At 43.5% G+C, this 60,948-nt stretch overlaps 4 protein-coding genes across 5 annotated transcripts; 2 read left to right on the plus strand and 2 right to left on the minus strand.

Moving 5' to 3' along the window:
* Window positions 1-2,577: 2,577 nt before the first annotated feature.
* LOC105926693 (tumor necrosis factor receptor superfamily member 12A) lies at window positions 2,578-15,778 on the plus strand. 2 transcript variants are annotated; one of them, XM_021316851.2, is made up of 5 exons: window positions 2,578-2,976; window positions 10,835-10,933; window positions 11,222-11,365; window positions 11,586-11,638; window positions 14,828-15,778. In XM_021316851.2, exons 1-4 carry the CDS (start codon window positions 2,892-2,894, stop codon window positions 11,624-11,626), a joined length of 369 nt encoding a protein of 122 aa, XP_021172526.2. In that variant the 5' UTR covers window positions 2,578-2,891; the 3' UTR covers window positions 11,627-11,638; window positions 14,828-15,778. The 2 variants fall into 2 exon arrangements, with proteins under 2 accessions (XP_021172526.2, XP_012718556.2); XM_012863102.3 differs by having other exon boundaries at window positions 2,580-2,976; window positions 11,586-11,634.
* An 8,391-nt stretch (window positions 15,779-24,169) lies between these two features.
* On the minus strand, window positions 24,170-31,070 carry znf646 (zinc finger protein 646; the record flags this gene model as incomplete). Its single annotated transcript, XM_036132018.1, is given in 5 exon segments — window positions 24,170-25,007; window positions 26,663-26,714; window positions 26,841-27,290; window positions 27,293-27,750; window positions 28,864-31,070. Coding segments are annotated over 5 exon segments (3,957 nt in total), but the record flags the coding sequence as incomplete, so codon positions are not given.
* A 6,149-nt stretch (window positions 31,071-37,219) lies between these two features.
* znf668 (zinc finger protein 668) lies at window positions 37,220-40,253 on the plus strand. Its single transcript, XM_012863006.3, has 2 exons — window positions 37,220-37,384; window positions 37,902-40,253. The coding sequence occupies exon 2, from the start codon at window positions 37,921-37,923 to the stop codon at window positions 39,826-39,828; it is 1,908 nt and encodes a 635-aa protein (XP_012718460.2). The 5' UTR covers window positions 37,220-37,384; window positions 37,902-37,920; the 3' UTR covers window positions 39,829-40,253.
* A 1,657-nt stretch (window positions 40,254-41,910) lies between these two features.
* LOC105926646 (circularly permutated Ras protein 1-like) lies at window positions 41,911-54,726 on the minus strand. Its single transcript, XM_036132028.1, has 18 exons — window positions 54,644-54,726; window positions 52,756-52,914; window positions 52,603-52,674; window positions 52,443-52,516; window positions 50,116-50,277; window positions 49,991-50,032; window positions 49,115-49,204; window positions 48,889-49,040; window positions 48,712-48,793; window positions 47,947-48,077; window positions 45,719-45,803; window positions 45,534-45,640; window positions 45,310-45,413; window positions 43,920-44,034; window positions 42,512-42,652; window positions 42,328-42,421; window positions 42,233-42,259; window positions 41,911-42,158 (listed from the first exon to the last, which is right to left on the minus strand). Exons 2-18 carry the CDS (start codon window positions 52,877-52,879, stop codon window positions 42,069-42,071), a joined length of 1,692 nt encoding a protein of 563 aa, XP_035987921.1. The 5' UTR covers window positions 52,880-52,914; window positions 54,644-54,726; the 3' UTR covers window positions 41,911-42,068.
* Between the last annotated feature and the right edge of the window lie 6,222 nt (window positions 54,727-60,948).

The raw sequence follows: 60,948 nt of genomic DNA on the forward strand, positions 1-60,948 counted from the left end.
GCCATTTGGGAGAAGTTAGCTGAGATTTCCTGGACAACTGGATCTCATGGAGGAAAGAAATAAAGGAAAAACAACACGGCTGACGGCCTTACACAAAGTATTCACACCCCATGGCCTGTTTTTCTTTTCCGTTTTGTCACGACGGGACACTTTTAACCCGGATTTAATGTGATTAATATGAACTTTAAGGTTGGAGGGGAAAAAAAGGGAAGCAGTTTTACATGTGAACATTTTAAAAGTGTGTCGTGTAAAAGTATTAAAACCTTTCTAAGTCGAGAACCAGCAGCTGCACGTCTGTGGAGTCTCTCCAGTTCTGCTCAGAGAGAGACGGAAACTTTTACCCACTGGAAGGAGAGCGTAACGCTGATTCTCAGTTAGACTTAGGCCTGGACTTTGACTAGGCCATTCTAACCCATAAATCTGATCTGAACCATCCCATAATACCTCAGGCTGCAGGTTCAGGCTGAAAGAAAAGGTCTCAGGTCTCAGTCTCAGGTTTTCCTCCAGGATGGTCCTGATTTATCTCCATCAGCTCTGACCTGCTCCCCTCAGCATGATGCTGCCTCCACCGTGTCTCACAGTGGGGATGATGTGTTCAGATTAATGTGAACGGATTTACAAGACAAGACTCGACCATCAGAAAAACACTTTTATGCTGAGATAACTGCTGGATTTTATTACGGGGTGTCAGAGACACGTTTATACTGGTGTATCTGTGTTTTATTGAGATTTAATCTAGTAGTTTAAATGCCAAATAACCACGAAGCTGAAGGAAATGTTTCACAACTACAGGAGCTTTTTTTATTATTATATACAAAAAGCTCCTGACCTCTAGTAACCCACAGGTGAGCTCTAGTGAGGGATTCCCATGTTTATATGAGAGTTTATGTGGGTGTCAAGAGTTCAGGGGGCTGAATAAACACACGCCACACTTTTCAGATTTTAAAAATTTAAAAATACTGCTTTCGAAAACATTCCCAGGTATTGTAAACTGTTTGTTTGTCAAACAAAAGTCAATAAAATACAATGAGGTCAGTTTGAAGGTTAAAAAAAATTCAAGGGGTGTGAAAACATGCGACAGATTTCCCTTTTTCAACACAAGCAGATGGAATTAACTATATTGCTCCTCCAACCAAAATAATCTAAATCAGGTTTTCTAGCCACTTTAATGGCCACAGGTGAATAAAATCATCACCAGGCCTGCAGAGAGAACGCGTCGCTCTCAGGAGCTCAGAACTTCCAGCCTGGTTCTGTGACGGGACGCCGCCTGTGCAGCAGCTCCAGTCAGGAAGTCGCTGCAGACCTCCAACCTTCATGTGGTCTTCAGATCAGCTCCAGAGAGCTTCAGGGTCTCCATGACTGAGCAGCTGCATCCAACCAGACGTCTCCAGGTTCAAAGCGTCCATGCAGCGATGGAAGCTGCTGCTGGAGCCTGGAGCAGCGGAGGCTGGTTCTCTGGAGGCACGAATGGACCGTCTCCGTCTGATGGAGCAGTCTGGGCCTGATGGACCGGTCTGGGTCTGATGGACCGTCTCCATCTGATGGAGCAGTCTGGGTCTGATGGACAGGTCTGGGTCTGATGGCGGCCAGGAGAACGGTGCTGGTCTGACTGTGCCAAGTGTAAATCCTGGTGTAGGCGGTTCTGGTGTGGGGTTGTTCTTTAGGATCTGGGTTTGGACCCTTAGGTCCAGAGGAAGAATCTCTAAAATGCTTCAGCAGACCAAGAGATGTTGGACTCCATGCTCCAAACTTTGTGGGACCAGCTTGGAGACGGTCCCTTCTCTTCCATCGTGACTGAACACCAGAGCTCAAAGCGAGGTCCATGAAGACCCAGAGGAGAGAGTCTGGTGAGGAGGACCTGGACCCAACAGAACCACTTTGGGATGAATTAGAGCGCAGACTGAGAGCCGGACCTTCTGGTCCAGCATCAGAGTCTGACCTCAGCAATGAGCTTCAAAACGCTCCAGAACCTTTTGGACTGTCTTCTCAGAAGAGTTGAAGCTGTTATAGCTGCAAAGTGTCATTATTAAGCCCAATGGATTATGGGATGTTGCTGAAGCTGAAGTCGAGGCGAATAACGGAGCGTGAGACATGCGCGGGGCTGATGCTGTGTCCGCTGGCTCTGTTGTTGCATACTTGTGCAGCTCCAGCAGGCTACACCCAGACATTAATAACACCACCCTGCTTCAGCGACTCGCTGCATTGTCTGCCTCCGACAGAAACAAGCAGCTCCAAACTTTTCCTGGTGGCCTGTTACCTTCCAGCAGAGCTCAGTAAAATACCTGAAAACGGGCTAATTTGGCTGCGTAATTAACGGCATCTGTTCCTGCCTGGCTTCCTCTGCCCCCCCCCCCCCCCCCCCTCCCTCCCCTTGTTGTGCGTAAGGGACCCCGGACCCCTGCCAGGGAGCTGTGTGCTTTGGCAGCCGGCGCAGGATGACGTCTGCAGGCGTGGTAATAACAATGAGAAGGCTGTAAATCCACACTGCACCGTGTTTCAGAGTGGGGGGGAAAACACGCAGGGCGTGGCCATGAAAAACAACAACAACAAAAAAAAGAACAATAACGAAATATAAGTGTTCTGGTTGAAAGTGTGAGCGCTGGAGTGATATGACTGAGACTTTCACTGAGAGTGAGAGAGGAGAAGCCGCAGCGGGGCTTCCTGTGGGCGCACAGACTCCGCGCTGCGCCGCAGCTACATAGGAAATGAGTCAGAGGAGCGGCGCAGTTCAGCGTGGGTGTGTGCGCACTATTAAAACAAGGCGCAGACTCCTCCGCATGACTCACTCTGATGCTCGCTTTTCCAGCCTGGAAACCAGCGCGGATTGTTAATCAGATGAACTTTTGGGAATTGCGCGGCCGACAGCGAGCAGCTCTCCACCCGCAGACACCATGGCTTCTGCCGCTCTTTGCGCACTGATCTGCGGGCTTATTCTGGCGGCCGTGACCGGTCTCCACGGCGTGATTGCGGAAAAAGGTGAGTTAACTTTTTCTTTTTTTTTTTACTCTTTTAACTCATGTTTCTGAAACCGTCCCACTGTGAACGCGGTGCGCCGCTGTCTCTCCGTGGAAATGGAACAATCGCCGCTTTGTTCGCTGCTGGGAACCGGGATGAGTCCGGAGCGCCTCACGGAGCCAGATAGCGGCTCCGCTTCCTTTACCAGCTGCCTTTCTCACCGGTTCCGCATTCCGATCGCCTTATTTCACCCCATCCATGCAGTGCCCTCCGGCTGCGCGGGACAGGACACTTGGCCGGGCTGGGTGGCTCTGCCTGGGTCCATTTTGGACAAAGAACCGTTCCCAGTGTCTCTTGGACACAAAAGAAAGAGTCTGTGGCTGTTCCAGGGGCCCCTTTGAAGTTTGGCCCTAATCCCGGAGGAAAACACCGCGCTCAGATTACACTGAGATCATAAAATCTGAGAAAAACCCAAACAGTTCAGGGTTGGTCCTCGGTAATAAAGCCACATGTTTAGCTCAAACTTTTATTCAGTTTATAATAGTGGGAACACTTTGTTACATCTGGACCTCAGCTGTTGCTACACCCCCCCCCCCCTCCAATCCAAACCTATGACTACATGTGCAGCACCCCCACACCCCTTTATCTGTCTAGGATATTAGACATTCTTTCATTTCCTTTATCCAACCAGATTGTCCCATCGTGGTGACAGATCTGTTTTTAAAGGAAGTCTGTCCCAGATCAGACTTAAAACATTAAAACAAGTCCCCAGGGTGTTCAGTCCTTGACCCATTACATGGTTTATATTGGCAGAACACTACAAATACAAAGATCACATAAAAGAGTAGTAAATTACATAAAAAAAACACCCAGAACAAAAACAATTTGCTTAACTAAAGAGTTTATTCAGAAGGAAAAGCCTCCAGAAAGTTATGTGTGGACTAATTTGAGCCGCCTATAATCACCGAATTCAAAACCCAGAAACTAATTCTTTAAAAAAACAGGCTTTAAAAGACAATATCGGCCATAATGTGAGTAGTACAGTCATCTTGACATACATTACAGGCATAAACCGGGTTTTCTGATACAAACAGTTAAGTTTACACACAAAAAAAAAAACAGAAAAAAAATTAGTTTGCTCATAAAACATTTAATCTGACCACAGTTAAAACGGCAGAAAAGGAAGATTAGATGGGTCAAAAGATGAAGCTTGTGGTTCTCCCTGAGAGATAAAGCGCCAACTAGAAAACCTTTTTATATTTAAGATAAAGTTTTCAAGGTTTTAGAGAAATCTCAAAACAAGCCATTGATAATTTCTTGTTAAAATGTACTTAGTCAATTCAGAACTTTTCATTTCTTGAAAGCGGCAAAAAAAATAAAAATTCCTCAATTAAAAAACAAAGCAGGAGACGGAGCGATTCCTGTAACTTGTTGAAGACTAAGAACCCTGAGCAGCGGTAAGTTAGAGTTCATGCTGCTGCATTAAAGGAAAGCAATAATGGGCCGATAACTGAACCTTGTGGACCCCCATTATGGACGTTTTTAAGTTTAATTTAGTTAATTTAGTTAGGACAGTGCATCTTAATTAACACATCAGCAAGGTGACTCATGGATGTGGGGAAGTTATTACTTGGCAAAAAACAAAAACACACATTTCCATTCACCTGTTTCTCTAGTGATGCATGAAATAGTGAAATTATAAACCACCTGACTGCTTATTTGAAAAAGCGCTGGCTGTGGGAGGACCAGTGGAAGCAATGAAACGCCGGCTGAGATGGTGAGAGGTTCTGAATGGGGCGACATTCTGCACACAGCCAGGTTTCTGGTTCCGGGCTCACTTCAGGAAACTCCTCATAAATCTGCCTCTAAATTTGCGGTCAGTGTTGGGCTCTGCAGCTCGGTGCGTCTCTTCCGTTTGGGGTTGTCGTCTGATAAGCGTTGCAGAGGACGTGTCTCTGGTTTGAACAGAGGTCAAGCTGCGCTTCCTCCCTGTTACCCTTTTGAACCCCGGCGCTGCTGCGCTCCATTTGCATGACGAGGGCCTGAGATCACCAGGAGAACTGTTTATGAGAAACTGTGACACATTTCTGCTGTGACCCTTTCTGCAGAATGACTCATTCCGGTCTCTGAGGGTCTGTGGCTGAAATGTAAGCACCGAGCCAGAGGTCCACATGCCACTAACATGAGTTTGTGAGCAGGTGGCTTTGGCTCTGCAGCTGGGCTAACAATGAGCCGCTCTGAGGGGATAACACGGTCCTCACTCATGTGGTTCTGGTTTAATGTTCTCCTTTTCTTCGTGATGTGACTGATGAGACTAATCAAGCAGATGTAAACACTTCCCCAGAAATGTACGGCTTGGTGTGATGGATTTGGCACCCATTTACATTAGGTGGTGGAAATTTCAAGAAGTAGATTATTCAAAAAAAAAAAAAATACTTCCAGGACTTCAACACGTTTTCAGCCCTGGGTTCCAAAAGCTGCGCCTGAGGTTGTTCTTTTTGAAAATAGAAAACAAATGTGCCGTCCCTGCAGCCACGCTTATTCCTCCCAAGAAACAGAAAAGGATTTTATTTCCTTTACTTTTTTACTTTGTGAGACGCACGGAGTGTTAAGCAACTTCATGGAAGTCACTGAAGTGGAAATGCAAAATTCTGGTGAATTAAAGCTACGAGCCAGAGTCATTTATCGCCTTTTTAAATAACTGCTGTGCAACGACAGTAAAAACGGGAGGCGTGCATTTCCACTGCAGGATTTCCCAAAAAGCGAGCTGCCATTCTACCCTCTGTACGTCACACCAGCAGCCAAGCTTTTATTTATAAGTAAAAATAAAATGAAAATGAGTTGCTTTGGTTAAAAAGAATTAGAAAAGCAAGAGGATGTAGTTCGAAGCGCGCACATCATTTAACTTATGGCTGTTGTGACGTCACCAGCAGAAGGGGAAAATGTTCTGGAGAGGGCAGATTTTATTCCAATTAAATATTATACAGTGACAGTGAGCCACTGATTTACATCTGACTGAGAATGCTCCGAGGAGGATGGACCTCCATGTCCTTAGAAACAGCAGCGCTCCACCTGCAGGTTGCTCAGAGCCTCCAGAACTGACAGAGACTCCTGGATGGGTGAAACGTTTCAGGAAGAACTGAACAAAGAACTGAGAGTCTGCACAGGCATCACAATTAAACAACGATTTGTATTAAAATACCAAAACTTACACAAAAAACTGACTAACTAAAATGGGTTTGAACCTAAGGTATAGAACTACCTGGTTAGTAACTTATATTTTTTTCTCCTGGTTTACCAGAAATCCCAGTTTGGATTGGGAAAAAAAATGGAAAAAGACTTTATGTTCTGAGATGCTTGAACGCTTTCTCAATCCCCGTTTCATTTCTGGAAAAGGAGCGCTGAGATCGGGTGATGAAATGGTTTTAAACGGGTGAACATGAAGCAGGAATGTGGCAGAGAGCGGAGAGGACATCAGGAAAGGAGAAACGTGACTTTTCTCGTTCCTTCACGGGTTTTTCCTGACGCCGCCGTTCGCTTAAAGCTGTAACGTCTGTGCCGTCCCTCACTCAGAGCTTTGTCAAGTTTTACTCTTTTTCTCAGACTTTCTTTACTTTTTCCCCGAGGAATGGACGAACTTTACTGGACTGTATGTTTAAATCATTAATAAAGATTATTATTATTATTATTATTATTGTGCTGTATTGAATGGGTCGTCCTGTTCTGCATGTCGTTGCTGCACAGCTTTCTACATCATACAAATTCTCATCAGAAGTTTATATAAACGTACGTTGGGCTAAAACGTCTAATTTAAGTCTTTAATGATGCATCTTAACAGTTATATCGGTTATATTGCACAAGAAGAAGAGGATGCACAGATTATAATTCATTATGGATTTTCTTTGATCCAGGCAAGGTTAAATTATGAACAAATGCTCAAATATTCAAATAACCAGTCAGATAAACATCTTCCATCAAGTTGCTCCTCTCATCAGGTCCTCATCCAAGTTGTCTTTTCATAAAACTACCTTGCTACTAATTACAGGTTTGTTAGAGAAATTTCTGGGTAGTTCATCATCGTCTGTGGGAGGAAGCTTTACCAGCGGCTGTAAAACTGTCCCACAGCATGACGCCGCAACCACCGTGCAGCAAGGCAGTGGTTCACACTTTTAAGATAAGATAAGATAGGCTTTATTGATCTCGCATTGGAGAGATTAATTAAGCAATTGAGCGTATATTTGTTTATATGTCTTTAAATATTTGAGCCTGTGTGGATTAATGAACAAAGATAATAAAACCAAACTTCTAGACCAAAAAAAAAAAAAAAAAAAACAGCCATTCAAACATATTTAAAAGTCCAACATTTATAAAACGAGTGGATCTATATAATCGTTACACGATTCAAAGCATTTCCTGAAGGTTTTCTCTCCACATCTTCGTTGTTACGGAACAATTTCTGGTTTCGTTTCTCGTCTTCTGCTCCGACGGATCCTGAGCTGACGAGTTCGTTTGAACCTGAAGACACAAAATTCATCTGATGATAAGTTGTTATCAGAGCTGGGCAGTAACTAGTTACATTTACTCAGTTACTTTTACCTGAGTAACTTTTTGAGCAAAGTAGTTTTACTGTACTGTACTTTTTACTTTTACTTGAGTCATATTACTCAAGTATTGCTGCTCTTACTAGAGTAAAATCTCTGGTTTATGTACCTGCTGTGAGTAACTTTATGAATAAAGAACAAATTTGTTTTAACCAAAAATGCAGCAGAGAGACAAAAACCTGGAGTTTATGTTAAAGTGAGACTTCTTATTTATACACAAGCTTTATTATTTTAATGTTATTTTCTATCTGCTGAGATTATTGAGCCATGTGGAGGTCAGATGAACGTACAGTAAACAGTAGATATTGTTATTGGAAGTATTTTGCACTGTTCTAACATACTGTATATATATTAACTGCTGGAAGTGTTGTTAAATGTTGGAAAAATTATTTAGAAAAGTGTTTCTTTTGTCTTTAAAATACCAGAATTTGCACATAACCTTATATTTCTGTCTGTCTGATTACATTATTTTCAATATTAAACCATCAGCTGTTATGAATAGTTACTCAGTACTCATGTAGCCTTCTTACTGAATACTATTTTACTTTTACCTGAGTATTTGCAGTAGTGCTGCTCTTACTGGACTACAGTTTCTGGCTACTCTACCACCTCTGGTTGTGATTGACGCGGCTGCTTTCGCCACAACGCTCATGCTCCTACCTCAGGCTACGCCGGGTTCGCCTCTAATGGTTCTGGTACCGGTGTCTGTTTCACTGTAAAGCGTGACTCACTTCAGGCGCTGCAGCAGACAAGGAACAGTCCATGCAAATGCTTGTGGGACAGTGAGGAGGAAGAGTGTTATCTCGTCATCCTCTAAATGCCGCTCACCTGTTTCCTGCTAACGTTACCTGCCAGGCTGTGGCTCGCTGTGTGGGCTAAACGTGGTTATTATGCAGAGGCGCGGATGATGTTTTATGCATGACTTGATGCTAATGTGCCTCTTCACCAAAAGCCAGGATGCACCGACCTCTTCTGCCTCACGTCAGCTTTCTGCACAAGCCAGAAGTTTACATACGCCGTAATAGACACGATTTATTCCTGTTGAACACTAAATCAGACTAAACGTTTCCTGTTTTTGGTCAGTAAGGATTAACAAAATTATTTCTATTTGCTAAATGTCAAAACAATGAGGGAGAAACTTTGTTTTTATTATCAATTCACCTAAAATTTCCTCTGTGTTTGGTAAAATTACCTTTTAAAATTTTTGGATCTCAATGCTTTAGGTTTCCCTCCACAAACTTCTTCTTCTTCACTCCCCAACATTGATTTTATTGTCCTTTAGCCGCTCTGTAGCTAAGCTGGAGGAACGCTGAGGGACCAGTTTATGGCCAAGATTTAACTTCCTGCCTGATGTCTTAAAGCTGTAGTCGGTAATCCTGTTCAGAAACTCTTTGTGTTAAACTGGGAGAAATGGTCCTTCCATCCTGGCGGGAGTCAATACTTTATGTATTCAGAAAAAGGAGGTTTAAAAAATTAGATCTCTGTGAGAGATGCAGGCCTGTAAAATCTCTGACCAATCCCTGCCGTTCGGTCAGAGTTCTGGTTCTGGTAAACTATGGTTAACAATTGTTAATTAATAAACCCAATTGCTAGTTATAATCATTAAAGGCTGGAAGCCCTTAATCACAACCATTTGGAAGCATTTTTTGTTGTTGCTTACCTTTGACTAGAATAACAGATTATTAATTATAATTATTAACAATATTCATAATCAAATAGGTGAAATTGCACAACAATTATGTCCCCCAGCAAAGCAGAGTGTTTGTGGTGTTGCCCTAAAACACAGCCTTCCAACCTCAGGTGATGTAACTCAGGTGTTTTTAATAAAATTATGAGAAGCTTACAAAAGCCATGATGTCATCAACATGGCTGCCAGCAACTGTTAAAGGCAGAAATCTTTAATTTAAAGAAATCGATACAGAGTTAGACAGAAATAAGGTTGCTCATCCTAACTAAGATAAAACAGGAGATGTTTGGTCTGACTGAATGTCAGGTGGTTTTGTGATTTTTCCTTTTAACAGCAGATGCAAATATCAGCTTTCAGATGATTTCCCATTTGAAGCCGTTTTCTGTCCTTCTAGCAGAAACAGAAAGTATTTTTTTTTTAAGGTGAAATGAAAGTCACGGATGCACACACGCAGCAAAACAATTCAAAGGAAGAGGTTTGTCAAAACAAAACCCACCGCGCTGATCCTCTGCACCGCCGTCAGTCTCATTCAGAGGAATTTCTAAGCTTCACTTCAGAGGAAGCCAAAACCTAACGTGGTGATCAAAGCCGGCTTCCTCTGCCGGTGTCTTAACGTCATCGCACTGAACAGTAAGAACAAAAGCTTTCTGGGGGATTACACAGATATACAACTACACGACAAGCGTGTTCCAGTTGATTTCACCTGAAAAGGGACATTCTAAAACGCTTAATGTGAAAAAGCTTAACGTGGCTTAAGGTAGGAAAACAACGAGGAATCATCACCAAATTTCGCATGGCCATATCTTGTCATGAAGACTTAAGCCTGTCAAAAAAATAAATAAACCGAAATCCAACGATTAAAGAAGATATCTCACATTAACGTTTTCTTCTTCATTGGCGCCTATGGCGAGAAAAAGGCTTAACGTGGTTTAATGTACCTGATCAAAGATCAATGATCACCAAATTTCTCTTTCATATTGCTCCTAATAAGCACATAAAACTGTCAAAATGTCAAACCCAAAGTCCAATTATTATGGACGTTATCTAACATTAAGCGTTTCTGCTTTCATATAGCCAGCCTCTATGCCTATGAAATACTTAATGTCATATAACGTCCATAATAATTGGACTTTGGGTTCGATTTTTTGATAGTTTTAAGTGGTTATGATAAGCAATATATTAGAGAAATTTGGTGATCACTGATTATTGTTTAAGTACATTAAACCACGTTAAGCCTTTTTCTCGCCATAGGCGCCAATGAAGGAGAAAACGTTAATGTGAGATATCTTCTATAATCGTTGGATTTCGGTTTATTTTTTTTTGACAGGCTTAAGTCTTCGTGACAAGATATGGCCATGCGAAATTTGGTGATGATTCCTCGTTGTTTTCCTACCTTAAGCCACATTGAGCGTTTTAGAATGTCCCCCTGAAACTGAGATGTGGGAAAGCAAAGAAAACGGACAAAGCCAGGTTTAGATTCAACGACACGCAGAAGGTGCTCCTGGTTCTCCTGGTTTATGTATCTGGGCTGAGCCTCCATCCCCTCCTCCTCTTTGCTGGATAAAAACGGCGCGTTGTTTTCTGTCTGCAGGTCAGTGTGGCAGCTCGGACTTCTGGAGCTCGGACCTGGGTGTCTGCGTGCCCTGCACATCCTGCAAGCAGTACCCAAAGACGCCGTCCTGCAACACATGTGAGCCGCTGCACTTTGGCACTTTCTGTCTGTTAGGACTGCACAGGAGGGACAAAAACAAGTGTTTTCTTATATAGTTCAGTTATGAAACACACTAAATCTGCTCAGTATTTAATACAAACTTCAGCTTTTCTTTATGAAAATCATTTCAGGCTACTTTAACCAGATAACTGCAGATTTTAAACCCATTTTTTCTCATAGCAGATTCTGCAGAACCAGAATAGAGAAATCAGAAGCCGGACAGACAGACCCTCTCTTATTACTTCTCTCTGACCTTTGACCCAACAGGTAAATCAGTGGAGGAGACGTCTGACGTGTGGAAAATGGCGGCCATCACCAGCTTCTCGGTCCTCGGTGTGGTTCTGATCGGGGCGGCTCTGATCATCGGGGTCATGATGCATCGACGCAAGTCACACAAACTGCCTCTGCGAGGTAAACCTCCTAATACGCCAACGTTCTTCTCCTCCAAGCTGTCCTGCTGTTGGACGTGTGATGAGCTTTTTGGACTATTTATAAATGAACAGAATCAGATGTATAAACTTTATGTGACCATCTGATCCCGGGGCGGCGGTCCTCCACACTCAGTGGCTAAACATCAGAGAGGATATGGGGCAATATTTGTGCTTATAATTTCCTTTTCTGGTTTCTACAGAACCCATCGAAGAGACGGCGGGGCCACTTTATCAAGCTTAAACAGCTGAGTAGGTATTTCTTCACTTTACCTCATTACCTGTGGTGTTATCCTTTAATGAGGAGAGTTCAGAACGCGTCTTTTGACCTTCAGCATAATGCTTTATGTCCAGTGGTGCAAATTAGATGAACTGATGAACAAATCTTTTTTATACAAATTGCCTGCAACTCACAAGCAGAAGAAATGTCCCTTGATGCCTGAAATAGTTTTCTGTGACCTTGAGCAACTCAACGTTTTGAGAGTAAAGATCTATAGGGAGGCTTAAGCTAAGCTTGATACATGTAATTATTTTTAATGCCTCAGAAAATAAGGTGCCTTTCTTTACACACAAGAGAAAACTAAATATACTGAACTTTAAACATGAAACAACACAATAAACATGAAAACCGAGACAGAAATGTCAGATACTTGCAGACCGAATTAAAAATGGCCGCCTCTGCCTTCTACCAGACGCCCAAACACGGCAGCCAAGGAAATGGATTTTGTTTTTTTTTATTTATTTTATTTTTATTTATACATTTTTCATTCAATTGCATTCAATAATTCAACACTCTAATAAAAAAAAAAAGAAAAAAGTTATTAGGATTAACTTTTGACCATTATCTCTTAGTACTTTTGTAATAAAAAAAGAGCAACATTACCGTATTTTCTGGACTACAAGGCACACTTAAAATTCTTAAATCTTATCAAAAATTGACAGTGTGTCTTATATATGATCACCGTTGTGTTTACTGATTTATGTAGTACAATGCGCTCAGAAATCTGTTAAAATGTGTAAGTATGACTTTGGTTAGCAATGAAGTCGCTCCGCTCAATGCATATTAGGAGCATTACGGTACACTGTGTCACTACCTGAGGACCCCTGAGCTGTCTAGCAGACTGCCTGACTGTAATGTCTAAACTAGAAGTGCATTCATGTAAGGCAGCCTGGAGTACGCGTTAGCAACAATAAACCTAGAAAGTTAATTCAATATAAAGTTTATTTTGGCCTTGTTAATTCAATTTTCAATTTTATTTATATAGCGCCAAATCATGAAACATGTCATCTCAAGGCACTTTACAAAGTCAAGTTCAATCATATTATACAGATTGGGTCAGATTATACAGATTGGTCAAAAATGTCCTATATAAGGAAACCAGTTGATTGCATCAAAGTCCCGACAAGCAGCAGTCACTCCTGGGGAACCGTAGAGCCACAGGGAGAGTCGTCTGCATTGTACATGGCTTTGCTGCAATCCCTCATACTGAGCAAGCATGAAGCGACAGTGGGAAGAAAAACCACCCATTAACGGGAAGGAAAAACCTCCGGCAGAACCGGGCTCAGTATGAACGGTCATCTGCCTCGACCGACTGGGGTTACAGAAGACAGAACAGAGACACAACAAGACAGACAAACAAGCACAGAAGCACACATTGATCTAGTAATCTGTTCTACATTAGATGGTAGTAGCGGGTGAGCCGTCTTCTCTGGATGATGTCACAGTTAACAGAACGCCAGACCAGGTGTACCTACTATGAAGAAAAAGAGAGAGAGCAAAAAGTTAAAAGCTGAAATGACGACAGTCATTTCAATGTAATACAATGCAAAACTGGAGAACAGTAGACTGAAGAACAGTAGAAATCAGTAGAGTGAGAAAATTAGACCCTGATGTCCTCCAGTAGCCTAGGCCTATCACAGCACAACTATAGAGATAGCTCAGGGTATGAGCCACTCTAACTATAAGCTTTGTCAAAAAGGAAAGTTTTAACATTAGTCTTAAAAATAGATAGGGTGTCTGCCTCACGGACCAAAACTGGGAGTTGGTTCCACAGGAGAGGAGCCTGATAGCTAAAGGATCTGCCTCCCATTCTACTTTTAGAGACTCTAGGAACCAGCAGCAGACCTGCAGTCTGAGAGCGAAGTGCTCTGTTAGGAACATACGGGGTAATCAGAGCTCTGATATATGATGGAGCTTGATTATTAAGGGCTTTATACGTTAGAAGGAGAATTTTAAATTCTATTCTTGATTTAACAGGAAGCCAATGAAGGGAAGCTAAAATTGGAGAAATATGATCCCTCTTGTTGATTTTCATCAGAACTCTTGCCGCAGCATTTTGAATCAGCTGAAGACTTCGAACTGCATTTTGTGGACTTCCTGATAGTAAAGAATTACAATAGTCCAGCCTTGAAGTAACAAATGCATGGACTAGTTTTTCAGCATCACTCCTGGACAGAATGTTTCTAATTTTGGCGATATTCCGGAGGTGAAAAAAGGAAACTCTGGAAACCTGTTTAATATGGGATTTAAATGACATGTCTTGGTCGAAAACAACACCAAGATTTTTAACTTTATTACCAGAGGCCAAGTTAATGCCATCCAGATTAAGGGATTGATTAAGAACTTTATTTTTTGAAGACTCTGGCCCAAAGATTACAACTTCTGTCTTGTCAGAATTTAAATGCAGGAAATTTAAAGTCATCCAGCTTTTGATGTCATCAAGACATGACTGCAGTCGAAGTAACTGATTGGATTCATCAGGATTTATGGATAAATATAGCTGAGTGTCATCAGCATAACAGTGGAAATTAATCCCATGCTGTCTGATAATTTTGCCAATCGGAAGCATATATATAGTAAATAGAATTGGTCCAAGGACTGAACCCTGTGGTACTCCACAAGTGACCCTAGAGTTTGAGGAAGATTTATTATTAACATGAACAAACTGGAATCTGTCTGACAGATAAGATTTAAACCAGCCTAATGCTTTTCCCTTAATCCCTACAGTATGCTCAAGTCTTTGTAGGAGAATATTGTGATCAACTGTATCAAATGCAGCACTGAGATCTAACAGGACAAGTATAGACACAAGTCCATTATCTGAGGCCATGAGAATATCATTAGTGACCTTCACCAAACAGGGCAGTGTAGTCCAGCTACTCTGTCCTCCTGACAGAGACAGATAGAGAGCTGTGGACGTGGAGGAGTGATATTACACACTTGGAGGAATATTTAATATGAAAATACGGTATTTTAAATAGAAAGAACTTAAAAACTGTTTTGTGAAGAACCAAAGGTGATATTTCAGATGGACTATGGTGTGACGTCACACCGCAGCTCTCTGTGTTGTTCTCCAGTTTCACGTTTACATAGCCGGGCCTTTTTTTAATCATCACGATGTGAGGGTGATACAAGGAGAACTGATCTCTGCCTCTGTCTCCACAGCCTCATCCCACAGTGGAAACAGATGTGACCGAAGCATGGAGCCTGACGGAGGAACCTCTGAACCGTACACCTTAAACCTCAGGGTGTACCTCTGGCCACTAGAGGACCATCCTAATTTATTGGACTGTTGGGTGAAGAGATAAGCTCAGCTCTCGCTCACCTCTCTAGGCATAGCAACAACATTACTAGTTTGGTATCACGTTCCAGAAATGTTTGTCTTTATTTTCCATTAACTGAGATTCCAGTCTGGAGGACCTTTTTGTTTCCGGACGTTTAGATTCCGTTAAGACTCGTGGTCTTGTGTTGACTCCAGTGAATGTAACTCGGCTGAGCTGCAGCTTGCTGGTATTTTACCGGGAGCGCAGCTTCTGACGGTGAAGGAGACGCGCCGTTGGGCACATTGAGGCCATTTGAATGTAGGGAGCTTTAGGAGAAACGTTTGGTTCCGCCCTGCCAGTACGTCCGTGTACCCGACTGATGAGGAGAACAAACTGTTTCTGCATCTCCTGAGACCAGCACAGATTTCTTTTAGCATTTCAGATCCAGTCCACCGTTGTTTCTGTCTTAAATGTTACTGACGTCCAGAAGGACCTGCAGTGGGTCTGCTCCAGCGCCGGGTTCTCAGCGCATGCAGGACAGGATGCTTGAAACACTAGACACACAGCCCCAAACTGCTAACATGTGGGAATGCTGCGAGGAATGCACCGTAGAGAGGGAAATAACCTACAGTGTTTTAGTTGGAGCTTCACAACCACAGCTCGGTCTGACCTGGAAGGTCTTCCCACACTTCCAACCAGGTCTTTTGTGAAGTTTGCAACTAAAAAAAACGGGTTGTTTGTCCGTTTTCTTTATTGATGTTCTATCAAATTTTAGCAGAACGTTGTTTTGAGCTGATGTTTGACCACCAGGTTCAGGTCGTTTCTTCATTCCTACCCTCCGTGCTTGTAGAGCTTGCCGTATGGCAACAACGTCGGGAATCACTTCACACAGTTTTTTTTTTTTTAAAAGATGTGTATATTATTTATTTTTCTAAGCGTCTCGCAGTGTCACAACACACCGACTGCGAGGCAGAGGAGCGCGTTTCAAAGGGACTCCAGAGAAGATTTCTTTACTGACTCTTCCGGCCAGCGATGTTACTGAGCAATAACTAACACTCTCTGCTTCCTTCTGCTTTCTGAATGTTTTTCTCCTTCTACTGTACATGCACTGGCCTTTCTTACTTTAAACCTTTGTGTAGCAAATATATTTTCACAATAAAACTGACAACTTTTATGAATGCTTGTTGTTATTTACAAATATAGATAAAGGTTTTATATGGTTTTCTTCGTCCTGCGTCACAATAAATTCAAACATCATCCGACTCTTCTCCCACCAAATAACAACTGGAGACGGACACCAGAAACCCTGCAGGTACAGACGATGGATGGGTTTGCTTTGTGAATAATCTGCTCCCTGCAGCATCGCTGACAATTCCTCAGTTACAAAAGTAGCTATTAGCTTTCCTAAAAGTTTTTTCAATTCAATTCAATTTTATTTATATAGCGCCAAATCATGAAACATGTCATCTCGAGGCACTTTACAAAGTCAAATTCAATCATATTATACAGATTGGTCATACATTTCCTATATAAGGGAACCAGTTGATTGCATCAAAGTCTCTCCAAGCAGCATTCACTCCTCCTGAAAGAGCGTAGAGCCACAGTGGACAGTCGTCTGCATTGTTGATGGCTTTGCAGCAATCCCTCATACTGAGCATGCATGAAGCGCCAGTGGAAAGAAAAACTCCCCTTTAACGGGAAGGAAAAACCTCCGGCAGAACCGGGCAAAACATGCTAAAACATGCTGGAAATTGTCAAATTACATACATTAACTGTCAACATAGGTCATTTGCAGATAATTTCATCCTCATGCATGAGGAGAACCTGCAATTTCCATGCAGGAAGACCTCAGGCTGGGATTCAAACCCCAGACCTTCTTCCTGCAAGGCATCAGTGCTGCCCTGCCCTCCAATATCATTAAAAGGTTAATATCTTTTCCCCAGTTCAATTAAAAATGTAAAACTCATTTTACCTCAATTCGTTTACACACAAAAGTTTACACTTCAAATGTTTATTTTGGTAATATTGCTTTTTATGGCTTCTAGGTAAAAACGTAGTTTCTGTAAAGATAAGATTATCAGAGGCATGAAAACAGAAATATTATGTTGGGTCTGGTTAATACGCATCACATGAGGAGGGGAAGCTTAAAAAAGTCTCTGCTGAAGAAGCTGGCTGTTCAGCAAATGTTGTATCCAGGTATATTAACTGGAAAGTTAAGTGGAAGGAAAAACTGTGGCAGCAGCATGATTATGAAGCCAATTCATTGGAGTTAGATGTATCACAGGACATGAACCCCAACAGCTGCATTCGTCGTGTTGAGCCACACCAGAAGCTATTTACCTCGGCAAAGAGAAAATGGACAGAACCGCTCTGTCAAAGAACAGTTTCTACTTCTTCTTCAGGTCCATGGAGAAATATTTCCAGTCAGTGATGTTCAGGGGAGCCATGTCATTTTGTTCTGGTCCGAACTGAGAGCGGCGATCGACCCGGAGACCTGGGAGCACTTCGTGCTTCCCGAGACGCCGATTTCATCCAGCAGCAGAACTGCCCGTTTTAATCACAGTGGCCCGACCGGACCGCAGAGAGGCACCAGAACCATCGATGCAGACGACCTGAAGGCAGCTCTCAAAAGCAACCTGGGTTTCCTGAACCGGATCTCCTCAGTGCTGCGGCGCATAAATTCAGGAATTAATGCAAAAGGAGCCCAGACCCGGTTCTAAGAGCAGATAGCGATCATTTCTGTGTCTCTGCTCTGTCTTCTCTACCATAGAAAGTACTCCTGGGTCAATGTGAGCTTCTGAGCTTTCTGTGTCTCTGCTCTGTCTTCTCTAACATAGAAAGTACTCCTGGGTCAATGTGAGCTTCTGTGCTTTCTGTGTCTCTGCTCTGTCTTCTCTAACATAGAAAGTACTCCTGGGTCAATGTGAGCTTCTGAGCTTTCTGTGTCTCTGCTCTGTCTTCTCTACCATAGAAAGTACTCCTGGGTCAATGTGAGCTTCTGTGCTTTCTGTGTCTCTGCTCTGTCTTCTCTAACATAGAAAGTACTCCTGGGTCAATGTGAGCTTCTGTGCTTTCTGTGTCTCTGCTCTGTCTTCTCTAACATAGAAAGTACTCCTGGGTCAATGTGAGCTTCTGAGCTTTCTGTGTCTCTGCTCTGTCTTCTCTAACATAGAAAGTACTCCTGGGTCAATGTGAGCTTCTGTGCTTTCTGTGTCTCTGCTCTGTCTTCTCTAACATAGAAAGTACTCCTGGGTCAATGTGAGCTTCTGAGCTTTCTGTGTCTCTGCTCTGTCTTCTCTAACATAGAAAGTACTCCTGGGTCAATGTGAGCTTCTGAGCTTTCTGTGTCTCTGCTCTGTCTTCTCTAAGCCCCAGTGGGTGGAGGCAGATGAGCGTTCACACTGAGCCTGGTTCTGGTTCTGCTGGAGGTTCTCCTCCCTGTTAAAGGGGAGTTTTCCTCTCCACTGTCGCTTCATGCATGCTCAGTATGAGGGATTGCTGCAAAGCCATCAACAATGCAGACGACTGTCCACTGTGGCTCTACGCTCTTTCAGGAGGAGTGAATGCTGCTTGGAGAGACTTGATGCAACCTGCTGGGTTTCCTTAGAGAGGAAACTTTCTCACCAACCTGGAGGATCTGATGGAGTCTGACTTTGGAAAGAGCCTGGAGATGATTTGTTGTGAATCGGTGCTATATAAATAAAATCTAATTGAACAGGAAATGGATGAGCTGTTCAGGCCCACTTAAATGCATTTTAAAATAAATCCTTTAATTGTTCTGATGTGATGTTCTAATTTTCTGAGAAACTGAAAAACTGTGAGCCAGAAATAAACACAAACCTTATCACCGTGTAATAAATATATACAACAATAAAAGTTTAGTTTTTTGATCACATACATTTTAATTATCTGACACACAATCATATTTTAATACAATCAACATGAATTCAGATTATATTATCATCTAAACTGGGTCCTAATTAGAGAAAAAACATCTAATAAAACTATAGACACAAAGTAAACATGAGGTTGAAGCATTGATCATAAAAGGCAAATCAAATAATTTAGCACGCGGTGCTTTTATTAGATATGAATCCATTTTTAGCAGCTTTCTTCTAAGGAAACTCAGCTGCAGATGAGGTCCAACAACATTTCCGTCGGTTCTGGGATTAAACACGGCAGCAGGCTACAGGGTCCAAAGATGAGAATAAATAACGAAGAGCATCAGGATCTCAGAGAAATAAAGCTCTGTGGCCTTCCTGAATCGACCTAAAGCCTGCTGGGACTAGTTAGCGAGTTCAGTCTCTGCGGAACAACGGACTCAGTCATTACGGACTTCCTGCCCTCCGGACACACATGTGTGCAGACAGGAAGCCTCGTCTAAACGTTTGGTTCCTCCTGTGAGCCGGGCTGTCTTTACCCGCAGGTTCTCCTGCCTGAGGCGCTGACCGGCGGCCGGCTAGCCGGGAGCTTGAGGTATTTCACATTTGAGGTCAGAGATGAATAACGTGAAGAAAAAGAAGCGAGAAAAGTCACAAAGTGTTTGAAACAGAAACAGCAAAACAGAGAAAAGCTGCACGCCTGTGACAGTTTAAATAAAACCGGATGATAAATAAAGACGTTTGGCCTCCTTTAAAGCTTTTTGCTTGGCATAACATAATGGGGTCCATGTTCTGGGTTCATCTCTGAGATGATTGAGCTGCTTTAAGGAGGCAGTTTGTCTCTGGGGAGCACTGAGCTATATAATACACGTGAGTGCTAATAGCCGCTGTTAGAACGAGTCGCTTTGAAGCCACCAGCCGCCATATTGGTACTCCCTATTTCCCCCCAGTAACTAGGGAATATGTGCGCTACAGCATCGAATAACGAGGATTTCCTCATGTTCAGGGGGGGCTTAAGACTTTAAAATGTCAAATGCCATATACTTTTATGTTCTAAAACTATCAACTACTGAGAAAGTCATGTGCTGAAATATTTAGCATTTTATTCATTTAAATATATGTTTAACATTTATAAATATATAAATAACAATATACAAAAACATATATTTACACACGTGTGTACATATATACATATACACATACTTATATGTTTAAGACTAGGCTTAAAACTTTTCTTTTTGACAAAAATTATAACTAGTGACTCATGTTACTCTCAGCTACCTTTATAGTTTTACTGCTATAGGCTTAGGTTACTGGAGTATATCAGGATCTAATTTTCTCACTATATTGAGTTCTACTGTTCTTCAATTATGCATTATGTGTTGTCATTTCAGCTTTTAACTTTTTGCTCTCTCTCTTTTTCTTCATAGTAGGTACACCTGGTCTGGCGTTCTGTTAACTGTGACATCATCCAGAGAAGACGGCTCACCCGCTACTACCATCTAATGTAGAACAGATTACTAGATCAATGTGTGCTTCTGTGCTTTTTTGTCTCTCTTGTTGTGTCTCTGTTCTGTCTTCTGTAACCCCAGTCGGTCGAGGCAGATGACCGTTCATACTGAGCCCGGTTCTGCCGGAGGTTTTTTTTTCCCGTTAATGGGTGGTTTTTCTTCCCACTGTCGCTTCATGCTTGCTCAGTATGAGGGATTGCAGCAAAGCCATGTACAATGCAGATGACTCTTCCTGTGGCTCTACGGTTCCCCAGGAGTGAATGCTGCTTGGAGAGACTTTGATGCAATCAACTGGTTTCCTTATATAGGAAATTTTTGACCAATCTGTATAATCTGACCCAATCTGTATAATATGATTGAACTTGACTTTGTAAAGTGCCTTGAGATGACATGTTTCATGATTTGGCGCTATATAAATAAAATTGAATTGAATTGAATTGAATATGTATATACACATACTTTATATATATATATATATATATTTAATATGAATAACATGTAAAATATTTCAGCACCTAATTTCCTAGTAGTTGATAGTGTTAGTACATCCACTGACTGTAGAATTACCTGTGAAACGTTTTCACTCAGCCAGAAAACTGCTTGTTGTTGCAACCAAATCCTGTGGGATTCTGTGAGAGTAGGGAGGAGCAAGATGGCGGCCAGTGACTTCAGTTTTTCAGCAAAATCAGCACTCCAGTGTATAATATAGCTCAGTGGTGGGGAGGAGGGCAAACTAACTGTTGGTGCTCAGACATAAAGGATCTATTAACCTGCTTGAATGGCACAAGTGAAGAAACAAATCGATAAGGTGCAGAAACAGAGAAATCTGATTAAATCCCTGGTAAAGATGCAAAAAAAATAAATAAACGTATTTCTATCGCAGTCGTTTAATCAAACACTGCAAAAAGTCAAATAGGGCCTCCAGGCTGGATGAGGAGCCACGTTTACGCTGTTAGAGACCTGAAGGTAAAAGATGGCGTCTTTGGGTCTCTATAACAACCGATAGATGGTTTCTATTGGTTCTTTGGGATTCAGACCTGATGTGTAAAGTTTGCTAATCTCTACAAACAGACTCCAGATCAGACCTGGATTAATCTTTTCAGCAGCCGATCCACCAGGCGGGGGGATCTGTGTCGCTTCAGACTTTCCTGGAAACCTTTCTGCAGGGTTAGGGTAGAGCAGAGAACCGTAAACACAGCCTCCGGTGGCGTTCCAGGAGTCCTCTGGGGTTGTGACGCTGCACACGTTGATGTTACGCCGCTCCGGTTTATGGGATTTATGGTCGTCAGCGTCGCCACAGACCTCCCTGCCCGTCGGGCTGAACTGAAGCCAAGGCCCAGGACTCTGGAGGATTCTGGAGGATTCTGGAGCCCTCCACCCGTCTGCTCCTTGTTTTAGAAAAGGCTGAGCTCTGCTCCAGTAGCGTCGTACGGCGTTTTATGTGAATACACATCATTTACTGAACGCTGAATTTTCCCTAACAGAGTCTATGAAGGCTTTTTAGACGTCTTCACCAGGGGTCCTTTCTACACACCAGGGCTGCTCCTCCTGAAGGTTCGTCCTGAGCGAGACGGACATCCGGTCCCGTCCGTCCAGCCGTGACGCAGCTCAGACTTAAAAAGGCTACATGAGATTTATACAGCGTTCAGGAACCGTTCTGGTAGAACACACACAGAACAGCTGTAGATGGAGAAATACATCCACGGAGGCGCTGGCTGTCACTCAGAGAGTACTTTATTACTAACGGCTCGTTAATATTCTGGTTCCAGACGTCACTGACGCACCAGAGAGGTATTTGAGTTGAAATAGCAGGCTGATGGTTTATAGTTTTAATTTGATCAGGATCCCACAGAGGCACAGGAGAGCAGAGTGTCCGCAGCTCTGTGATCGCTCCGCCCGCCTGGTTCTCTTCACTTTGGCGGCAGACTCTGTTCTGGAGCAACTTTAGGAGATCCCATGGAAAACGTTCAGATGAGGAACGCCGTCGTCTCTCCACTGAGGTCACACTGGCAGCTATTAAAGGGATAGTCCAGCATTTTAAAAACGAGGTTATGTAGAACGGCTTTAAGCGGTTATTATCTTACCTGCAGTGGATAAACGACTCCTGACTCTGTTTAGCATAAGCAGGTAATCTGGTCCTGGGGGCTGAAGCTAACGGCTAACCCGAAACCAAAGAGGACGTCTGGGGTCTTCGCTGTTTTATGAACCTCTAAACCATCATCACAGGGACACAGGAAGCGATTAATTACGCCGGGAATAGAAAGGCAGGAGACGTGGTTCCACCGTGGAGCTCAGAGGGAGCGTTCTCTTTCCAGACCGCCTCAGTTGGTGATTAAGATGTTTACATCGCCTTATAAAGAGGAATAAGGCCAAACGCAGCGTCCAGACGTACAGAGTTAATACTACCCTTTACTGTGCAAAGTTCATCCAACATGAGAGAAATACTGTAATTAATACACGATGAACTAAAGAAAAAAAACTGATCAGAGCTGCTGATAAAAACTGAATGAATGTGGAATAAAGGACAGCTTTGTCTTGAGTATTTATGAGCAGAGACAACTTCTGTCTGAAGATTAAAAAGAGTACGACCCTTTGAAGGGATCCCAGTTCAGATCCGAGCTTTTTGCCTCCATTGTTCTCAGAGCGGGTCGTTGTGGTTCCGCTGATGCCAAACGCTTTAAAGTGAATTTCCTGTGTGAAACAGACTTAGAGCAGAAGGTGTTTTCAGTCAGAGGAAATGACTGATTTAAAAACAAAAGGGTGTGAAGATAAACTGAACATTATAGACGCTCCGGTTAGCCAAATCTGCATTGTTTGTTGTTATTTCAGCTTTTAACCTTTTGTTCTCTGTCATTTTTCTCTTCATAGAAGGTACACCTGGTCTGGCGTTCTGTTAGCTGTGACATCATCAGGGGAGGCAGATCATCCTCTATTACCATCTACCATAGAAAGTACTCCTGGGTCAATGTGAGCTTCTGAGCTTTCTGTGTCTCTGCTCTGTCTTCTCTACCATAGAAAGTACTCCTGGGTCAATGTGAGCTTCTGTGCTTTCTGTGTCTCTGCTCTGTCTTCTCTAACATAGAAAGTACTCCTGGGTCAATGTGAGCTTCTGTGCTTTCTGTGTCTCTGCTCTGTCTTCTCTAGCATAGAAAGTACTCCTGGGTCAATGTGAGCTTCTGAGCTTTCTGTGTCTCTGCTCTGTCTTCTCTAAGCCCCAGTGGGTGGAGGCAGATGAGCGTTCACACTGAGCCTGGTTCTGGTTCTGCTGGAGGTTCTCCTCCCTGTTAAAGGGGAGTTTTCCTCTCCACTGTCGCTTCATGCATGCTCAGTATGAGGGATTGCTGCAAAGCCATCAACAATGCAGACGACTGTCCACTGTGGCTCTACGCTCTTTCAGGAGGAGTGAATGCTGCTTGGAGAGACTTGATGCAACCTGCTGGGTTTCCTTAGAGAGGAAACTTTCTCACCAACCTGGAGGATCTGATGGAAGCTGACTTTAGAAAGAGACTTGAGATGACGTGTTAAATGAATTGGAGCTTTATAAATAAAACTTAATTGTATTGAAATGCTTCAGGTTCTGGCCTCAGTCTGTTTCACCCAGGAAGACCATCGGTGGCGTACAGCCAGCTCACTTCCTGTTTGAACAACCAACCTGATGAGGGCTCACAGCGGATGTTTGTGAGACTGAAGCCGTTTGGCTCGTCTCCGACTAGCCGTTAGCTTTAGCCTCCGGGACCGACCGGAGTTTTCTACTGCAGGGAAGACATTTCCTGCTTGTAACCTTCTAACAGGACGTCTCTTCAAACATCCTGAACCATTCTTTAAAAAAAAGAAAAATAGATTGAGAACATCTCTGCTTCACATTTATTGACAGGAGGTTAAACGTCGTCACCTCCTGCTTCACAGCAGAGACTCCAAGTCCAGGTCCATGAACGCGTCAGCCTCCGTGTCAAAGGGGGAGCTGTGGTTCTGGGGCGGGTTCTGGTGCATCTTCTCATGGTTCCTCAGGTTGGACTTGCTGGAGAAGCTCCTGCTGCACAGCTGGCAGGTGAAGGGCTTCTCCTTGGTGTGGATCCTGCGGTGACACATGAGCTGGGTGGACACGCGGAACGCCTTCCCACACGTCAGGCACTGGTAGCGTTTGGGCTCCGTGTGAATCCGCCGGTGGTTCTTCAGCGCCATCAGGTTGGTGAACTCCTTGTGGCAGACGGAGCAGCAGAAGCGGCCCGTCTTGTGGCTGTTCTTGTGGTTGAGGAGGGAGCCGGCGTGGCGGTAGGTGCGGCCGCAGTGCTCGCATACGTGTCTGGTCTGAGGATGGGCGTCGCCGGCTGGAACGAGGGCCGAAGGTCCGCCGGAGCCGTTTAGGTCCCAGCAGACGGCGTTCCCCTGCTGACAGGAGCCCTGAGCAACATGGCGCTCTGCACGGCGCTCCTGGCAGCCGGCTGAGCTGCTCTGCTGGCCCCGGCTCCTGGAGTGCGCCCCCATGTGGCCGTGCAGGTGCGCCGCCACACAGAAGGTTTTGCCACATTGGGGGCAGCTTTGGCGCCTTATCTGGGAGTGCAGCTGCAGACTGAGCGCGTCTGGAAATGTCTGCAGACACAAAGTACACTGATAAAGATCTTCAGAGTGGGACTTCTTGTGATTGAGGAGGGATCCGGCGTGGCGGTATGAGCGCCCACACAGGTCACACCTGCATCGGAAACACGACCGCAGAACACGTTTAAAGAGGCAGCTCACACACTTTTTTACTCTTTTTACATTTTTACGCCTTCTGCATTTCCTGTCATCCCTGGAAAGCCTAGAAATAAATGCAGCTGGCAGACGTCGGCTCATTTATTTACGGTTTTCTACACAAATTGACCAGGAATGCAGATTTCTGTGTATAAACCGGGTCTATTTGATGTAAAAAGCAGGAAAACTCCAGGCTGAACCGCTGCTGTAGTGAAAATGTGTAAAAGTTGTTCTGCAGATTTTTTGCTGCTTTTCGTCTTCTGTCACTTTTTTTTTATTTAAGCATCTGAAGAAACTCCAGGGGACCGCGGTTCTTCCTGAGGGCCTTCATCTGTTATCATTAAATATTTCCTATCATGAAAAGAATTTGGATTTATTGCAAAAACTATAAATTACAATCAACGATGTTTTAAAACCTCAAAAACTATTGTTGGGATTGTTACTTTCACTATTTTCTCTTGGTTCCACAAGAGCTTCAATAAATGTGATAATATGAGGAGGGCTGAAACAATTAAATTAAATTAATCATGATTAATCAATTATTGAACTAATTTTCAACTAATTTAGTAATTGAACAATCATTAAATGGGGTATAGAGACAATATTAAACTCCATTTGCTGAGAGAGCAAACCAGTCAAAGAAGTAATTAAGCCACAACTGTACAAAGTATATAAATTTAGCAATTAGCATCTATATCTATCTATCTATATATATATATATATATATATATATATATATATATATATATATATATATATATATATATCTATCTATCTATCTATATATATATATATATATATATATATATGATTTCACGCTTTTAAATTGTGCAATACGTGTTTTTTAAGTTGAAAATGCTTGTTTATTGAGGCCTAAGACGATTTCTTTTCACATTAATCGATTACTAAAATAATAAATAGCTGCAGCCCTAAATACTGACATGCAGATTTTTCTGACATGCAGAATCCTAAAAATGACTGAAAAAAATATGTAAATACCAATTTTTTCAGAACTTTTAATGTTATTACAAAATATTGTGATAACCTTTTAAATGCATATCACTGGTTCTATCTACACGTAATGAGACAATTTACCTAAAGCACAGGTTTAAATTTGACCTTCAGGCACTTTGCTACCAACTGGGACAATTATTTCTGCTGCCGCGTCTATAAAAAAAAAAAAAAAATAGAAATAATGTTAGATCATATTTCAGGACCCAGAAGGTGATTCCCAGAGAAACATTCTGTAAGTAGCAGCTCGGCTCTTTAAAGGTTTTTCTTTAAAGCACACAATGTGCAATATTCTGTCATGGTCAGGCGCACCGACGGAAAACGATAGAAAACGAGTGAAAAAGCAGAACTTCAGAAAGTCCAGAGGAACTTTTAACCAAGACAACTTTAAACGATCTGCTGGGTTTCCTTGGGCAGAAACCTTTTAACCATCTGTCAAGATGATACCACTAAAACGAGTAATAAATAAAGTGAATTGAAATTAGAGCTTTAAAACTTTATTTAACTTTACTTTAAGGTGTGTGCTTCCTAAGGGTCCATAAAAAGTTGAAGGTAATGAGGGCGGAGCCTTTAACAGAGCAGCAGAGCTGGTTTCAGACTCACGTGAAGCATTTGTCCCCCGTCTGGGGCGTCTGCCGTCCAGGCGGCGCCTCGCCTCGCTCACCTCCATCGCCTCCATCGCCTCCATCGCCCGCCTCGCCTCCATCGCCTCCCTCGCCTCGCTCACCTCCATCGCCTCCCTCGCCTCGCTCACCTCCATCGCCTCCCTCGCCTCGCTCACCTCCATCGCCTCCATCGCCTCCCTCGCCTCCATCGCCTCCATCGCCTCGCTCGCCCCGCTCGCCCCGCTGGCAGCGGTGCCTCTCCAGCCCAGAGCGGCCCTGGAAGCTGCGGCCACAGGAGGAGCAGCAGAAGTGTGTGGGCGGCTGGCTGTGGAGCCGCTGGTGGCTGTGCAGGACGCTGGCGAGGCGGAACGCCTTGCCGCAGGTGGGACAGGCGTGCCTCTTGGTCTGCGTGTGGATCCTGGTGTGGTTGCGTAGAGCCATCAGGTTGGAGAAGGGCTTGGAGCAGAAGGCGCAGCTGAAGTGGCCCGTCTTGTGCGTGTTTTTGTGGTTCAGCAGCGAGCCGGCGTGACGGTAGGAGCGATGGCAGATGTTGCATTGGAACGGCCGCTCCTCTTCGCCACAGGCGGGCGCCGCAGACAGGTGACGACCTTCTGCCGCCTCACGGCTCTGGGTCGGCGGCTCGCTCTGAGGTCGGCACAGACGTGAGCCAGCAGCTGCTTCTGCCCTCTGAAGCCTTTTCCACACTTCTGGCACAGATGCTTCTTGTAGGCAAAGTGGCTCCGCAGGTGGTTCTTCATGGCCAGCTGGTTAGAGTAGGTGTTCCTGCAAATGGAGCAGTAGTACTGGCCGGTTTTATGCGAGTTCCTGTGGTTGACCAAGCTCCCGGCGTGCCGATACGTACGGCCGCACTGGCCGCAGGAAAACGGTCGCTTCTCGTCCCGAACGTCCTGAACGGCGGCGTCCTGACCCGAGTCTGAAGCTGGAGGCGGCTCTCTTGCGTCCGGACCGCTGCCGTCACCTGGCTGGAGGTCCTGGTTCTTGGCTCGGTTCTCTTTATGTCTCCTCAGGTGATTCAGCAGCTGCTTCTGGATTTTGAAGGCTTTCCCGCACTCAGGACAGGAATGCCTGGGGAAACAAGCATGCTGCGTTACAGAGGCGTGCAGAAAAATACCCAGAATCCTTTGTGTTACATTTCATCACCTCAAACCTGGATTTACACGTAGAATTCATTCTGAAAAATGTATTTATTTTAATAGTTCAGTTTAAAAGGTGAAACATAGATGAACGACGCATTCAAAGGTATTTCAGAGGTTTTCCTGTATTAACTTTAATAATCGTGGCTTACAGCGGAAAAAAACTAAGATAATTAAAATATAACATCATCCCTGATAGAGAAATGTTATATTATTGCTGATAAAGTCATGAGAAATGCTGACGCTCTCCTCAAGGAGGTGATGCATGAAAGCACATTGACGGAAAGTTGAGTGGAAGGAAAAACATCAGTAGCAACAGGGATAACTGCGTCATTAAGTGGATTTTGAAGCCCAGTAAAGAATCAGCAGCTGGAGTCAAAGCAGCCAGAACCACCGAACCCAAATGGATCCGGGACATAAGCCACAACTGCCCTATTCCTCGCCTTCAGCCGCTCCTGAACCAGAGGCAGCGTACCAATCTGACCGAGGAGGAAAAGGACAAGACGGGTTTTCTTTTCAGATAAAATCTAACGTCACGTTTTGTTCTGGAGGAAAAGTGGATCCAAGCCGCCTGCAGTCTCCACGGTCAGTGAGGATCTCCAAGTAAAAGGAGCCCAGACCGAAAACCACATATATACAGGTGCACAATTCTGTATTAATTCATTATTTGTAGAAGTGGTCTGATATAATATTCTATATTTCTGAGACTGAATTTGAGGTTTTCAGCTCGCTTTCTCTTTCTATAATTGAAATAAATGTTTTTTTTATTGATAATCTGATGTTTCACTGGGAAGCATATAGTCTGTCACGTGTTTATCTGCGGCCCCTTTAAATCAAATACCCCTAAATCAACAAACGACTCCATTCACTAATCAGGCATCTGATTGGACGGGAGTTTTTTTTTTTTAGGGGTATCAGAGTAAATGAGGCTCAGAAAACCAGGGCATCATCTTTCTCCCGCTTTGCATTTCCACTCTGTTGACAGCAACCCTTCAGACCTGGAAGCATGTAGCTAGCGGTGCTAGCGTATCACTCCTGAACCAACCTCTTGACGTCGAAGTGGGACCTCTGATGGTTCTTCAGGGCCAGCAGGTTGTAGAAGCGCTTCTGGCAGACGGCACATCTGAACACTCCAGTCTTGTGGGACTTTTTATGGTTGAGCAGGGAGCCGGCGTGCCTGTAGGACCTTCCACACTGCTCACACTTATACCGCCGCTCCCCGGCGTCCCTGCCGAGGCTCGTCTCCTCATGCTGGGGACGCTCGCCGGCTTCTATCTCCTCCTTCTCCTCCGCTGTGCAGCCGTGGCTGTGGAGGCGACGGTAGCTGCTGCAGGAGACGCCACAGCTGCTGCAGATGATGAACGCCTCCTCTTTACTGTCTGAGACGTCGCCCTGCACAGGCCGCTCACAGGCCGCCCGCTCCGCCTCGTGGCGAAGCTGATGAGCCATCAGGTCCTGCCTGTCCACCAAGGTCTCCCCACACGTGCTGCAGATGGTCATCTCCACCGGCTCGTCGTCTCTGGTGTCGTCTCTGGAGGACAGGGGAGGATGTGAGGCGTGAGGGTGGTGGTGGGCCTGCAGGTGGCTCCTGAGCGCCGTCATGGTGGCGTAGCCGTCTCCACACACGGAGCACTGGTAGTGATCTCCGTCGTCCTCTTCGTCGGGATTGTCGTCTTCGTCTTCGGCGGCGCGGCTCAGACCCGCAGCGCTCTCGTCCGAGCCGTGAGACCAGCTGGTCTCTGGGTTTTCAGAGGCTCCGCCGGCGGTGAAGCTGAAGCTGAAGCTGTGGGCGTCGTGCCGCTGCGACCGAAGCGGGCAGCGGTGAGACTTTATCCCCGCCACGTCTGCAGACGTCTCCCCACAGTCTGCACACATGTGCCTCGTCTGGGGCGTCGTCTCCTCGCAGGCGTCCTCCTGGTCCACGCCTGACGGGGACCTCGTTTGCTGGTGGGGGGGGTAGAAGCAGCCCTGCTGGCCGTCTGCAGTCAGAGGCTCCGGGGAGAGCCAGTCTGCCGCGGCGTGGAGGTGGAGCGACGCCCGCTGAGCTTTGTGGAGGCGCAGGTGACTCCTCAGGGCGGCCAGGTGAGGGTAGGTCTTACCGCACACGGAGCACTGGAAGACCCCCACCTGGTGGGACCTCCTGTGGTTGATGAGGCTCCCAGAGTGCCGGTAACTTCTGCCGCAGGTCTGACACCTGAAGGGCCGCTCGTCAGAATCCGCAGACGACGTTTCTTCAGCGCTCGGCGCCGGGACGCCGCCTGTGCTGATGGCTGAGTGGTCGCCCTGAGCGCCACAGAGGGGCGGAGTCAGATCGTGGTGCTCTGGGCCAAAGCTGCGGGGGGGATCCGTCAGCGAGGGGGGAGGCCGGTCTTCTACAGGAGACACACAGAAGCCAGACTCCGGCGAAGCCACAGCGGGTTCGTAAACGTCCGTCGGCTCTGAACACGGCTGAGAGGAAGAGTTGTGCATCTGGATGTGTTCCTGGAACGCCGTGTTAGTGGGAAAGAGCGTCTGACACAGATGGCAGAAATCCCCCGCAGTGTCCGGGCTCTGAGGGAGGAGTAGGTCCGGGTTAGAGTAAGATCCAGCGGTGGGACGGGGCTCCTTGGCGCCGCGGGCCTTGTGCGTCCTCTGATGGCTGTAGAGGGCGCCCATGTTGCTGCACAGCTTGAAGCAGACGGTGCACTCAAACACGCCCAGCTGGTGGGTCTTCCTGTGGTTGATCAGGCTCCGGTGGTGGATGTAGGACTTCTCACACAGATTGCAGCGGAATGGGCGGTTCGCCGCGTCGCTGCAGCTCTCAGCCTGGGAATCATAGGCGTCCTCTGGCGCTTCGGCAGGAATCCCAACAGCATTTGGCAGCTCATCAAGTCGAGGATCGATTTCTTTTTCATACGTGGAGTTTCCCACGTCTGCGTTCCTACGCCAAGGATCCGCTGATCTTTGGACCAGATGAATCCTCCTGTGCGCAAGCAGCTGAGCTGCCAAACGAAAACACTTCCCACAATCGGCACAGGAGTGCTTTTTAAATGAAGTGTGGCTCCGCAGATGATTCTTCATGGCCGAGGCGTTCAGGTTTTCCTTCCCACAAATGCTGCAGTGAAACGAACCCACTTCATGCGTCCTTCTGTGGTTGGTTAGGCTACCTGCGTGCCTGTAGCCACGCCCACATTCAGAGCATTTGAACCTGCGGTCTTCGTCTTGCTGCCGATGAGCGTCCATGCTCTCCAGCAGGCTGGACGTAGTGGAGCATTAGCTAGCAGGATGTGTGCCAGAAGAACTCCCCGTCCCGCCGCCGCGCTGCTCTGCCATCCATAGATGATGTCTGAAGCTGGAGCTGCTGGATGGAGACGCGTTAGTCGTCCAGATGTTTCCACTGGGATCCAAGTTAGGGAGGAAACATGCAAACAGAGAAGATGCTGTCAGACAGAGTTAGCCAATTAATAACGACACATTAATCAACCTGAGATATTAAACACAGAAACACCGTTACATGCTTACAGTCATTTAGTCAGTGAGAATGCTATACAGCATTCTCACTGACTAAGTTCTTTCAGGTCTTGATTATTATTCCGTACGTTTTTCGGCATCTAACTACTCCTGCATACTTCAACTGATTTAAACTATTTTTGTATCAAAATGTTCAGCTCGTTCACGACATTACTGCTATGTATTTTGGTAATTATAACTTTTATAATATTTAAAATATTTAACTTTTTGTGAGTTTTTTGCTCTCATTGAAATTGAATGGAGAATCCTTCAAATATTTCAGCTTTTTGACAGCTTACTGCTTTAGCCTACTTTCAGCTAGAAACGCCATTCAACTTTTAAAATGTTCAAATAACCTTCAGCAATCTTCAGCTACTTCAGCTTTTTCATATCTTCTACCATTTTTATATAGTACCTCCTTAAAATAATTTAGCATTTTCATAAAATTCAGAAAAATGAATGCGTTGCTATGGTTGCTAGGGAGTTAATTTAAAGTGGCCACTCTGCCGTTACCATAGATTTTCCTTCCCTGAACAACTTCTTCTCACTCGCTCAATTTTAAATCTATTCACATCAAAACGTAGGAATTTTTTCTGGATTCTGGAAATGTAACCATCATTGGTGTGGAATTTATAGATTTTTCGCAAATCACCCCAGAGCACCACGAAACCTTAAAGCACTCCATTGATTTTCTATGGAGGTGTGGTGAAAAGTCACACCTGACATTCCCAAGCGACACATGTTTTCACATCGTCGCAACTCCTAAACCGTTTTATGTACAGGCATGAGACTTTCACACATTCATGTCCAGACCCTTCTGGCGCTCACAAAAAAGGAATTCTGTCGATAAATGTTACGGTTTTGCCGCAGGAACAATTTGTTCGGGAGTAGCGAATGTTCAAAATTCTGAAAACGCTTTGGAACTGCATCCTTCTAAATGATGCACTTTTTTACATCGTTGCCATGCCTACACTGATTTTTGTACAAACATAAAAATGAGCACCACAGTCCTCAAACGCCTGCTGATACTCACGCTGAAAGAATTATTTTGATATCTCTCATACTTTTTCAGCTAGAGTGATTTGTTCGGGACCGATTTTAGAGGATTTTTGAATTTTCGTCAATATTCCCCTTTATTTCATGATTTTTTGCGCCTACATTAAAATATTTCAAGGAAAAAACGATCGTTTGTCTTGTTCCCGTATCCGTTCCGAAATAAATGCAGAAAAAAATTACGTCTCTAGGCCTAACGGTTGACGAAAAATCCAGAGTTCTTCGAGGCAAAGTGATGCCATTTTATTCCAATTAGAGCTCGTCTGACCATAAGTCTCTGCCTGCAGTAGACGGACACCAGCAGCTGTGAGTGAGTTTCCATGACAACAGAACTCTACTGGCCAGAGGTTACTACAGGTCAGGGACAGGCTGCCTTTGCTAAGAATTATTCCATCAGCGTCTAACTACTCCCGCATACTTTAACGGATTTCAACAATTTTGGTGTCAAAACGTTCGGCTCGCTCCTACAGCATGCCTGCTATGGCTCATGGTTATGCTAACTTTTACACTTTTTAAAATATTTCACTTTTTGTGCAATTTTTTTTTTGTGGCTGTTCCCATTGAAATCAATGCAAATTGCTTTAAATTCCTTCACATTCCTTCAAATTCTTGACATTCCTCCAAATTCTTCACATTCTTCCTATACTTCCAATTCTTCTAATTGTTCTTAATCTTCAAATTCTTCAAATTTTTCGAATTCTTCAAATTCCTTCAAACTTTTTTAGATTCTCCAAATTTCTTCAAAAATTTCAAATTCTTCAAATTTTTCAAATTCCTTCAAATTTTTTGAAAATGTTCAAATTTTTCTAATTTCTTCAAATTCACATGGACCCGGTTCTGAAGTCCTCACTAAGACTAAGAACGTAGAGAACATGGTACCGGTTCTGAAGTCCTTCCACTAAGACTAAGAATGTAGAGAACATGGACCCGGTTCTGAGGTCCTTCCACTAAGACTAAGAACGTAGAGAACATGGACCCGGTTCTGAAGTCCTCACTAAGACTAAGAACGTAGAGAACATGGACCCGGTTCTGAGGTCCTTTCACTAAGACTAAGAACGTAGAGAACATGGACCTGGTTCTGAAGTCCTCACTAAGACTAAGAAGGTAGAGAACATGGACCCGGTTCTGAAGTCCTCACTAAGACTAAGAACGTAGAGAACATGGACCCGGTTCTGAAGTCCTCACTAAGACTAAGAACGTAGAGAACATGGACCCAGTTCTGAAGTCCTTCCACTAAGACTAAGAACGTAGAGAACATGGACCCAGTTCTGAAGTCCTTCCACTGGCTCCCTGGAAGTCAGAGAATAGACTCCAGCCTGCTCTGCAGAACCAGAACCAGAACCAGATATGGAGAAGCAGAATTTAGTTCCTATGCTCCACTGATCTGGAACAAACTCCCAGAAAACTGGAAAAGTGCTGAAAAAGTTCCTTTAAATCAAGATCAAAAACACATTTGTTTAGGATTGTAACTTCTAGTTAAACCGTTTTACTGAAACATCATTAGTTCAACTTTGTTGTTGTTTCTACATTTTATTCCAATTTGCTATTATTCAATTTTTTTTCCTGTGTTTTAATCAGGTAAAGCACTTTGTGTTGTCTTTGTACTGAAATGTGCTTTACTAATTAATTTGCCTTGCCTTCTGTGTAAGTAACCACATTATGACATGACATCATTTTGATGCAGGTCCCAAAAGTCAGAACTGAGTTTAGTGAAAAGGACTTTAAAGTTTCTGCTCCTGCTAGCTGGAATAACACGCAAAATGATTTAAAACTATTATTTTTAATAGGTTTGGGGGAATTTAAGTCAATTTTAAAAGTCATTAGCTCACTTGACTTTTTTAATTGCCCAAAGGTTTAGAGCTATGTGATAACTCGGTATGTTTTTTTCTTGAAATGTGACTCTTGTTTATGCGTCTGTGTATACGGTCTTGTATGTTGCGTGTTTTACATTTCTGTCTTGTCCAGGTCACTCTTTGAAAATAGTTTTTTCCCCTGGCTAAATTAAGGATACATACCAGCTTATTACCCATTCTTCTTTACAATATAAGAGCAGCTCAGGCCCCATCGTACTGGGTGGAGAGCATCTCTGAACATCCAGTCTTACCTCAGATTTTTAATTGTAACTAGATCCAGACTTTGACTAGGCCACTCTAACCCATGAATCTTCTCTGATCTAAACCATCCCATAATATCTCAGGCTGCATGTTCAGGCTGGTTCTCCTGCTGGAAGGAGAACCTCCACCTCAGTCTCAGGTTCCCCTGCAGGTTCTAACAGATTGTCCTCAGGATGGTCCTGATTTATCTCCATCAGCTCTGATTATTATTCCATCATTGCTCTAGTTACCACGGGTCTCTTGGTTGCTTCTCTGATTAATGTTCTCCTTGTTCAGCCAGTTAGGGTTGGTTTAGGTCAGGGGTGTCAAACTCATTTTGGTTTAGGGGCCGCATTCAGCTTAATCTGATCTCAAGAGGGCCACACGAGTAAACTCATTGCAAGAATAAATAGAACTAATAAAAGTGGACTTGTTGTTGATTTTTATATTAAATTAATTTCACTTTTACACAATATATTATGAATAACCTCAGCGTTTTAAAGAAAAGTATGTGCAATTTCAACAATACTTTTACTCAGTTAAACATTTACTTGTGCATTATGCATAAGAACTGATCACAGTAATTGTACTGTGATTTTTAGAGTGATTCTTTTCAAGCTGTATGCAAACGAAATTTCGTTCTGTACGCACTTTGTGCAATCAAAATGACAAAGATATCTATCTATCTAAAATGTTGAAAAATCATTTATTCACATTTTTTGGAACTTAAAAACAGTCCTGCATGACAAAATACATCAAACAGATAAAAATTAGGAAATTATTTAAAATCAATTTTCCACATCTGAAGCTCAGTGCTACCATCTGCTGATTAAAACACAGCGCCCCTCGTGGACAATATAGGAACTGCAGATTTTCAATTAAACAAATTACATGTTTTTTTCAATAATTGTTTTATCATTTTCTTCCTTTTATCTACTCTTTCTTTCACCTTTTCTTTTTTTTTCTTGATCTTCCTTTCCTCTCTTACTTTCCCATTGTAGTGTCCATATCATTTGAGATATTCCCCGCATGAATCATAATAAAACTATTTACATTCATAAATCAAGCGGAGCACTATGGCAAAAGCAGCACTGCTCCACTTGTGAAAGTCAAATCTGATGAGCTCTTTTTGGCATTAAGACAACATTTCTTATTGCCACATTGCCAGACAGGACGACACTGAAAAAAAAAAAAAAAAATTTTTTTTTGTTGTTGAATAATGATAATGCATTTAGCCACCAGGCCGGACTAAATTGTTCGGCGGGCCCCTGGTTTAGGTGGACAGCTGTGCTTTAAAGCCACGTCATACTGCTTTCAATTCCAGATGATAGGCTGAGAATCTAACCTTACTTTAAAATGTTCCTTGGTCTTCATGATGCTGGTTATTCTCTGACGTTCTTTAAAGAACCTCGAAGGCCAGAAACGGAACAGTTAGCAGTTAAACTCTGATTAAGTTATGCACAGCTGGACTTTATTAATTAATTAGGTGACTTTTGAAGGAGTTACACTGGAGTTTTAGGGTATCAAATAAAGGGAACGTGTTTTACAGATTTTTATTTGAAGAAAATTGTGAAGATGATATATCTTTCTCATTTAACTTCCTGATCCCAGCGAAATATTGAAGTAAAGCAATGTGAAAAGATGTGTAAAGGTTCCTGGGCTATGAACACATTTTTTACTGATTAAACTAGTCTTGCATGTAATCTTTCAGTAGATCAACACATCCACCTTAAAACATCTAAAATTACAAAAGAAGCAGAGGGTCATGTCTTTGAATGATTGATTTTCCCCTTAAAATCAAAAAGGTTCTTCTAACAAATCAGTTTAAAGTCAAGTTTAAAGCACTATTTACAACACAAGTATATGCAGTTATTTATTTGTCCACCCGCATCTCTTGTCGGTTGCATTGACAACGAATCTATTCTGTTCCGTTTCCTAATCAAATCTGCAGTCCTAGAGGTTTTTAATTGAAGGCTAACATTCCTGCAGCTGCAGCGCCGACTGCCTCGGTGCACAGAGAAGAGCAATTACTAACAAAAATTAAGTTTTTATTTTCACCAAATGTAAATCAATATTAGGCTAAAGTCAGGGTAGGATTACAACTAAACAAGTCTAGTGAAGCCGGGCAGCAAGGACACGTTAGCGGCCCACAATTAGCTAAACAAACATTGCACCAAAACAGCAACACATGAATAAAAGACAACAAAGAAAATATGAGAGGTTTAATACCTGTAGACGCGGTCTGCGCCAGCACGAATACTCGCTCTTCTGGCCGTTTTTTATTTAAATTATCTATTTTTCATAAAAAAAAAAAAAAAAAAAAAAAGGAAAGACCCTTTTATTCAACTGTCCCTTTTTTTCCTCCATCCCCGTTTCCACATCACTCTGGTTGCTAGGAAACAGGAAATGTGTAGCAGCGAAATACTTCCCCCTCAGCGGCTCCAAGCTAGCTAAGCTAATAGTTTATTAAACAACGCGTCAACCCTTGGTGACCCCAGGATGTAAGCACCAGCGAAATTGATCGAGGATTTAAACAAAGGGTCGTCTTAAAGCGTTAAATTCTACAAATAGCACCAGAAAGGCGTTTATTTTAGCCGCTCCGATAGCTACATTAAATAGTGGACGTTGCTAGCCATGCTAATGCGTTGACGCAGTAAGACATTAGCATTAAAATAAAAAAAATAATAGTAATAAAAAATATTTATTCATAGATTTTTTTTATTCTGAAAGTGGTTATCATAGGTTTTATTTTATTGTTTTTATTTTTTAAATAGTTAACCATTATTTTTGCTGTTCGGCTTGCTCGCCCCTCGCTGTCGTCACCAGGGTCCTAGAGCCGACCTGACATCACATCCAGTAAACAGAGAGCCTCGCAGTAAAAGCTGTCACCTTCGAGGACTCTGTCCGCCAACTGCTTATAAACCGACTCCGGTAAGAAATGCTCCTTTCTGCTTTAAACAACCATTCAGGGGACGCGCTGGGGCGGATGTTAGCGGCGCCCGCGCCTTAGATCCGCGGTCAGGATCTCGGTGTGATTAGTGAACCAGCGGTCCTAAAGCCAGCCATTTTGAGTCAGTGAAAAAAAATGACTAGCACGCCCGTTAGCACCCGCAGATCCGCGTTTCCGTCCCGGTGACACGGACGCGTTTAGTCGTTATTGCTGCGGGGCGCCGCCGGTCCCTGCGCGGCTGTCTGTGCATCGCCCACTTCCTCTGTGATCAAAGCGGCTAGCTTATTGTCCCTGAGGTCCTAATGCCAGCCATTTTGAGAATAAATAATAGCAACATATCTCTGTGATAATGTTTTTTTTTTTATCTGCTGTCATCTGCGACACAAGCATACAGAAAGCTTTGCAACTTCAACTCATCTGATTAACTTGTTTTCTTCTATTTCCCGGTGTAATTATTTTTATACTGATTGCAAATTGTTTTTATTGATCTGCTTGCAGAAATAAAAAGAAAATAAAAATGGCTTCCCCTCAGCCTGGCAGCCCACCTCCTGCTGAGCAGTTCACCCCCCCTGAGGATGATGAAAGCAAACAAGACGAAGAGGCGGCGAGAGACCAGCCGGTTAAAAAGCGCGGCAGGGGCAGACCTCCCAAAGCCAAGCCCCTCTTCAGATGCTCGGCGTGCGCGGACACCTTCAGAAGCACGGCGGCCCTGCAGAGCCACAAGCTGGCGGCGCACGCCAAGCAGCGGCACGCCTGCTCCGACTGCGGCAAAACCTTCTCCGGCAAAGCCCAGCTCTCCAAACACGAGCGCACCCACTCGTCCCAGCGGCCCTTCCAGTGCCCGGACTGTCACAAGGCCTACAAGACGTCCACAGAGCTGCGCAACCACAGCCGCTCCCACACCGGGGAGAAGCCGTTCGTGTGCACGGAGTGCGGCAAGGCCTTCATGCAGGCCATCTGCCTGAGGATCCACATGACGCAGCACAGCGGCGAGCGGCCCTACTCCTGCCGCCAGTGCTCCAAGAGCTACCCCACGCTGTCCAAGCTGAAGGTGCACGAGCGCTCCCACACCGGGGAGAAGCCCTATTTCTGCGCCGAGTGCGGCAAGAGCTTCGCCGACCCGTCCGTGTTCAGGAAGCACAAGCGGAACCACCAGGGCCACCGGCCGTACGCCTGCGAGGAGTGCGGCAAGACGTACACGGAGCTGAAGGACCTGAAGAACCACGAGCGCTCCCACACCGGCGAGAAGCCCTTCCTGTGCTCGGACTGCGGCAAAGCCTTCTCCCGCTCCTCCTCGCTGGCGTGCCATCAGCGCATCCACTCGCAGAACAAGCCCTACCAGTGCGAGCAGTGCGGGAAGGGCTTCACCCAGCTGTCCTCCTACCAGTCCCACCTCCGCACCCACTCCGGGGAGAAACCCTTCCTCTGCCCCCAGTGCGGCAAAATGTTCTCCGACCCGTCCAGCTTCCGCCGCCACCAGCGCGCCCACCTGGGCTTCAAGCCGTACCCGTGCGACAAGTGCTCCAAGCGCTTCCGGCAGCCGGCCGACCTCGCCGTGCACGAGCGCGTCCACTCCGGCGAGCGGCCGTATAAGTGCCAGAGCTGCGACAAGGCCTTCGTGGCGTCCTGGGACCTGCGCCGCCACATGCTGGTCCACACGGGCCTGCGCCCCTTCTCCTGCACCGAGTGCGACAAGTCGTTCACCGAGCGCTCCAGCCTCAACAAGCACCGCCGCGTTCACTCTGGAGAGAGGCCCTTCAAGTGCGAGGAGTGCCTGAAGTCCTTCGTGGTTTCCTCCAGTCTGCGCAAACACGAAAGGACTCACCTGGCCGAGCATCAGGAGGCCGACTCGTCCTCCGCCTCTGTGAGCCTCCCTCAGTTCTCCTGTTCTCACTGCGCCTCCACCTTCGGCTCCTGGGAGGAGGTCCAGGCCCACGAGAGCCTCCACCCCGCCGACGCCGCCCTGTCGCAGGCCTGCGGCGCCTGCAGCGCAGAGTTCGCTCAGCTGGGAGAGCTGGAGGAGCCCGGCAAGCAGCGGCCGCCGCTGAGGCCGCACGTCTGCGACAGCTGCAGCAAGAGCTTCCTGAACAAGTCCGGCCTGCGCAAACACCAGAAGATCCACTCCAGCAGCAAGCCGCACGGCTGCCCCCACTGCGGCAAGGCCTTCCTGTTCGCCGCCTACCTCCGCAAGCACTTACGGACCCACGCTGACGCCGCCGCCGCCGCCGCCGCCGTGGCGCCGCCGCCACCTGCAGCAGCGACGCCTGACGAGCTGAATATTATTCACACCGTCTCGCTTCCCTCGCCCCCACCTGCCAGCGAGGTGTCCGCCCCGACCGCTGAGCCCGCCGCCATTTCTCTGAGCGTTCCTGTGACGCCGTTTCATAATCTGCCAGAATATCTGGTCAAACACGAAGGACTTTAAGAAATAAAGCCGTTACATTCGTTATTGACCAGATCAAATATATAAAAAAAATCATAATTAAAAACATATTCTTGGTGTAACTTATTAGGGCATTATTATTTCTGACATATAAATAGATAAACGTGTTTTATAATCATCCTAATATAATATTCTTCATGTGATCCTCTTAATATATTTTAATCTGTCCATAAAATCATTTGTACTTCACCTTAAACTGAACCTGAAGCTCTTTGTTTCTACTTACATCTCGACTTTAATATTTTGCATTCTTTTAAACGTTCTTTGTTAAAATTGTTTCTTAACTATTTTAACGTTTGATTATTTTAATTATGATGATTATTATCCAAGTAGTTGTAGTGGAAAAAAAGTTTCACTGTGAAGCTGTTTTATACCAATAAAATATAAAAATGTGTTTTTCTTCTGAACAAACTTTGTATGTTTTTATTTTTTTAAACTTTATTAATTTTCAACAGCCCATTCTTTACAGTATTCAAGTTTTATAAGATGCTGTTGATTTTAATGTACAACCCCCACATAAAACAAAAAAAAATATATATCATACACGCACAAAAACAAACAAACAAGCAAGAAAACACAATTAAATTTTCAATTAAATTTAATTTACATAGCGCCAATTCATGAAACATGTCATCTCGAGGCACTTTATAAAGTCAAAATCAATCATATTATACAGAATAGTCAACATTTTCCTATATAAGGAAACCAGCAGGTTGCATCAAGTCTCTCCAAGCAGCATTCACTCCTCCTGAAAGAGCGTAGAGCCACAGTGGACAGTCGTCTGCATTGTTGATGGCTTTGCAGCAATCCCTCATACTGAGCATGCATGAAGCGACAGTGGAGAGGAAAACTCCCCTTTAACAGGGAGGAGAACCTCCAGCAGAACCAGAACCAGGCTCAGTGTGAACGCTCATCTGCCTCCACCCACTGGGGCTTAGAGAAGACAGAGCAGAGACACAGAAAGCTCAGAAGCTCACATTGACCCAGGAGTACTTTCTATGTTAGAGAAGACAGAGCAGAGACACAGAAAGCTCAGAAGCTCACATTGACCCAGGAGTACTTTCTATGTTAGATGGTAATAGAGGATGATCTGACTCCCCTGATGATGTCACAGCTAACAGAACACCAGACCAGGTGTACCTTCTATGAAGAGAAACATGACAGAGAACAAAAAGTTAAAAGCTGAAATAACAAACAATGCAGATTGGAGAGCAGTAGGAGAACTCAGCAGAGTGAGAGAAATAGACCCTGATGTCCTCCAGCAGTCTAAGCCTATAGCAGCATAACTATAGAGGTAGCTCAGGGTAACATGAGCCACTCTGACTAGAAGCTTTGTCAAAAAGGAAAGTTTTAAGATTAGTCTTAAAAGTAGACGGGGTGTCTGCCTCACGGACCAAAACTGGGAGTTGGTTCCACAGGAGAGGAGCCTGATAGCTAAAGTATCTGCCTCCCATTCTACTTTTAGAGACTCTAGGAACCACCAACACATAAAAAAAGTTGTCTAGGCAGGTACAGATGATGGATGAATGGGACTTGCCTGAAGATTTGTTGTGAACTATAGTGAATTTATATGTTTTAGTGTTAAAAAAAGAAGAAACATTTGAGTTTAAGTTTTAAACCGCTAGATGTTTTAAAAAAAAAGACACACAGGCACACAGTGAAGCAGAAGCACCTGCTCAGCATTACATGCTGCCTGAAGCCGTGTTTAGGGCTAAGATCTCTGAATGGTCCACAGAAATGCTTCCCAGACATCTGCTCAGAGTTTAAACGATGGCTGCGCCACACAAAGCCGTACATATTTACGGTTTGGCCCCTCAGCCGTAATCACGCTTAACCTTATATCGCCAGAAAAGTGTCTGCTTTGCATAAATTTGATTGGTGCCCAGATGATCCCTACGTGTTTTATATATCAGCATACCAGGCTGTGAACCGGCGGCATCATTTAAGGTTTATTTCTGCTTCAGAATGGAGGTGTTGGCTGCACAGGGACGTTTCTTGTAGTTAATGCAAAAACATTTAGGGCTCATGGCCCCGGTTGTTTCCAAAAAAGCACCTCAAACATGGGCTGTCTTAATAGTAATGCATTTTATTTATAACACTCATTACATTTACATAAGATCTCAGGGTGTCACGGTGAATAAAAAGCTCAGTATAATAAGAAGGTGGACCCTTTATTTTATACACGTTTATTGCGGTGAGGCCAACTGGAGGGAGGCCGCAGGCTACAGCCGGGGGTCCCCCCTCCGTAAAATGGACTTCCTGTTGTAGTGCTTCATGGTGATGAGCAAGGCAGCACCAGCATCTGTCAGAGACTGGCAGCAGGAGGAAAACCATCAGCTCAAAGCCAAACAAGATGGTGCTCATGTGAAGGAGGACAGGTTTTTACCTCATAGTCACTTATAACGTCGCTCCTCTGAGGAAACAAACAGAGATTTAAATGTCTGCTGGCATGTTAACCATATAACATCAGTAAAAACTCACCCTTATTAGGTTATGCGTGCTTTTGTTTATGGGCTCCATGGTTCTGAGCCACTCTTCGTACGTCTGTTCGTCCTCTGCGCTCTGATTGTGCTGTCTGCAAACACACAAAGCGCACCAGGCGTCATTAGACCCCCTTTGTGCGCTCTGCGCATGAAGTGGCCACCCACTACCTGCTGTTACTCACACTGCCCGTTCAATGAGCTGCTGCTGCACGGCTGCCTCCGTCCTGGCGTCCAGGAAGCGGCCTCTGACGGCCAGGGAGGCGCTGGCCTGAAACGCGTTGAGCTGGATGACGGCCAGGGAGAGGGAGGACAGGACCGCCGCGCTGCAGAGGAAGAGGAGGACCACAGGGTTTGCATGATGAGAGAGAAGCTCCTCGGCCTTTCCTGCAGCGTTTCCACTGCTGTGCAAACACACTGCAGCTCCTTTGTCTCTGCAGCTCCTCCATTCAGTGAGTGAATCACGGAGATCAGGCCGAGTGGTTCATTCACTGCGCGACTAAATGTTGGGATGAATGGGCGATGATTTAGGGGGCGTGGCGCCAGCAGAGAGGCTGTTTGCGCACATAAAACCAACACTACCGTGTCTAAAAGGTCCAGACGCAACGACTTCTCTCTGCACGGATGAAAGGCAACGCAGATAAATGGGACATTCTAAAACGCTTAACGTGAAAAACGCTTAACGTGAAAAAGCTTAACGTGGCTTAAGGTAGGAAAACAACGAGGAATCATCACCAAATTTCGCATGGCCATATCTTGTCATGAAGACTTAAGCCTGTCAAAAAGAATAAACCGAAATCCAACGATTATAGAAGATATCTCACATTAACGTTTTCTTCTTCATTGGTGCCTATGGCGAAAAAAAGGCTTAACGTGGTTTAATGTACCAATCAATGATCACCAAATTCCTCTTTCATATTGTGTTCGATATTTTTATAGTTTTATGTGCTTATGAAGAGCAATATGAGAGAGAAATTTGGTGATCACCGAACGTTGTTTAGGTACATTAAACCACATTAAGTTTTTTCATATAGCCAGCCTCTATGCCTATTAAATACTTAATGTCATATAACGTCCATAATAATTGTACTTTGGTTTTGATTTTTGATAGTTTCATGTGCTTAACAATATATGAGAGAAATTTAGTGATCACTGAGCATTATTTAGGTGCATTGAATTGCGTTAAGCTTTTTCCTTTGCCTCAATGAGGCAGAAACGCTTAATGTTAGATAACGTCCATAATAATTGGACTTTGGGTTTGACATTTTGACAGTTTTATGTGCTTATTAGGAGCAATATGAAAGAGAAATTTGGTGATCATTGATCGTTGATTAGGTGCATTAAATCACGTTAAGCCTTTTTCTCGCCATAGGCGCCAATGAAGAAGAAAACGTTAATGTGAGATATCTTCTATAATCGTTGGATTTTGGTTTATTTTTTTGACAGGCTTAAGTCTTCATGACAAGATGTGGCCATGCGAAATTTGGTGATGATTCCTCGTTGTTTTCCTACCTTAAGCCTCGTTAAGCTTTTTCACGTTAAGCGTTTTAGAACGTCCCCAGATAAATGCAATAATAAAAAAAAAGGTTTCACCTGTCGTCAGTAACTTCTCGTTGCGCAGTGATCACTCTGAGCAGATCCCGTCCGTCCTTCTTGTATCTGATCTGCAGCTGCATGAAGACGCGGCTGCCAGGAGCTGGCGGCGCCACTGCAAAATGCAAAGTTACCACAGATGAGGCGATGCCGCACAATGCAGAATGTCTCACAGACCTGCACATGCAACTAATGTTGAACAGACAGAACCCTGGAAGCGAAGCAAAGGCCCACTGGGTCCATCATCCTCACAAATCCCCAGTTGGTCTCACTGGTTCCCTGCAGTCCTGGAGGTGACTTTGTGTGTTGCTGACCTGATCATGGAGCTACTTCAAAATGCTGCTGTACCATCATGCATATTATATCATATTGTTCTGTCAGTAGGCTGGAGCTTTTTTCCACTGTTTAATTTGAATATTTCATCTTTTTTTTTGCCATCCATCCATCCATCCATCCATCCTCTGACCTGGTGCCTATCTCCAGTGTTCACTGGGCGAGAGTTCACCTTGAACAGGTCGCCAGTCTGTCGCAGTGCCTTTTTTGCCATATTATCAATAATTTGGCTATATTTCCTCTATATTTTTACTTTTATTTTTGGCGTTTCTTTAGAAGCTTTAGAGCTAACTTTAGAGTAGAATAGCTTGTATTTTTCAGCACTGTAACTCTGTCTTTACCACTGTCACGCCAAAATGACCCCATTATGGAACAATAAAGCAATCACTTATCTTATCATAAGTTATATCTTATCTTATCATGTCATATATCATATCTTAACTTATCATAACTTGTCTATTCTTATCTTATCTTATCATATCATAACATATGTTATATTATCTTATCTTATCACAACTTATCTTACGTCATCATATCATATATCTTATCTTATCTTGGTCCACCCTGTGTTGTCAGACGGTTTAGTTTAAGGGATTTCTTGTTTCTGTGGGTCTGGCTGTTAAGTATGGCTAGTGGAATTTAAATAATCCCCCACCCCCCAAAAAAAAGAAAAGATTGTGTTTCATTACAGTTGATTCATCCGACTCCTGGTTGTTTCCTGATTCCAGGCAGCAGCGAGACACGGATTCGGATAGAAAACATCCGTGGACAGGGTAAAACGCACCTCCTGTGCAGCCGAGTGGCATTAATTACAGACTCCCTTTTTTTTTCCTCATTTCTCTTTTGGAAGCCGTTGCTTTCACATGAATGTACCTCGTCTCTCGCCTCGCAGCGCTGTTGCCACGCTGTGATTCCAGCGTGAGAATCAAAGTGTTATTTTGCTGGCAACAGCAGACATTTTCCACATCTTGAAGTCTCCTGGCAGCTCACGCCTCTCACTTTTGCAGTCCACCTTTAACTGCGGCTCAAACCAAACTGGTTGGGTTTTATTTCTCACCTTCGTCATCAGCTGCAAACTGGATGGTGACCTCAGTATCGGTGTTCACGTTCCCCACCTCTCTGGTCCCTTTGTGAGCCGCCTCCCTCTCCCCTTTCATCCGCCTGCAGCAAACAGAACATGAGTCAGTGCCGTGGGCTTTATTATTACTGCAATTTAAAATCTTTTCAGATGACAAGAAAGCATGAATCATTTAGTAGCACTGTGGGTATTGCAGCTCTTACAGAGATTTGGGCAGCAGCAGTGTTACTGCACAGTGTGTAGCTACGGTCCTGTTTTGAATGATCTCTTCAAACTCTGAGTGCAGCTTGTTGGGGCTGGCTATTACCACCTGGAGACGGGAGAAAGAATGAAAACCAAAAGGATGCGCTCATGTTTCAGAACAATCAGAACCTACCGGGCTTCTTACCTTCCCTCCAGTACGATCCGCCATTCGTCCCAGCTCATCCAGCCGGCAGTCGGTTCCCTTGATGGACAACACGGACACGGTCACCCTGAAGGAACAATGGGTTTCATCTCTGAACATGATGGTCAGCCAAAGAACAACACGGCTGAAGGTATTGCTGCAACAAGCCTCTGATCCGTCTGTGTTCACCATACCGAGGCCTCCAGCTAGACATGTGCATCATTTCCTTTCCAAAACCTGCAGCCAGCTGTCAGCCACCATGAAAAACCGTGTTCATGCCAGCCGGTGGCACAGGAAGCATGCCGGTCACAAATCTAAACATGTGCCGTTTACTGGAGGCTGCGCTGGATTCTCGCTGGAACCGTGTGCTGCGGTCAGACAGATCTGAGATCGAGCTTTTTGGGCATCAAACGTGTGATTGTTCGGTGTGAAACAAAACAATATGTGAAAAAAGCGCCCTATGCACAAGTACAGAGGATGATCTATCACGCTGTGGGCCGGTTGGGTTTTTCTGTTCACTAAAACCACAATGAAAATATATCATTAGAAATTAAATAAAGACTTGAGGGAACTAAAATGGTAAACTTTTCCGTTAATGAATAGAAATATAATGAAACTGGTGATAAGGTACAGGTGATGTTCCTGCTGAGAGAAAGTACTCCTGGGTCAATGTGAGCTTCTGAGCTTTCTGTGTCTCGGCTCTGTCTTCTCTAACATAGAAAGTACTCCTGGGTCAATGTGAGCTTCTGAGCTTTCTGTGTCTCTGCTCTGTCTTCTCTAACATAGAAAGTACTCCTGGGTTAATGTGAGCTTCTGTGCTTTCTGTGTCTCTGCTCTGTCTTCTCTAACATAGAAAGTACTCCTGGGTTAATGTGAGCTTCTGAGCTTTCTGTGTCTCTGATCTGTCTTCTCTACCATAGAAAGTACTCCTGGGTCAATGTGAGCTTCTGAGCTTTCTGTGTCTCTGCTCTGTCTTCTCTAACATAGAAAGTACTCCTGGGTCAATGTGAGCTTCTGTGCTTTCTGTGTCTCTGCTCTGTCTTCTCTAACATAGAAAGTACTCCTGGGTCAATGTGAGCTTCTGAGCTTTCTGTGTCTCTGCTCTGTCTTCTCTAACATAGAAAGTACTCCTGGGTCAATGTGAGCTTCTGAGCTTTCTGTGTCTCTGCTCTGTCTTCTCTAAGCCCCAGTGGGTGGAGGCAGATGAGCGTTCACACTGAGCCTGGTTCTGGTTCTGCTGGAGGTTCTCCTCCCTGTTAAAGGGGAGTTTTCCTCTCCACTGTCGCTTCATGCATGCTCAGTATGAGGGATTGCTGCAAAGCCATCAACAATGCAGACGACTGTCCACTGTGGCTCTACGCTCTTTCAGGAGGAGTGAATGCTGCTTGGAGAGACTTGATGCAACCTGCTGGGTTTCCTTAGAGAGGAAACTTTCTCACCAATCTAAATCACTGAATGATAACTGGGATCAGTTGGAATGGATGATATTGACTTGGAATCTGTCTGCTTAATTATAATACAGTAAATAATTGACTAAATTTTAGCAAGATGTATTATTACTACAATTTAAAACTGAACTAAAACTAAAAAGCTCGACCAAAACTTAATTAAAACGTGCCGTCAAAATGAAAGCCAGTGTCTTTGCCAGAGGCTCTTGAAACCTTCTCAAGAGCCTCTGGCATCAGTAGCTCTAACAGGAGATTTAGGTCTTATGTGAAAACTGGTCATTATTGGATCCCAAACATGTAAATCAACTCAGAGATGGTTCACCCGTCGGCCTGGGCGATATGGCTTAAAAATAAAATCTCAAATAGCTGAAATTATATTAAACCACCTGGAGACGGATATAATTTTTTAAATTATATTAAAAAATCAATAATCTTTGACCTGAATTCAAAGTGCAACTTATTGCGAGCTTTAAAACCTGTTTAGAAAACAAGATGGCGGCCCCACCGTAATAAATAAATAAAATATAACAAAATGTTTGCTGCTAGCTGTATAACACGTCTAAGAACAGGCTTCACTTCACACCAACTTAAAAAAATAAGTAAATGAATAAATTAAAGTGCCTCGTTTTTGGGTAAAAAGCTTTCCTCTTTGGTTTATTTTGACAATAAAATTTACTAAACATATATTCAACATTGCTGCTGCTACTACAATAATTTCCATTTTCAGGTCCAGCCCTTTTATATATAAAAAACATTATTTCTTAGATGGCATCATGCACCAACCCCTGGTTAGCGGCGTGCTCCCCGAGCTCCTGGTAGAAGATGGTGGATGACAGGAGGGTGTGAGCGTCGTTGTCCTCCTCCTCTAGATTGCCTAACTTTGCGTTGGCTTTTCCATCTGTACAGATAATCACCTTCAAGATCAGCAGGGGAGGCAAATCAGTATTTCACAGTTAAAAAACAACAACAAAGATGAATGTACATCACAGACAGCATTCACTGCAGATGTGATAACTTCAAGTTTTGTCCATAACTCTGGAAAAACCAAACAATTAACATATAATAAACATATAAATCTGTATTAAAGGTGCACCGACCAGGCTTTTCCTGGATGATACAGATTTCTAGGTTTTCTTTAGGCTCTCGCCAGCATTTTTTTTTCTATGTAGCATTAAAGAGAAAATAACTGTACAGAGGGTTTTTCCATAGAGCTCATGGTTTTGATAGAAAATTCTAATTATCTTCATTTATGCTTCTAAACATCTGCCACTAACCTGATAACCTGATTTTAATTCAACTCAAAACAGTTCATGGTGCTGGATGATGCCTTTAGAGACCAAATGTGTTTGTTTTGATGCATTTACTGAACAGGAAAGCAAAACAGCAATATTCAATCATCCGATCACCAATCAGAGATGATTCGCTTCTCTCGTCATAATCAGTTGCTGTTTGGTTCTTTAATTAATTCATGGTGAATTTCAAACATTTAAGATCAGTCGGAGGTCTAAATGCACAAAAACGTGAAAATTAATTAGCAACAGAAGCTACCTTTGAGCCTGGCCGCCTGGAGGCCACCGTGATGGCAAGGAGAGCAGCTGGACCCAGAGCTGTTGCTCCATTTGCAGATAACCTTCAGGTGAAAACAATAACCACAATAAACAAATGCAGGTGAAAAAGCGTCATTTAAATAATCAACAAAGTGAGATGTGTCCAATGCACAGTCACCCTAAGATCTGCCTCTGTAAGGACTCTGAGGTCTGTGAAAGTGGAGGAGGAAGAGGAAAAGCTGCTGCGGCCGCCTGCAGAAGGCCGCTGTCATTCAGCTCAGCGTCGCTCAGCTTAAACGACTGCAGATGGTCGCAGCCGTGCATCGTGACCTGCAGAAAACAGAGTGGATGTAAAGGAAAGGTAGCGCTGATGTTAAACGTGTGGAGCGTGGTGATAAATGCACCTGGTAGCTGAAAGTGATGAGCCCCACTCGGACCTCAGGCTGATGGTCGCTCAGTTTCTGAACACATTCCAGCAAAGCGTCCTGGACGTACTGGATGTGGCCCACAAAATGTAGAATAAAAATCCAGCTTTCAATTGGATGAATTGGATCTTTTTTTTTTATTTATTTTTCTATTCAATACACTGAAAGACACATGAAGGGGTTTGGAACAATTTTCATAAACGCAATTCAGAAGATAATTCAGCTATGCTCCACTGATCTGGAACAAACTGCCAGAAAACTGTAAAAGTGCTGAAAGCCTGAGTTCCTTTAAATCAAGATTAAAACACATTTGTTCAGGACTATCTTTAACTGTTCTAGTTAAACTGTTTTACTGAAACATCTTTAGTTCAACTTTGTTGTCCAACTGTTTTTAATGTTTGCTTTTAAACTGCAAAAAGAGAACTAAAAATAAGTAACATTTTCTTGAAATTAATGTTTGTCCTTGATTTGAGCAGGTAAATAAGATTATCTGCCTATGGAATGAGTATTTTTACCCCTAAAATAAGATAATTAGATATGATGCATTTAAAATAAGATGATGGAGATGAACTGTTGCTATTTTAAGTGCAAAAATCATATTCCATTGGCAAATAGTCTTATTTACCTGCTCAAATCAAAGAAAAATACTTTAATTTCAGCTAATAATTTCTTATTTTTAGTTCAATTTTTGCAGTGTAATTTCTATTATCCCCATGTTTTATTCTGTTTCCACATTTAATCCCAACTTGCTCTTATTCTGTTTTTATTTTACTATTTTTTAATCTTTTAAAGTACGTTGCATTGTCTTTGTACTGAAATGTGCTTTACTAATAAACTTGCCCTGCCTTGCCTTACCTGGAGCCTGGACTTGTGGATTTTCTGCCCCGCTTCCAGCACCTTAAACCAAGCAGAGACAGTTTGTGGATTTCTGAAAGCCGCTGACTGGACCATGAGCCAAGCATGGGTTTCGGGTTTCGTACCTTGGAGGTGATGCTCATGGAGCCGGAGACGTCGATGCAGAAGAGCAGCAGGGAATCAGCAGCGGAGAGCGGCTGTTCCACCGGGTTCAGCAGGAAGAGCTCATCGTTCTGACCTGAAGCTCCGGTTAACTCCCCACACCCACAGAAGTAACAACCTCTCACCTGCAACGAAGCAAAGCTCCACTCAGTCCCATTCACCAGAACAATCTATCACCAGAACCATTTTTCTCACGTGTTTCCCGCTGAGAAAGATTTACAGGAGCTTGAAAAAGTATTCACACCCCATCCAACACATTTCCACATTTTCTCAGGTTGCCTAAACAAGCTTCAGTGAATTTTTAGTTTTTTTGAGTGACAGATGAACCCAAAGCAGAGCAGGACTGTTAGGTGGGAGGAAGATGATGCGTGTTTTATCTGAAAAGTGTGGAGTGAAGCTATAGTTTGTAGCCACCTTTTGCTGCAGTCACAGCTCCAGTTATTTTGGGGGTGGGGGTGGGGGGGGGGGGGGGGGGGGTGTTTCTACCTGAAGGTTTTCAGACTGAAACCTTTGCTTGTTGTAAAAACCCTCCAGCTCATTCAAACTGGATGAAGGGTTGTTCATATCCAGGCACAGATCTTCAGCTGCATTTCAGTCTGGACTTTGACTAGGCCATTACAACCCACAAATCTGCTTTGATGTGATCCATCCTATAACCAGGCTTTGTGTTCCTGCAGGAAGGAGAACCTCCACCTCAGTCTCAGGTTCTCCTGCAGCCTCTAACATTGCATTTTATTTCCTGCTTACTTTCCTTAAACTTTGTGGAGTGCATGATCTTATCCTGTCAGCACATTCTGCCACCTGAGCTGTGGGTCTCTGCAGCTCCTCCAGAGCCACCATGGTCCTCCTGCGTCTCTGATCAATGCTCTCCTGGTCCAGCCTGTCAGTCCAGGTGGACGTCCATGTCCTGGTAGGTCTGCAGGTGGTCCATCCTCTCTCCAGGTCCACATGATGATCAGAACTCTGGGAGGTTCTGTAGAACCTGACCTGCTGTAAACTGGACCAGAACTTCCTCCCTGACCCGTCTGCTGGGTTCCTGGGCCTCCATGATGCAGGATGTTCTTTAATAAGCCACTGTGGCCAGAAACAGAGCAGCTGCATTTATACTTAGATCCATCGCCTTATCCAGGATCGGGTCGCAGGTCCAACAGGTCCAGGTGGGAACCCAGACATCCTCCAGCTCATTCCCAAAGGCATTCCCAGAGCAGACGGGATATAAAAATCTCTCCAGTGAGTTTTAATCTTCCCTGGGGTCTCCTCCCAGGAAGCATCCCAATCAGATCTCCAAACCCCCTCAACTGCACTGCAAAAACGGATCTAAAAATAAGTAAAATGTTCTTAAAGTTAGTGTATTTGTTCTTGATTTGAGCAGGTAAATAAGATTATTTGCCAGTGGAATGAGTATTTTGACCCTTAAAATAAGATAATTAGACATCCTTCACTTGAAATGAGATGATGATGATGAGTTGTTCCTATTTTAAGTGCAAAAATCTCATTCCACTGGCAATTAGTCTGATTTACCTGCTCAAATCAAGGAAAATACACTCATTTAAAGGAAGATTTTCTTGTTTTAAGTTCCGTTTTTGCAGTGTGAGTCCTTTTGATGCAGAGAAGCAGCGGCTCTACTTTGAGCTCCTCCCCTCTGTCCTCCCCCGGGCTCCCTCATTTCAGCCGCTTGTGTCCAGGATCTGGTTCTTCCAGTCCTGATCCAGACCTCATGACCACAGGTGACACGGATCAGAACATATACTGCAAAAAGAGAACTAAAAATAAGTAAAATTTTCTTGAAATTAATGTATTTCTCCTGGATTTGAGCAGGTAAATAGGACTATTTGCCAATGGAATGAGTATTTTTACCCCTAAGATAAGATAATTAGACATAATGCACTTGAAATAAGCCGATGGAGATGAATTGTTTCTATTTTAAGTGCAAAAATCTTATTCCATTGGCAAATAATCTTATTTACCTGCTCAAATTTATGAAAAGTGCTCTCATTTCAAGAAATATTCTCTTATTTTTAGCTCTATTTTTGCAGTGTAGACGGTCCGGTAAAACCAGAGCTTTGCTTTTCGGCTCGGCTCTTTCTTCCCCAGCATAGATTTCTCATTAAATGGTGACTGATGGAAGATTGCTGCACTGGATTTTGTTTTAGGAGTAAAAAAAAAAATAAAATTAAAGGGAGGAAGTTACAGATGCCCGCCACACTTTTCAGATTCCTCTCTGTGCTTTTGTCTATCAGCTGACGTTGAAGTTTGTGGTCAGAGTAAAGGTTACTTGTGACTTAAATACCTCCTTTTCCTGCCAGCTGCCCAGCACTGAGCCGCACTGTGAGCACGACACGGGCTCCCCGTCTGTGGGCTGCACTGGAGAAAAAACACACAAGGAACATCATCAGGTACGCAAATAGGAGGAAAAATCAAACTAGATCAGCAAGATAGAATCCACCAACCTCCTTCCTGTGAGAGCAGTTTCCCTAAGCTGATAAGAACAACATTGGGATTTCCTGGCAGAGTCTCCTTATCTGTTGCCGAGAACGGGAAAAACAGGCGTGAAAATTTACACCTCGTCTTTCCACCACCTTAAGGCACGCCGTTACAATTACCCTTTGCCATGGACAACGGCAGGTTGGGTGAGGGAGGCGTCTGGGGGCTTGCAGGACTTGAGACAGGTGAGACAGGTGAGACAGGTGAGGGTAAGACCATGACGTACTCTGGTGTAAGATGCATAAATGAATGTCTTGGAGGCAGAGCCGGCGCTGGAGCTTTAAGATCAGAGGCAAAACCAGAAGCATCAGTTTGGAGGATTTTTACATTAAAAGTGCAAAAATACAGAAATGTTTCCTCTGATTGTTGGTGCATCAACAATCTATAACAATCTGTTCATTTATATGTCTACATATACGCATACAATGGGTAAAAAAAACTGGCAAGTTAGTGCAAAAATGCTGATTGTTGGGGATAGAAAGTGGTTCTGTGTCGTTTTAGCCATCAGCGCCACGCTGAGGGTAAGAGGCTGAATAAATTAAATGTATTTTATCATCTTCAGATCAGATATTACTCCTGGATAGATTAAAGCTGATTAAAAACCCATTTGTTTAGAGTTTCATTTAAATGCTTCTCTTATATCTGAAGTTGCTGCTGTTATTCCTCTGTAATGTTTCCTTTTCTCATGTTCTGCTCTTGTTACTTAAATTTTGCTCGCCTGGATTATGAAGCAGGTTTTTCTTCTCTTCCTTGAGTTTCTCATCGTTTCACACAGACCCTGCAGGTTTCCACGGTGTGTGGAAAGGCTGAACGTGGCGACACAAATTACCAAAACATTTAGGCCTGATTTGTTTTTAAGGATCCTTCATTTTCCAGCATTTCAACAACAAACACAAAGGATAATCAGCTGGTCTGCCATTTGGCGAATACAGAAGCCACACGAGAGCATTTAAAGTGAGCTGACCCAGGCTCTGGTAAAACTGATGCTTCAAATAATATAATTTTTTAACATTTAGAACCCTAATTGCGTTGATGCACTGATAACAAGTCTGTGATGTATTTACTTTAGTAAATACATCACAGACTTGTACTTTCTATGTTAGATGGTAATAGAGGATGATCTGCCTCCCCTGATGATGTCACAGCTAACAGAACGCCAGACCAGGTGTACCTTCTATGAAGAGAAAAATGACAGAGAACAAAAAGTTAAAAGCTGAAATAACAACAAACAATGCAGATTGGAGAGCAGTAGGAGAACTCAGCAGAGAGAGAGAAATAGACCCTGATGTCCTCCAGCAGCCTAAGCCTATAGCAGCATAACTATAGAGGTAGCTCAGGGTAACATGAGCCACTCTGACTAGAAGCTTTGTCACAAAGGAAAGTTTTAAGATGAGTCTTAAAAGGGCCTCAATGTCCTTAAAAACAGCAGCGCTCCAACTGCAGGTTACTCAGACCGAGCCGCCACAACCGACTCCTGGATCGGTGTCAAAATGATTTCAGAACAACGGAGTGAAATTCCGGTTGCCTCCAATTTAAGCCTGTTTGCTGTTGTTTCTGTTCATTCTGTTCATGTGTGCAGGGCTTAATGTTTCAGAACACCACGCTGTATATCGTCCTTTAACAGCACACCTCAGCAGGCGGGTAGTCATAAAACAAGAACTTTGGCTATTATTTCCTGATGAACAGTTGGTTCTTTGGTAATTTCAGAAAAAAATAATAAATAATTGTATTTGGAACCAATTAGTTAGTCACAGATGAACCAAATTATTGCTACACAACAAGTGGTTGCTTATGGAAGCGTCTCAACCAATAAAAGCTGTAAAATAAAATTTTAAAGAGAAGGAGGGCGGGTTGTGCACAGCGCCTCACTTTCAGATGATTTACCCTGCAGGTCGTTTAGGCTGATGATCAGGAAGTTAAAAAAAAAACATTTAAGAAAAATAAAATTTTAGGAAAAAAAGTAATAGCATGACAGGAAAACAGAGTATAAAGCCAAATTCTCCGTACCCGTCCTTCGAAAAGGCGCCGTCACAGGAGAACCTGTGACTTTGGGAGAAGAAGCAGCAGAGCGCCGAGCTTTGGCCGTTAGGTCTGGCTGGGATGGAGGGGGAGGAGGAGGTCTGCAAGGACGGAGGGGTTTAGCAGGAGGAAGGAGGGCTGAAAAAGAAACACAGAATTATAATCATAGCTATGCTTTAAAGATAATTCATCTTGTTTTGCATGTTATAAACTAAACAGAAGAATAAGAAAACTTGTTTCAGCTTTAGCAGCAGGCAGGGATATCTCAGTCTGGAAACCCAGTGAATAATTCTCATGTTGATTTAACACTGAGATCATAAAAGAACAAATTTCACCTTCTAAACCCCCCAAAAACCCAAAAAGCACCAAGAGTTTGAGTGTTTGCTCGAACATTTTCACCTCTCATGAGGTACAAGATGGATTCTCGTGTGTTTGGTGAACGCATAAATACTGCGAGGTTAATGTTGATGGAGAGGACTGATTGTCTGTCCCAGGTGACAAAATAAGAATTATTCAGGTTATTTTTACAGTAAACGTCTTGCTTATTTATCCTTTAAAATTCAAACATTTATGGAAGCACCCTGATGGAAAAGAAGAGCTTGAGCTCCTGTTAGATAAGAGAAATTTGCTTTTCCCTGATAAGAAAAAAATCTCCTAAATTCTCAGAACCGTTACCGCTCTGATATTTACTTAAGGTAAGATACTGACTACCCATAACTATTCAACAAAAGCCCACATCCAAAAAAGGAAAGGAAAGAATGAACCATTTCATAAAGAAAGTACCAGGTGTGACACATTGAGCGGTAAAGCTTTCAGATATCACATGTAACGCAGCTCTGAGATCCTTAAAATCAACTGAATTCACATCCTGTTGGCAGATGTTGCTCAGGAGGGACGTAACTTCAGCCGAGCGGACCAAAGCGTGCAAGATTCACATCTCCACAAAGGCGTGCATCACTCAACGCATGCTGATTCTTTACCACACTGCAAAAACGGAACTAAAAATAAGTAACATTTTCTTTAAATGAGTGTATTTGTCCTTGATTTGAGCAGGTAAATAAGATGATCTGCCAATAGAATAAGATTTTTGCACTTAAAATAGGAACAATTCATCTCCATCATCTTATTTAAAGTGCAGGATGTCTAATTATCTTATTTTAGGGGTAAAAATACTCATCCCATTGGCAGATAATCTTATTTACTGGCTCAAATCAAGGACGAATACATTAACTTTAAGAACATTTTACTTGTTTTTAGATCTGTTTTTGCACTGCAACCAGCTCCTCAAGACGCTCAGAGAAAACACACATTTTACAGATTTTTACCCATGCTTTCCTGATTCCCTTCAGACTTTAGATAAGGATAAAGATGCAGCTAAATAATGAGCTGAACAGCAGGTGGAGGTGAGTTACCTGAGCGTTTGGCCCCATTGCCAGAGGATCGCTGTAGTTCTCTGTGGCTCAGTGACGGCGGTACATAAACGAAGCCACAAGCAAACTCCATCGTCTGACACCAGAACCAACGAGCTGCTTTTTTTTATGCAGACGAAACAAATCAAAGTGATTCCCTCATTACAGAGTCAGACACATTTCTCACACTGATGCCTGGAAACGGATCAAGACTCAGCAGAGCACCATGATGAGCTCGTTTAAAGACTGCGAGGAAAATTAAACGAGTACTCACAGATGTGAAGTCTTTGGCTGGATATCTGCACCGGGAGCACCGGGAGCACGAGATTCTCCCCGGAAACACTGGAGCTGTTGTTAAACCTCAGACATGTTGTCCAACAGGTTTAACCGTCTTCAGACGTCCTCCTCACAACAATGAGAGCTGCTTTCAGCACGACGGAAGCTTATTTAAAGTTGTCCTGCATAAACTGTCGCAACAAACTGTGGCTCTGTGACTAATTAAAGGAAAACAGACCTTCGGAACAGGCCACTGAATGTTCCCTCAGTGGTTACTCTTGATGGACGTGAAATACAGACTGTTACAACTTATAAGTATCTTGGTATTGTTATTGATGACGGCCGATCATTTAAGCCTCATGTTCACTGTCTAGTGAGAAAGTTGAGACTAAAATTGGGTTTTTATTTTCAAAATAAGCTGTGCTTTTCTTTTAATGTAAAAAAAGGTTAGTAGCATCCACTTTTTTAACTGTGCTGGATTATAGTGATATATTATATATCAGGGGTGTCAAACTCATTTCTATATGGGGCCACTTTGGCGTCATGAAGTCATTAAAAGGGCCGGTTGCACGTGTATAGATGATACTTTTCATTTCATAATTTAATTTCAGTTCACATAGAAGTATAAAAAATGCACAGTAACATAGAAATAGCAACCTTAGGCCCAGTTTATACAGTTTATCTGCAAGAAAGGTTAATATTGGGGTGAGTCACACTTACAGGAGGCACAGTTTTAGCCACTTTATACACTTTAAAAGGATATATACCTCTACTTTATCACATGATATGCCTCTTTTTAGGCTCTTGAGGGCCGGATAATTTATCTTGATGGGCCGGATTCGGCCCGCGGGCCTTGAGTTTGACACCTGTGTTATATATGCATTCATCTGCTCAATGCCTTCAGATGATTGACGCAGCCTATCACGCATCGTTGAGATTTATTACTAATTGTAAAGCTCGCACCCATCACTGTGAGCTGTATTCTCGTGTAGGGTGGTCTGCTTTGGCTACACAGAGGCTTTGTCATTGGTATACATTTATATATAAGGCTATTCTTGGTGCGCTTCCATCTTATTTATGTTCACTTCTTATGAAAAAAAGTACTGGTCATTACTCTCTCCGTTCTCAGGCTTGTTTTCTGTCCCATGTGTCAGTACTGAGCTGGGTAAAAAGGGCTTTGCTTACTTTGCTCCCTTTACATGGAATTTGCTGCAAAATAACTTGAAACTTAGTAAATTGGTTCCTTTGAGTATTTTTAAGCTGAGAATGAGATGCTTTGAGTTGGACTCCCTCACATTTTATTGTAAGTGCATATTTGGCTTTCATGTGTGTGTCTTTGTACTAATGATGTGATGTAATTTTGATGCCTATCTTGGCCAGGTCTCCCTTGCAAAAGAGATTTTTAATCTCAATGGGTATTACCTGGTTAAATAAAGGATAAAAAAACAAACAAAAAAAACCAAAAAAAAAAAAAACTCTGATAAGCCTGAAACTGGATTATTCGGAAACCGTTTCTTTGGGCTAAGAAATATGTCCAAGCTTCAAACTTTGGAGTAAAAAGCAGAATTAAAGATGATTATTAATACTTTTTATTTCATCTGTGTTCCTGTTGTGTCTCTGCTCTGTCTTCTCTAACATAGAAAGTACTCCTGGGTCAATGTGAGCTTCTGAGCTTTCTGTGTCTCTGCTCTGTCTTCTCTAACATAGAAAGTACTCCTGGGTCAATGTGAGCTTCTGAGCTTTCTGTGTCTCTGCTCTGTCTTCTCTACCATAGAAAGTACTCCTGGGTCAATGTGAGCTTCTGTGCTTTCTGTGTCTCTGCTCTGTCTTCTCTACCATAGAAAGTACTCCTGGGTCAATGTGAGCTTCTGTGCTTTCTGTGTCTCTGCTCTGTCTTCTCTACCATAGAAAGTACTCCTGGGTCAATGTGAGCTTCTGTGCTTTCTGTGTCTCTGCTCTGTCTTCTCTAACATAGAAAGTATTCCTGGGTCAATGTGAGCTTCTGTGCTTTCTGTGTCTCTGCTCTGTCTTCTCTAACATAGAAAGTACTCCTGGGTCAATGTGAGCTTCTGAGCTTTCTGTGTCTCTGCTCCGTCTTCTCTAACATAGAAAGTACTCCTGGGTCAATGTGAGCTTCTGAGCTTTTTGTGTCTCTGCTCTGTCTTCTCTAAGCCCCAGTGGGTGGAGGCAGATGAGCGTTCACACTGAGCCTGGTTCTGGTTCTGCTGGAGGTTCTCCTCCCTGTTAAAGGGGAGTTTTCCTCTCCACTGTCGCTTCATGCATGCTCAGTATGAGGGATTGCTGCAAAGTCAACGGCCCAATGCTTCTACGCTCATCCAGCAGGAGTGAATGCTGCAGCTCAGTGACTGGATGCAACCTGCTGGGTTTCCTGAGATAAGATATCGTTTAAGTTAAGATTTAGTTTAGTTATCTCCCGTATTTTGTGCAGGACTTTTATTTTGGCAGCCAATGTGGTGTTGGTAGTTCAGACGGGGGCCAACGCGGTTCTTTTATCGTTAGCTAAAACATCATCCTGTCATCCAAGGATGGAGAATGAAGGTGCTTTATACGAACATGGAGGATTTGATTGAACTGGCTTTGGAAAGTGCCTCCCTCCGTCTCTGTAATTCTTCATTCCTTTGTTTTTTTGTTTTATTCATGTTATGCTCTCTGAATCATCTTGTTACTGAAAAGTGCTTTATAAATAAACTCGCCTTTCCAAGAGACGGCGCGTTCTGAATTGGCGCTACATAAATGAAATTTAACTGAACTATTGTAACAGCTTTTTTATGTGTACTGCTGCACATTACTCCAGTTTTAATCTCTTTACATCGACTACCGGCACATTTTAGAGGTACATTTTAAAATTTTTATCCCTGTGTGGTCAAGCTCCAGCTCATATCTCTGACCTTCTACAGTTGTACTCACAGATCCTCCATTTAGAGGCTGTTATGGTTTCTTCTGTAGAGCGGTGGTTGCTTCTGTAGAGCGGTGGACCCAAGATGGTGGATGGCCTCCATCTTGGGTCTCTGCTGATTGTTTAACGAAGCAGCCTTTGATGTTTGATGTTTTTATCTTTTCTTTTCTGTTTTTCTTTTCTGTTTTTATGATTGTGTAATTGGGAAACCTTTGTGATTATAAAAAAAATCAATGGCCACAATTATCAGTAAACGTGGGCCTGAGCCTAATTTCTAAAACGTATTTTTTTCCCCAGATGTTTAAAATTTTTTAGACCTCATCTAAAGAAAACGTACAAGAAAAGTCGACACGAATTGAACCCAATTTGGGAGAAACAGTAGAGTAAAATAAAAGTATAGCTTTCAGAGGATAAAGGGATTTTGGAAGAACAGAGGCAGGAGGAGGAGGAGTGAGGAAAACAGTTGTAATTATATTGGGAGGATGAAGAGCAGAATTGGGACAAAAATAGACCAAGAAGTAAACAGAAAAATGAACGTTAAGGAGGACAGAAAGAAAAATGTAAATGCAAATGAGACCTACAGCTTTCCAAGCAGCAGCACAGTTACTTTGGCCTTTTTTCAGAAATTTGTTGCAAGTTTTTCCAGATTTTCCCACAAACCAGAGAAGCAATAAGAGGTTCACGCTGAGGTCTGGACCGAGGCTTTGGCTCTGGGAACAGACCGGAGTAGCCAGTGAGCAAATGCAAGGCAGCTGTACTGATTCCGAAAAATTATCTGTAGGTGTTCAGAGGAAGCAGAACATAAAAACTTACTGATGCTAAAATCCAGCAGGAAGTAAAAATTAACCTGAATGTAAAACATGACAACAGGACTTCATTAAGAGACACTGAGTATTTTTCCTCCAGGTCCAGCTAAACAAAATACAAACTGACTGAAAAATGAAGCTTCTCGACCAACTCTATAAAAATTGCTTCTTTTAATAAAGAATCACATTGGCCACTGTAGCCCGTCTCTCTCACTGTCAGCTAATGACTTTATCTTTTTAATGCATCACATTAGGAAATAACAGAGGTGTACAAACCCGGGTTCAGACGTTGGAGATGATCTCCAATCATTTGCATTTTCCAGCAGACAGAGACTAATGTTTAAAATCTCCCGAGGGCTGTTTCACCCTTCCAAGATGGCGGATTAGGCCATAATTTTTCCTGATATGCAAGCTAAATTAGTTCGTAGCTCTTGAGGCACCGACTTCAGCCATATTCCATTCTTGGTGAAGTTCCCTCAAATTCCAGATTTCACTTGACAATCCTCAGAAGGTAACAGTTCTTCCTTCCACTCAATTTTCTCTTGTGTCTAAATATGTTGGATACAGAACTCTGAGAACAAGCACTTTCTTCAGCTTCCGCTGCTTGTGAAAGGTGTCGGTGTCTGTCTTCTGGGCTTCAGTCATGTCAGCCGTCCATGTGTAATGATCCTATGTAATACAGGAGTTTCATTCTCTGAGATGGCTGGCAAAAAATATTGTACTTTTATGCGATAATATAAAACATTTTTGAGATGTACCTGCACACAAACTTCTAAATACTGTTCCTTTTATACTTTATCATTTACTGAATGTTTTCCTGTTTGTTTTCCTGAATGTTTTCCTGTTGTTCTTCATTATTATTATTCCGTCGGCGTCTAACTACTC

This window comes from Fundulus heteroclitus, unplaced genomic scaffold, assembly GCF_011125445.2.
Source record: "Fundulus heteroclitus isolate FHET01 unplaced genomic scaffold, MU-UCD_Fhet_4.1 scaffold_47, whole genome shotgun sequence".
In the NCBI taxonomy this organism is placed as follows: Eukaryota; Metazoa; Chordata; class Actinopteri; order Cyprinodontiformes; family Fundulidae; genus Fundulus; species Fundulus heteroclitus.

Coding starts and splice junctions, on each gene's coding strand:
- LOC105926693 (XM_021316851.2), top strand. CDS start 2,892: ATGGCTTCTGCCGCTCTTTGCGCACTGATCTGCGGGCTTATTCTGGCG. Junction 10,934..11,221: donor GACGCCGTCCTGCAACACAT/GTGAGCCGCTGC, acceptor TTGACCCAACAG/GTAAATCAGTGGAGGAGACG. Junction 11,366..11,585: donor ACACAAACTGCCTCTGCGAG/GTAAACCTCCTA, acceptor TGGTTTCTACAG/AACCCATCGAAGAGACGGCG.
- znf668 (XM_012863006.3), top strand. CDS start 37,921: ATGGCTTCCCCTCAGCCTGGCAGCCCACCTCCTGCTGAGCAGTTCACC.
- LOC105926646 (XM_036132028.1), bottom strand. CDS start 52,879: ATGCATCTTACACCAGAGTACGTCATGGTCTTACCCTCACCTGTCTCA. Junction 42,260..42,327: donor GCACGCATAACCTAATAAGG/GTGAGTTTTTAC, acceptor TTGTTTCCTCAG/AGGAGCGACGTTATAAGTGA. Junction 42,159..42,232: donor ACGTTATAAGTGACTATGAG/GTAAAAACCTGT, acceptor TCCTGCTGCCAG/TCTCTGACAGATGCTGGTGC.